At 52.5% G+C, this 52,970-nt stretch overlaps 2 protein-coding genes across 2 annotated transcripts in view; one reads left to right on the top strand and one right to left on the bottom strand.

Annotated features, from left to right (window-relative positions):
* The first annotated feature begins 10,350 nt into the window (after positions 1–10,350).
* Gpc1 (glypican 1) lies at positions 10,351–38,542 on the top strand. Its single transcript, XM_028755431.1, has 9 exons — positions 10,351–10,803; positions 31,713–31,871; positions 33,275–33,666; positions 34,324–34,489; positions 35,392–35,522; positions 35,658–35,777; positions 35,875–36,008; positions 36,210–36,385; positions 36,690–38,542. The coding sequence occupies exons 1-9, from the start codon at positions 10,638–10,640 to the stop codon at positions 36,920–36,922; spliced, it is 1,677 nt and encodes a 558-aa protein (XP_028611264.1). The 5' UTR covers positions 10,351–10,637; the 3' UTR covers positions 36,923–38,542.
* Positions 38,543–47,665: 9,123 nt separating this feature from the next.
* The window catches only part of Ankmy1 (ankyrin repeat and MYND domain containing 1), a 33,484-nt gene continuing 28,179 nt past the window's right edge, over positions 47,666–52,970 (bottom strand). Inside the window, exons 16-18 of the mRNA XM_028755339.1 lie at positions 49,277–49,352; positions 48,406–48,566; positions 47,666–47,851 (exon numbers count right to left, since the gene is read on the bottom strand). Coding sequence (XP_028611172.1) covers positions 47,805–47,851; positions 48,406–48,566; positions 49,277–49,352 — 284 coding nt within the window. The 3' untranslated portion in view covers positions 47,666–47,804. The remainder of the gene's footprint in view (positions 47,852–48,405; positions 48,567–49,276; positions 49,353–52,970) is intronic.

Here is a 52,970-nt window from a genome sequence, read left to right as displayed (position 1 = left end):
ATGTGTGTGTGTGTGTGTGTGTGTGTGTGTGTGTGTGTGTGTGTATGTATTATATATACATATATAGATAGAGATAGATAAATATATATATATAATATATATTAAAAATGTATATAAGCAATCATTGTTTTAAATTGCACATTTTGAATAACAGGGAGAAATCTGATATTATTGCATTGTGTCTGCCCAGAATAGAAATATTTCCTTGTGCAGTGTGTCCATGCTTATATACCACCCACCTGCTAGTCACAGCAGTTGAGAGACAGGCCATACCTACAAAACTTAATACAGTGTATTATTGGGACAGTGTTCCACTCTGCTATTTGTAACCTTTAATCTCTTACCAAACCTAAACTGTAAACAAGCATCACCTCACATTTGTATGCATAAGGAAAACAGCATACACCAAGATTGCTACTGTCATTGGTTGATTGAAGCCAGGCTCTTCAAATATGTCCCCAGTTGATGAGGGGCACAACTTGTGATTATTCCTCTTATCCCTATTATTCTGGTACTTTTACTTTCACATATTAGTCAGAATTTTAAACCATCAGTAACCTTAATATTTAGTGAAAACTAAGAAGCAGATGTGCCTCTGGGCATGCCTTTGGGGACCATCTTGACTGTACTAGCAGAGGAGGGAGGCTGAGCCCATGTGGGTGGGATGCCCCAGCTGGGACCATAGGCTCTGGAAATGGAGAAGGGCCTCTGAACAGCAAGCAGCATGTGAGCCTCTCTTTCCTGCCAGTGGATGTGATGTGACTACCGCTTCTGACTCCAGCTGCCTTGGCATCCCTACCACACGGCTCACGGCTGTCTGTAACTCCAATTCCGGAGAGCCAATGGCCTCTTCTGGACTCTGTCTGCAAGCACGTGGTGCACAGACATACATTCAGACAAGACACCCATACACATACAGTAAATAAGATAGGATAAGAGAACTTGGGCCTGCTCAGAAGTAGCCATCAAACTTAGGTGTGTGTAAGACAGCCTCTGTGGGAAAGTATCTGTCCAAATCTTCTGTGCTTTTAAATTCCAACTTCTCCGCTTCTTATTGTAGAGAAACTAGTGATATCTGGGCTCCACAGTGTCCTAGCTTCTTTTCCTATTGCTATGGTAATGACAAAAGCAACCTACACTAGAAAAGGTTTATTTTGGTTCACAGTCCTTTGTTTTTGTGAGTCAAGCAAGTCCCAGAGGCCTGGCTGCCCAGTAATTCTCTTCAGGCTCCTGTCTAGTGTTCTCTGTGGCCTGATGTGGCCACAACTTAACAATCTTAAGTCATTGGTACAGGCCTAAAACAATGGCACATAGTGAGTAATTTATAAAGCACAGAAGAATTTCTCATGGTTCTGGAGGCCCTGGAGGCCAGGCAATCCAAAATCAAGATGCTCACAGTCTTCCAAGATGGCACCTTGAACACTGTACCTTCTGATGGGAGAGCTACTATATCCTCACATGCCTTAGAGACTGTCACCCCATCCCACAAGACCTTTACATAATGGCACTAATGCCACCACTGAGTCCCATCACTGCTGCCCTAGAGACGGAGTTTCCACATGATTTTCGAAGAGGGACTCAAACCATGTCCCTATGGCAATATGGCAGTACTTTGGGTGTGTGAAAGGTCAACCCATCCACCGTAAGCGGAAGACTGGAAACTGGGCTAAGGTCTGGGCCCCTCCAGGAGCTTGACTAGCTTCACTTCAGCTCAGTGGCTCCCTGTTGCTCTCCCTCCCAGTGAGCAACCCAAAGGAGCCCTCAGCGTCTCGCTCAGAGTACCACCCAAGGCTCCTGAGGGGTGAAGAAAGATGTTGGCCCTGGACAAGCCTTACCATCAAGAAGGACAGTGGAGATTGAAGTTAAACTGATCACTAACTTCTAATGGCGCCTTCTCTGTCAGGAAGAGAGCTGGTTGCACAGAGTGATAAAGACTGATATTTCTATACCTAACTTTTACAAGAAGGAAGAGGAATACTCTCTAACAGTACAGATTTATAATCCCAGCACTCAGGAGAATGGGGTAGAAGGGCTGCAAGTTCAAGGCTGCCTGGACAACTTAAGGAGATCCTTCCTCAAAACAAAAGAGGGAGGGGCTGTGAATACATAGCTCATTGATAGAGCAGAAGCCCTAACCTGTACAAAGCGCTGGGTTCAACCTTCAGCGCAAAGAAGGAGCTTTGTAGCAGATTGATTGACAGGAGACAGAGGCCAGTTCGTTCTGTCTCTCTCCTCCCTTCCATAGCAAGGAATAGGCTGGCTCACTCTGTTGCCCTCCCCTGCCCCGTAGAGGCTGGTTAGTCGTAACAGGACTTGATGGACTAGTCTCTTCCTAGGGCACTGGTAGTTGACTCTGGTCTACCCGGAAGCTATTGACTGCATCCCTTGCTTCTAATTGAGGTTCCAGAGGCTTGTTCTACTCCTCAGCTTCTGCTCAGGGGGAAGCCCTATAGCACTGCAGGACTTGGGGGTGGGGGTGAGGGTGGTAGTGGGGGGAGGGTGACATTTTAGGTGAGATCTTAGAGCTCTGCATCTTCCTCCTGAGAAACAGCTCTCCCAGGTTTTTAGGAACAGAGAAGTTGCCATGGCATCGCTCTGTTCTGCCAGTCTCCACCACATTCTAACTCTGGTATTCCATGCTGGAGCCACTTTGGAAGGATGACAGTGCCAGCCCTTCATGGAGCTGGCTCCACACCAGGCTGCCCGAGACTCCAGTCTACCAACTTACCTCAGGAACACCCTGTTCTCTTGGGGTTTACTGGAATAAGATTCACGTAACAAAGTCACCATAGAACCATTTATGCTGTTGTGGGGGATACTTATTCAGCTCCTCTAGCCTTTCTCCAGCTGACCTTTTTACCTTTGATGATAAAGCCTTTTTGTATTTTCCGAACACCACCTCCCTGTGGGGGTGGTTTGCATGACTCTTCTCTGATCCTCTGGGCTTTTTACCTTTTTAGTAACACTCCCTTGGTGCCAAGTTTTTAATTTTGATGAAGTCGAATGTATCTACTTTTTAAATGTTGTCACTTGCTCAAAAAAAATAAAATCACAGCCAGGAATTATTTTCTAAATCCAAAATCACAAAGGTTTTCATCTGGGATTTTCTTCTAAGGGCTTTATAATTTTAGCTCTTTGAGGCTTTTGAACCCTTTCGAGTTAATCTTCATGTATTGTGTGAGGGAAAAGTCTAACTTCGTCGTCCTGGACTCATTTGTTAAAGGGACTTTTCTTTCTTCCATAATAGTCTTGGTATTCTTGTTAACGGCAAATGACCACAGAGAAACACAAATGATCCTTCAAGGCCGTCAGCCTGTATGTCTGTTTCAATGACCATAACTTCGTAGTAAATTTTTGGTGTGATTCTCCATCTTTAAGATGGGGACTTTATTGTGGCTATCCAGGTAACATCCTAGGCCTCCTTCAGGTGCTTAAGCAGCTGGTGCCTGATGTTGTAACAGGCCAACACCTCTACCAGTATCCAGTCCACCTTAAGAAGGAAAGCGTTTTGGCATGAGGCCCTCAAGAAGAATGAGGCTGCCATATCTTCCTCCTTCTATAAAGACACATTGGCCAGACTATCACTAGAAGCCAAGAGTCAAGGGTCAGGCCAGTTATCAATGCCACCAGTTCCTTCTAAGAAGGGCCACTCCACTCCCTAGCAAGAAGTTTGAATCAAGGTTAGGGCATAGAGTCAGGCTTGGCTACTGGCTAGATAACTTCCTGGTTAGGTCTGCCACAGGCTGGGGGTAACGGCTTCTTGGACTATAGTCATTAACTGTGATGATAACACTGATGATAGGATACTTCAGTATTATTCCTCTCTCCTCTTCCTGGATTGGTCAGTGTTGTGAGCAACACTCACACCCGATTCCATAGCTGGCATCCTCTTCGACCTCAGCTGCATCTACTTGGATGAGCCCAGTCTCCCCATCCCATCCAGGACCCTGGACTTTCCCTGTATCCCTCACCCTAGTCCCTCAGTGTGGCTACCCTCAAGTAGGCACAGGCCTCCTCTCCTGCAGCACTCACAGAAATTGCAAACCCTGTTATTTCCCCTCCAAGCATCAAGAAGCTGTTCCACCTGTCCAGGTCCACTGCCCTTGGTTCTTGCTCTTGGCAAAGGTGCCCTTAGAGAGGGAAATACATATGACATATAGTGTTGTAGCTCACCTACTAAGGCTGTACAACCTGCTCTCCAGACCCTTGCAGTGACTCCCCTTATAACAAGACTCTACCTTGTGGGCCCGTCTCTTCCTGCCTTAGACTAGTGCCTACAGTGCAGACCTGAGTCCTGACTCAGTGCAAGCCTGGGTCCCCCTCAGCCTAGTATGCAGCTGCCTCTCCTGCCTGTGTGCTGTCAGCACGGGTTACTGAGGCTTCAGCCACCTCACAGCTGGCCTGTGGCTCCTAGCCCCAGATGGAGGTGGATGTCCACTCTTGCTCTCTGCCTTTCCATGGCTGGTAAATGAAGATACCCTGCCTAGCCCTTGTCCAGCTCAGTTCTGAGGTAACTCTCCTTAGGATCCTGGGAGCAACAGCCAAGAGTCCCATAACAGCCTCACCAGGGACAGAAATGTCCAGGATAACCATAAAGAAAGCAGGGTCCTCCTTCCACAGCTCGGAGTGGCTGTGTCTCTACTGAGCTGCCATGTGGCATCTACTTTAGTGTTCTGGCCCTGAGTGAGGTCATTTTCTGTGGAGGTACACAAAGGTCAGACAGTGACATTGCCCAGGTGACTAGGTAGTAGTGTGTGTGGTGGTGGGGAGGGATGGTTGTTCTAACTAAACTCTGTTGGTGGATGGCCTACCCAAAGCAGGCTCACATACACTGAAGCGATATGGCTAGACTTTCTAGGCTACACTCTAAACAGCAGTGGAGCTCCCAAGGAGTTAAGTGGTGGGTGTTCTGCATGTCAGTGGGCTTCTTCCTAAAGCAAATGGAAGTTCACTCTGATGGGTGTGGGTGGTGGTGCCAGGCTTAGCCCACTAGACAGCATTCATCTCCACAGCTACTTACCAGGTACATTCAATTGGCTGTACCCCCCTGGTGGTGGTGGCACAAGCCTTTAACCCCAGAATCTTGGAGGCAGAGGCAGGCAGATCTCTGGCAGAGTTCTGGCCAGCCTGGTCTACAGAGAGAGTTCCAAGACTACACAAAGAAACCCACCTCAAAAAATAAAAAAAAAAAGGTCTTACCAAAGAAATGGCCTGGGATTCAGGTTGGCTTAAGAGCCACATCCATCACACAAGATGAATGCTAGACAGGCAGGAAGGTCTCCATGCTCTTGGGGTTTCAGGAGCTCTGTCTACATGACTACAAAACCCTTTTATTCCAAACCTCCCATGCTGGAAGCACTGTGAAGCCTCACCTATCTCAGGGGAGAAGCTGGAATTTTTGGGAGGAGGTGGGGCAAGTAGAGCATTTGGCTTGGTAGAAGTGCCCTTCTAGAGCTGTGGGTGAGCTTGCTTGTCCACTGCCCCGCACACTCGGGAAGCTGACCTTTGCTCTGTAGGCAGAGTTCCCGCAGGCTTCTGATTGATGCTGGTTTTACAAAATGAACAATCAGGCTACCCGGATTGCAGAAGAACGGACCAGAAGCTGGCAGCTGTCTAAGTAGAAGAGTTTCATGGGGAACAGCCAGAAGCCACGCACAAAAAGGAAAGCAGATGAGCCCAGGGGAACAGCCCAGCTCCTACTGCCCTGAGATTACTGGCACATTGGTTTCCCTGCACCTGTCAGCCATGTGAAGAGCTTTGTCCAAGCACATCAGACCTGCCTGGGTACTCATGTCTAAGCTTCCTGTCTCCTCAGGGACCTGTCTCAGGGTCAGAGCAGCAAAGCAGGAAAACACAGTTCCAAGGATACAAGGACAGTGGGCCCAGAGCTCAGTATATTGAGTCATCTCCTGCTGGGACACTCAGACAGAGACAGAAGTGGGCTTCTATAGGGGCATAGCTGCAGCCCATATGGGTGGCCCAACCTTGTCTGAGCAGGCCTTCTTTCAGCTGGCCTGGGTACGGAGACATGCCCAGACTTCCGGCTGATCAAAGGGACCTGGGATTCAGCAGAGCCGAGCAGCTGCCAAAGTGCTGCCTTGATGTGGAGTGCCTGCAGGCAGGGGTTTGGGGCAAGCAGGGGGTAAGCACAGGTAGGACCACCCTTGAGCAGAATGTGTTTGTGTTGTCTCTGTCCTGCATCCCATGAGTCCCCATGCACCCAAGCCTACGCCAGGAGCCCCCAAGTCTCAGAAGCTCTGGAACTCAGGCTTGAGGCTCAGCATCTCTGTACCGAGGACCTGACCTGGGACTAGGAGGGTTTTCTGGGGACTTATTTAAATGGGGGAAACAGTACCCTACCTCCCAGAGTCCACACAGGGGCAATCTCTGGGGCCTACCTATCTTGGTCTGAGACCCCAGTGTGAAACCCTGAATATCTTTCTGACCTAACACAGTAATTAGACTGAATTTCCCCCCAGACCTGGAGAGAAAAGGCATAGAAATGCTACAGTTCTTGAGGCAGCAAAAGGTAGGAGGGACAGCTCTTCTGGTCCATTGTCCAGGGTTTGCAGGGCCACTCAGGGTCCTGCTTCCTCCTGGCAGGGATTCTGATGCCATTTGCTGAGACGTCTTTAGAGAGGTGGCTGTGCTGATTGCCTATGCTGCCTCCATGCTGCTAGCCACCCCTGGGGCCCACTTTCTGTCACCAGCCTCCCCATAGCCTCTGCTTCTTTCCTCAGGGTGCTGCCCAGGGTGGGCTCTCTGGGGTGCCAGATGTGGGCACCCTAGGCTTTCCATATTTCCCAGGCACCACACCACCTCCTACGAGGTCTAAGTTTTGTCACCTGTCTCCTGAGCCTAGGCCACGCCTCTGGCCCCTGCTTGCACCACTTTGTACCTGAACAGGTGGCAGTGACTTTGACTAAATGATGATCACCAAGCCAGAGAGAACATGGAACATGTTGGATCCTCCAGCTGGGGGAGGTAGTGTCAAATCACAGGAAAAGGGGGGAGGCCAGTAGGCCTGCTAGGAATCAACAGACCTCCAGCCTGTTCCTATGTCCCTCTGAGTAAGAGGGGCTCATCAGAGCTCAGTACCCTGTCCCCCCACCCCCAGATCCCTTCAGGACTCTTATGGAAGGAAGCTGGGTGCTTGGAGCCAAGCACTCTGTTGACCCTCTCTCCTTAGCTTCGCACTCTGAATATAGAAAATAGTTTCAACTGGCCTGAAGGACTGCAGTTTCCCTTTTGATTGGTTTTCTACTCATTTATTTCTGCTTTCTGTCTCATAACCATATCACACTTTGAGCAGGCAAGGACCCCAAGGCATTTCCATGTGCTTGGCATACAGTGGTCCCAGAACTCATCCTTCCCAAATCTCTCATTGTAACCCCATTTCCAACTGCCACAGGAGGTAGCCTTAGCCAGGTAAAACCCTGGATTTGACATCCAGTGACCTAGAAGTACCTGTGTCAAGCTATGCCACAGCTGAGCTGAGGGACAGCTAAGCTGTTGCCTCATATGTGACTATAACTCTGCAGTCAGGAACGCAGGGGCAAGAAAAGGCAAGGTCTGCTGCGAGCAGCTCTCCTCTCAGGGATAACGAGGTTCCAGCCGCCAGCACGTTGAGATTCAAGACCTCTCTCAATGCAACTGTTACTCTAAAATGTAACCAGTCTCCCTTCTTGGTAGGCTGGGTGGGGGTGGCAAGGAAGGAGGCTGCAGGGGTGAGTACAGCCACACAGAAGAGGCGCTGAGCCCCAGCGGGTGGGGTGGGGTGGGAGTGGGCAGCATCTTCTCTCTGTTCCTCCCAAGATCTTGTCACCTTGACTGCAGCTGGACAGGTTCAGCAGAGCCCCCTCTGCCATGAGGTCCCCTCAGCTCTGGCAACCTGAACAATCATTTCCTGTTCAGCCTCCTTGCTCTTTATCACCAAGGATCTGACAGGTCCTGCCTACCCCAAACTGAGAGGGCTGGTTGCCTATGTCCCTCCATGCCCCTTAGCTTAAATTCTGTCTTGGCTGTGGGCTGAAATGGTGGCAGACCTTCACAGTATCTCTCACAAAGGATGGAGGGACCTCTGTGAACTCTAAAGACAACACCTGGGGTGGGGGGGGCAGCTTGTCTCCTGCACATTTGGTATATCCCAAATGCTGTGGTAAGCACTTCCTCTCACCTCTGGAGGAGATGTGGATGCTACACTGTGAGCTGGACCACTCATGCAGCTGGTGAGTGGTGGACACTCACCATTGGGTCCCAGGTCTATTTCCTTTGAGCCAAGGTTGAGGCAGCTGAGTTAGCTCAGGTGCCACCTAGCTAGAGAAACTTGACCTTGGTGTGACAAACACATCTAAGGGCCCCTTCCTGGGAGCACCAAGGCCACTTCCACCCAGGTTCCCAGCCCCAGAAGGGAGGGGAGGCTGCTGGGGACCCCACTAGCCCTTACATGTTCCCCTCAGGCTTCCGTAGTCAGCCCCTAGACTGCTCACATATGTGGTCCCTCAAGATTATGGAGACTCCAGTGTGGAGAGGAGCACCCCTCCTGGAGCACTGTCTTGGCTGCCAGTAGAGTGACCTATGGGAAAGTGCTGTGCTGTTCTTTTGCAGGTACAGTGGTAAGGATTTCCCTAGAGAAGAGAGCCAACCTGTACAGGATCATAGCAAAGGCCATCTCCTAAAGACCTGCCATTTGGGGTCCAGAAATGGCTCAGACACTGAGCCTGGCCAAGGAACTATCTAGGCTGGTGAAGTCACAAAGAGGCATGCAGTGATGATGGTGATGGGTCACAGCGGGGCCTTTAACACTTGAGTCAATTCTCAGGCCAGCAAGGAGGCTACACCTAATCTCCAGGCTTGTTGGGAGGCCAGAGCACACTGAGAGCACAGAAAGCAAGTAGGAGCCCAGGCCCAGGTGTAAGTCCACTACTAAAGGTGTCAGGGGCCCAAGCTGGCCTGGCCAGACCAGGTCAAGAGGGAGAAGGCTTCAGCATGCAGTGCACAGGGGTCCCTGAGTCAGGAGAAGTGTTACAGTGCAGGGGTGTGAGGATATCTGCTCCGTTAGACTGGGTTTCCATTGTTACTCTCTGTAATCTAGCCATGACTGCATAGATTAATTGGATCACTTCCCTGGGAGTTAGGACAGGAAACCCACCTCCTAAGGTGGGCAGGCCAACAGTTTAGGAACCCCTGATGGGAGGGACAACCTGAGGCAGGGGTGATTGGGGGTGTTGCCACAAACCTGTAAGCCCTGACTCAGCTGAATCCAAGAGCCCTGCACTCTTTTTCTCACCTAGGGCTTATCTTAGGGTCTCAACCAAGCAAGCCACTTCTTGCTTTCTTCCCATTTCGAGACGAGGTGTCTAGAGTCAGTCTAACCTAAGCAATGAAGGAGGGATAGTGCCACTGACAGCAGCCAAGCAAGAAACTTCAGATCCAGCACCATCATCAGCTCCCAAGTAGGATGCCAGGCACCTCCCTTCTCTCCTCAATCATCCCTGCAGCTCCGTGACAGTTGGTGGTCTGCCACACCTGGCCTGGAGTTGAGCTGCCCAACATTTAACTCTCGTCCTCACTCTATTCCTTTTGCCAGAGGTCACCTACCACGCTGCACCCAAGTCCACAGACCTGCCTCTGCCCCAGTGCTCGAGCACCTAAGAAGTCACGAAGAGGGAACCGTAACAGCCGCTGGCAATCTGCAACAACTGAAGTCATCTGAGCCGATGAAGGCTAGTTTTTTGGCCATTTTCCCGTATTCAACCCCCTCACCCTCCTCCAAAACACGTCAGACGAAAACTGTAGTCTCGTAGGAGCAGCTATAAAGGGCGTAAGGAGGTAGGAGCTGTTGTGGGGGGCGAAGGTGAGTAGGGAAGTGACCGGACCGGGACCGAGTAGTAGAAGCGCTTAGAGAGCAAGCCAGTAAGGTGAAGGATGGAAAGGAGCAAGGGGGGGGGGGGATGCCGAATTCGGCTGGGGGCGGGGAAACTCCTGATTGGCCGGCGGAGGACGTGATGTCACGTCCGGCGAGGGAAGCCCTGCCTCAGCTGCCCCCCCAACCCTGCCCCCGCCCCCACAGGTGGTGCCGCCGCCCTGGGTGCTGGGCTGGGGGGGGGGGCGCCTTAAGGGACCCCGGACTCGGCCTTTGCACTCCCGACTCCCCCCGCCCCCGCCTCACCCAGGCGACGGAGCACATCGCGTGGGCTGGAAGAGCCTGCACGCCTCTCCCTCTGGAGTGCGAAGGGGCGCCCGGTGCGCCCCGATCGTGCCCCGCCTCGCCCCGCCCCGCCCCGCCCGGGCGCTCCCCTCTTCCCGCCCGCGCTCCCCGCCCCTCCCTGCCCCTCTCCGCGGCCGCCGTGGGGCCGGGCGCGCGGCGGGGGAGGCGCCGAGCCGGGACTGCGCGTTCGCCCGCCGCGCTCTGGGCGTCCCGACTGAGCGGCCGGACCTCGCGCCTCGCGCCTAGCGCCCCGCGCCGCAGCCGCAGCCGGCTTTTGTTGTCTCCGCCTCCTCGGCTGCCGCCGCCTCTGGACCACGAGCGGCGCGCGCTGGGACCTTGGCTCTGCCCTTCGCGCACACTGAGCTGAGCGGGCCGGCCGGGACCGAGGGAGGCGCGCACGGGCGGCCGGGGAGCCTCGGGCCCCGCCATGGAGCTCCGGGCCCGAGGCTGGTGGCTGCTGTGCGCGGCCGCCGCGCTGGTCGCCTGCGCCCGCGGGGACCCCGCCAGCAAGAGCCGGAGCTGCAGCGAAGTCCGCCAGATCTACGGGGCTAAGGGCTTTAGCCTGAGCGACGTGCCCCAGGCAGAGATCTCGGGTGAGTAAGGGCGCTGCGTCCGGGGGCACGGGACCCTAGCACTCGGGAGGTCTGCTCTGGGCCCCTACCCGCGCCGCAGCTAGCCCCCGGCGCCTGAACCCGCCGCCTAGACTTGGAGTGGCCTCTTGCTCCTCAACTGGTCTATATACCCCACGGCCCTTGCCTCCGAGCTCCGATCAGCTCTGTTGCTTCCCAGTTCCCAGTCCCTACGCTCTGGAGTCTCTTCCCCATAGCACTCTGCGCTCCCTTTGGGTTAAGGTTGGAGCTGGGCGTCTTTGGTCCCCGGCTTGGCCCACTGTGCCGGCGGGGCAACAATCCCAGCTCCGGGACAGCGTGCCTGCCGCCCTTGCGGCGAAGCCAGCGGTAGCTCTGGGGCGTTCTGTTGGGGTGCATATCCCGTTTGCACTGGACTGGGAACTTCTCTATGCGGACCTCTCCCAGAGGCGTAAAGGGTTCTGCTAAGGAATTTACGCGGGTCCACAGCAGGAGCCGCCTAGGTGGGATTTATCGGGAGATTCTGTACTTCAAGTCTGGGTTCTAAGGAAATGTGAGCCCGTTGTGTGCTTCAGGGGACCCCAGGGCTCGAGGGGATTCCTGCCTAGGAACTTGTGCCCGCCAGCGCCCCTATCCTAGCACACTCGTGGTCTGACCGGGCGCTTGGGGCCGCCTGGAGCTGCGAGCCCAGCTGCAGGTGGTCGGCGTCTTGGATCCCGCCCAGGGGCCTTGTCATCTCTTTGTAAGAAGAGCGGCCCTCCTGGCGGCGGCCTCGGCCCTGCAGCTGCTGAGAGCAGCCCTTCCCCTCCCTTCCCTTCCCTGCTGCCTCAGGAGCTCTGGGAACCGAATCTTTATGAGCTTGGAGCGCCTATGCAATGTCCTAAGGACCTCCCAAGCCCCAGGCTTTGTTTGCTCTTAAATGTGTGGGGAGCTTTCCTGCGTAAGTGCAACACCAGAGCCTTGGTGAGCAGGGAATTCCTGCTGTGCAGTTCTTATGAAACTGAGGGGGCTTGTGCAGGCTATAGGCCAAACTCAACTAGTACCATAGATACCCTGAATGAGGAAAGTAAGAGTATTACCCAGAGGGGTGGCCTGTGGCTGCAACTTGCTTGGGAATGGTAGTAGGTAGCCAGCCCCTGTTCCTGGGGAGAGACAGAACCCATAAACACTTTGTTTGGCCCAAGTCTCTTGACTGTGTTTCTCTCAAATGCCCCCAGTACAAGCCTTTCTATGCCTCTCTCTACAGACAGCCCTGCCATTGTCAAAGCCACCTCCTGCAATTCTCTGGGTGCTGTCCACCTGGTGCCTGGCAGCAGAGGGGGACAGGTATAGTTTGGTTGGTGCCCTGGTCACTTTATGCCCACCTCCAAACACACAGAAATGGGAACTTCTACTCTGACATCCTTGTATATCTCTTATCCCTGGCAGACTCCAGCTCCCCACACATACCAGCCCGAGGCCTTCCAGCCTGAATCCTTCCTTGGCTATGCCTGCCCATCTTAATGCCTTCTTGGGGACCTTCATGAGCTTGTACCCACCCACAACTACTGTGCCCGCGTAGGCAGGAACTGGCAATGTAGGCAGTGGCAAGGGCACCAAGAGGGCAAAATAAAGAAGCAGAGGTGTGGTCCTTCCAGAGATCCTGGTTCTTACTGCCCTGCGGTTGGGGAATGTGGGGGATTAGGAACTCAAGACAAGCAAAATGCTTTGATGTCTGTGACGACAGCCTCAGATGCCCATCCAGCTGGGGTGTGTGGGCACCCTGCAGAATTACAGCAGTCATATTAGTTGGGGCCCAATGTTTGTTCAGAGACACCCTATTTATTGACATGCAAGGCTGGGGCCTATGTTTTTCCATCATCCCTATTGGTGCACCTCAGAACTGGTGCCACACTTTTCTGGAACCCCTTGGGCTGCACCTCACAGCCCTCAGAGTGGAAGAATACCTTCAAGCCCCAGGGCACTGAGGAGAGTATTGGCATATGGACTGAAAAACAGGGTGACCTCCTAGGATAGCAGCAGCCCAAAGGGCAGCCAAGCTCAGGGTCCTGTCTGATTCCGTGCCACCAGACCTGGATTCTGAGGACCAGGCGCCCTCTGGTGGCCCTTAATGGTACAGTCCTCCCTGGAGCTCCAATGTGATCCCTTTCCTGCAGTCTCCTGTTCAGAGTTCCAAAGCGCTCTTATAAAAAATATGGAACTACCCCAGGGCTAGGTGCCTGCTGAGGTTCTATTGGAGTCACTGTGTGTTTGGGAGAGAGGAAGAGTGGCCCGTGGGCAATTAGATGGCCCTTCCTGCCCCTGCATCTTAGGGACCAGAAATAGCAGACTTCCCTTTCATTAAACAGTACTACATATGAGAGGCTGGCTCCTCACTTAAGGCACTGCTTAGTTTTCTGGACGGCCTTTCCAGGCAGCAGTGGTGACAGCTGTCCCATTCCATAGAGGAGAACCAGCCAGGGGAGGCGGCCACTAACTACGGTGGTGTCCTCCTTCTATGCCAGGGCCCTGCCAGGGAGCAAGGTCTGGGTAAGGTTGCTAGGAGCCCACTGCTGAATCACAGCCACCATCAAGCAAGTCTCTCTTGGCTGGCAGGACTGTTCTGGGCCACGAATGTTACGAAGTGTACCCCATATGGTTAGTTCTGTACCAGGGTGTTCCGTTTGGACTCTAGGGTCAGAGACTACCCCTACCTTGTCAACACAAAACCTATCCAGGCCACTGGCCCCAAGTAGGTTCTCGGTAAAGAACTGCAGATGAACACGTGTTTCTTGGCAGCTGTACCGAAGCCTGGAGGTAGAAGGTGGAGATGGCCTTAGCAGTGCTCACACAGCCCTCCTTAAAGTCTGCAGCCTGGACAGAGTGGGAGCTGGGCATCAGAAGAACTTAGAACTATCAAGCTTCTGTGTCCCAAAGTCACAGTGTTCCTGCCTGCCAACTAGGGTGGGCCCCTCATACCAGAAACCCACAGTGGGTATTCACTAAGCCCCCAACAGGACTGTATCTAGTTCTCTATGTGAGCTCTGGCCTTCTGTACAGTAGTTTGGAATCTGAGGTCCTTGGGCCTGCATGCCCTTCCTATCTCTTAGGAGCTGTCTGACTTTCTGTAGAAGCCAACAAAAACCATCCCTCACTTGAGGTCGGTGGCTCTCAGAAGTCACTGGCACATTTGCCACCCTGGACCGAAAGTATTTGAGTGCCCTATCCTGCCCAGGAAGAGGCGTCTCCTGTGTGGCTCAGCCTGAAGTCCGGGGTGGTCTTCGTGCCCTAGTGTGCTGCTCGGAGCTCAACTTTCATCATCCCCAGCACAACGGTCGGGCTTTGGTGTGCCCAAGGGAGCCATGTTCCAGCACGGCCGACTGCGTGATGCAATGGCCTGGGTCCTTGCTGTAGCACTGCGGCTCTCATGCCGGACAGGCCATCCTGCTTCTCCATGGAAACTTCCTCTCTCAGGCTCCAGAGGCTTTCTGCAGAGTCAGCACACACTGCACAGGTGATAGTGTCCATCGGCCGAGAGTGTTCCTAGTGAACTGGGCTCCAAAAAGCCATTTTTATAATTACCCCAAGAGCACTTCATGAGAGGGACTGTGTGAACCACTGGATTAAAGAGGACATCAAGCCAGAGAGGCCACATACCTTTCTTAGAGCATTGTCTGGCTAATCCCAAAGCCTGTGTTGGCAGCTATTCCTCAGTAAAGCCAAAGCAGACCTCCTTTTCGAGGCTTTGTGTTCTGGAAGCATCACGCTGTCTCAGCTTGGAGACCTGAAGTAGGATTTTGCAGTGCAGGCCTTGTGGGCCTCACAGCTCTCAGATTCTCTACTTTTGGCGCCTTCTTAAAGTCCAGAAATTCTTTTTTTTTTTTTTTTTTTTTTTTTGGTTTTTCGAGACAGGGTTTCTCTGTGTAGCCCTGGCTGTCCTGGAACTCACTCTGTAGACCAGACTGGCCTCGAACTCAGAAATCTGCCTGCCTCTGCCTCCCAAGTGCTGGGATTAAAGGCGTGTGCCACCACTGCCCAGCCAGAAATTCTTTTGACTGACACTACACAGACCAGAATGACTCTTCCCCAGCTCGAGACATGTAACAGGGGTGACCCAGAGTATACACAGAGGTATCCTGACTACTTCCTGTGGGCCAAGGACAGAACTCTCAGATTGTCAGTAGCTGGGAGAGGCAAGCTGATCTTGATGGGGCTAAGTCCCAAAAGAATAGTAGACAGGCAGATGCCCTGTACACAGGGCTAGCCAAGGAGTATGGTAGGGGCTCTGCCAATGGTAGTGATCCTAGACTATTAGTGCAAGCCTCTAGTGACAGGCTCACCCCCCACCCCACCCCTAAAATACTGGGCCTTTACTGTCATGTATGCCAAGCAGCAGAGATGCACTTTAGAGCCAGGTAGGTTCAGTCAGTGTGCAAACACACCTTCATTTATACCATGGGTCCTCTAGCAAATCTGTCACCTGTGGAGTAAGAGGTGGGCAGGGAAAGGTGGACTCTTCCTTAAACAAGACTGTCCTCTTTAGGCTGGGTCAGGAAGGATCTCAGGGTCTTTCCTATGTCAGAGCTCACCCCCCACCCCCGAAGTTAAAGCCTCTGTCCAGCCCTGACCTACCCTGACAGTCATCTGGAGTTGAATATCGCCCATATCCTTTAGTGGCTTCAAGCTGTTGCCTCCCACCTGGAACCCAAGCACTCTGCTGATGCCCTGCTTGCAGCCTTTCTTCGTGGTGATTGGGAGCAGGCCTGGGTAGGCACCTGCATTGCTCAAATTCTCCTGCATGTGTTGAGGCATAGTCCCCTGGGTTGATATGGTCCTCTCTTTCTTGAACTCAGTTCCCCACATACCATGAAGAGGCCATTGTTCTGGATAAGAGCACAGGGCAACCAGGGGTGCCTATATGTCCTACTTGACTGTCAGCGCTCCATGCCAAGGAAGCTTTTGAGTGTGAAGGAAACACACTGCCACTCCATTGTGTGACAAGCAACCTTGGTGAGTCCCTTAGGAACCAGCTACCCTCAGCTCCTCCCTGCTTATGCCTTCAGCATTATCTCCCCCTGGCTTCTCATTGCCCTGGCATCTGACTTCTCCCCCCTAGGCCAGCCCCTCCTGTGCTCACCCCAGGCCACCTCTGCCACTGTTGTCCCCAGGCATATACACTCCTGCTTTGAATCTCACCTGAGCAGGTCTTGGGTCCATTTGTGTGATGAGCACTCCCAAGTTCTTCCTGTGTGCCAAGCAGGGGACCAGCCCTGGAAATTACCAGTGTTTTCATTTCCAGAGCCACAGTACCAAAGCAAACAGAAAGATGTATCTGCAGACATTGCTTCATGGTTGGGGTACTGGGAGCCTGAGACCAGGCACCAGGCAAGGTCCTCCCTTTCTGTAGCAATGGGAGAACATGAGCCCAGCCCTTCCTAGCATCCTGAGATTTGCTGGTGCCCCTGGCTTATAAACCCACACCTTCATCTTTGCACAGCTTCTCCCGTGTATCTATCTCTAAACTCCTTATAAAAATACCACCTGTCTTGGATTAGGGCCCGCTCGTATGCTCTTAATAGTTAATGTCTGCAGAGATCTTGCATTCAAATAAAATCACACTCTTGAGTTTGGGGAGTCATAACTTGCAAGTACAAGTTTTTGGGACTCAGCGAGGAAGGACCCCATGATTTCTACATCTCATTCTTGGTTCTGGTTTGGCATGATCTGTCTGGCTATAGAAATCCCGGGCTCTCTGTTTCTGTCAGGTGGCAGGCCAGGGTTTTCTTGCTGATATGCTAAGTCTGACAATGCTCCCTCAGTGGCCAGAGCCGTGACTGCTAACCAGTGACACATCTCTGTGGTATGTCACAGACCCAAGATCGTAGTCTGGAGACCCCTGGCTGGCAGTCAGTGGCACCAGTGTACCGCAGACAGACTGCCTGTGAACAAGAGTCAAGCCAGACGGGAGGCTCACCCCTCGGACAGATTTTTCAAGAAAAGCAGAGAGCAGGGATTGGGGACAGACTGGGTTCGGTGGAAAGGCCCAAAGCATGCCAAGCAGACTGTCTCCCTCGGGGCAAAGGCCAGCCAAACAGGCTGCTGCTCACTTGTGCAAACTGCTCCCTAGATCCTGAGGACTTGGCCAGGTGACAGGGCAGCCCCTGGGGCTCTGTCAGTCGTGCTCCCTGGCCATCTGCCCAATCTGCCCTCCTCCCCCGGGCCCCCGGGAAGCCAGGGCCAGGACAGAGAGCAAGCCCTCTGTGGACTGAACCTGGAGGCCAGTGCCAGAAAGTCAGCATGTCATGTCTTTGTGTGGGCACTACAGGTGGATGAGGCGGGCTCGGTTGGCCCCTGGCCAATGCTAGGGCCCGTGTCTAGGAGGCTCAGATAGGAAGCCCTGCAAGATGCCTAGGAGAGAAATGTTCCAGAGCTGCTGGTAGACAGAGCATTGCTCAGCATGGACGTGGGAAACTGAGTCCCAGGGATTAAGCCAGGGTGGAGCCTCACTAGAGGTCTGCTAACCTAAGTAATTCCTGTTTATATTCTGAGTAAGTCAGTGTCCCAGACCAGAGTTGGCAAGTGCCTGTGTGGATCCCAGCTGATGGTACTAACCTGGGCTGAAATAGTGCCCAACCTGCAAGGGTGAGACCACAGGGCGGAGATCTAGTTCTCAAGCCAAAGATTCCCTCAGGTACAAGAAGGGGCAGAGAACTAAGGCATCAGAAGGCAGCACTGGAAGGCTCGGATTAGGAGAGCGTGTCCTAAAGTGCCATATGAGGACACATCATCTTGGCTAGCTGGCTGAGGGGAGAGAAATGTAAGCTCAGTCCATCCTCAGCTGGCCACACCCAGGTAGATCTCTTAAGGTTACAGCTGGCCTTTAATTGGTCACAGATGCCTGAGCCAAGCTGGCCAGGCTGGAAGACTTTTTTCCTTTAATACCTGACTCAACATGTTTAAAATCTAATGAGAAATTGAGTCTGGGCTTCCAGACCCTCCCAAACTCAATAGTCCCCAGACTACAGTGGTTGTAAGTCCACTAGCCTCTGGTGAGGATGGTGTGTTTGAGTAGCAACACTACCAGATGTGGGGTAGGAGGGTGCTGATGAGGTCTTGAACAGGTGGCCCACCTTCCCATAAGCCGTTCTGGCTTACTGTAGCCTCAGAAACACCTTTAGAAGTATTCCCAACCACTAAAGATAGCTGTTGAGCATATCCCAGACTGTGATCTGTGGGTGGCCATCCCTCCTGTTGTGTCTGGGGAATCTCCATTGTCTGTGGCTACATTGGTCCTCAGAATACAATCCCAAGGTGAACTGTGGTGACGTCTGAGTGTGTCCTCAAGCATCGTGGCCACAAGTGCCCACCAGAGGCTCTGGGGGCTACAGGGAATACATCCCACCCACCTGTGACCATCTGTTAGTCTCTGGGGAGAAAGCTGATGCCACCTGCTGCTGAGGTTGGCTCAGGCGTTTACACATCTACAGTTGTCATGGAGCTTGGGACACACCAGACCACACAGTTATCTAGAAAGAGAGGGCTCTTACTAATTCACTGTAATTCTTAGTTACCAAATCCCTAGTAATTCATTTCTAACTTCTGCCCCTCCCACACTCTTGTTGTGACAGTACCTAGATACCCTTAGACTCCCTGTTGGCCCATCTTATCCAGCATGTGCTCACATAGGACTCTGGGCTGGTGGCCATAGGTCAGATATTCTGGGCGTGCCCTCTATGAGTGATGTGGTAGTCCTAACCAGGATCCACTGTGTGAACCTTTGGCAGTGCACTGTTCCTAGCAATTAGTGGGTGCTGTGCTTAGCCTTCTTGCCTGGGAGTTCTTAGGACCTTCCACAAACACCAGCAGTACCCGGAGAAGCACTGAAGTGGGAGCTATAGTCTCACCAAAGTCAGGGGGACCTTGAGTGGGGAGAGGAAGTGGAGTTGGATCCAAAAGGCTTAAAAATAGTCATTAAAAGGGTAGTGCAGGCCAGGCGTCCTTACAGGAACACAAATGAAACTCAGAGTTCAGGAATGTGGGTAAGGTGACTGACTCTCAGACAGGCTGGGAACAATAGGACCTGGGACTTGACCAGTGTAGAAACCAATATTTTCCATCTCCCTTTACTTTTGTAGCAGATAGCTTGGAATGTAGCACACTTAACATAAGTTTGAAACTCGAGTGAACAGTAAACCAGCTACCAGGTCCCACAACATGGTCTGTTCTTGGGGAAGGGCACATCACTGTGTTCTGCAATGTTCTGACAAATGCTTATTGAGTTTTGTGGGAAATAGAGGCTAGCTCCTCAGGTCAAGAGAAGGCCCAAGTGGCCTCTGTAGCCTTCTTGTTTCATGCTTCCAAACTAAAGTCGTTCCTGAAGAATTGACAGCCTCCACCAGAAGGCACTAAGGCTCAGAACAGACGCCAAGCTGGTCTGTGACTAAGAGAACCTGCCACACTGAGGGCTGGGCTTAGAAATGAGTGTGATCACCAGTCTGAACAGTGATGATGTAAGGCAGGGTCACAGGGCCCTCTAAAATCTCCAGAGACTTTGCAAGAGCACCTACTGTCTGCTGGGTGCTGTTCTTGGTGCTGATACATCGCAGCAGACAGAGCACTCCCCAGGCTATGAAGCTGATGGAGTCCTCGAAGGCAGGCAAGTATCAGTTTGCCTCTGAGCATGGCCTTGCTTGACTCACAACTAAATGTTGCTCAGATCACTTAAAAGTACAGGGTTGTGGAAATGCAGGGAGACCACTATGATAGCACAACAGGTAAAAGTGCTTGCTGCACAAGCTTGAAGACCTGTTTGATCCCCAGAATCCGTGGTAAAAACAGAAGGAGAGAACTGACTGTAGTTATCCTCTGACCTCCACGTGAGCACAGCACTCACACATACGCATTCTTAGATACACGTACACACACAACAATAATAAGTGCAGGGAGGGTTACAAGTGTGGCTCAGTGGTGGAGCTTTGGCTTAGCACATGCAAGGCCCTGGGTTTTGTTCCCAGTACCACGAGGAAAAGAACATGCTAAGAAATGAGGGCATTGGAGCCATGGACCTGCCAAAGTAACCCAACCGTAGGCTGCACAGGACAAGTCCAGGGCTCCCAGACTACTGTCCTGCTGTGCAGTCCTGGCCTTCTCATGACATTTCATCAAGGTGGCTTAAGCTCTAGCCACCTGTCCAGTCGCAATATGATGGTCCCAGCCTTCTGTGTTATTTATCTTGTGGGACTCTTGCCTTGGGCTGGGTCCTTAAAGCTTTCATTGCCCTCAGGAACCTTTGTTTCCTACAAAACTCACCAAGATATATAGCCAAAGCCAAGACCATCAGAGTAGCAAAGCCTAGCTTGCTATTGAGAGAGCCAGAGAGAAGTCATGTAAAAGGAACTAGAAGGGAGGCGAGAAGGCCTTTAACAGGGTGGGAAGTGGGGATGAGTATCATCAACTGTTACAATATGGCTGAACCTCTTGGCAAAAGCCGGCGGCTGGTGATGAAACCCAGGACCTAAAGCCAGAGAAGGGTCTAGTCACACGGTTAGGGCTAGATGGGGTAAGACGGTAGGTTATAATAGCTACTTTGTTGCCACTGCAAGAAACTGACGAGGCAATTGGAGGAAGTTATTTTGTAAATATATTTACAGTTCAAGGGTGGGGTCCATCAGGATTGGGAAGATGCAGTGGGAGGAGCTGGTTACATTGTATCCACTGGCAAGAGGCAGCTAGTAAATGCTGGTGTTTAGCTTGCTTTGTCTTAGTTTTGTTTTCTTGAAGCACTGAGGATTTCTCTTAGGTTATTGCTAAAATTAAATACCCTGTAACAACTTGGGAAGGAGTTTGTTTTGTCTTACAACCTTCAGATCACACTCTTGCAAAGAGGTCAGGAACTCAAGGCAGGAACTTGGAGGCAGGAGCTGATGCAGAAGCCATAAAGGAGCGCTGCTTAGGGCTTGCTCCTCAAGCCTTTCTGATACATGCTTTCTGATAGCTCAGGGGCAACACCACCCACAGTGAACTAGACCCTCCTACATCAATCACTAATTTTAAAAATGCTCTCTAGGCCTTGACTATAGGCCATTCTTATGGAAGCATTTCCTCAACTGAGGTTCCCTTTTTCCCAAATGACTTATCTTGTGTCAGGTTGGCATAATACTAGCCAGGACAGGCTCAGACCCACAGCCTGTGTATGCTAGGCAAGTGTTCTACCACTGAACCACATCTCCGGCCCCCTTATTTCCTTTTTATTCAGTCTGAGACTGAACCCCAAGAGATAATATTACACATGTCAGATGGGTCTCCCCACTTCAACCCAATCTAGAAACTTCCCCACAGGCCTGCTCAGAAGTTTATCTTCTAAATGATTCTAAACCCTATCAAATTGATTTATTAACTAACACAGGGGTGCTAGTTACACCAATGGCTGCAAATGTCTCCAGAGCAGGGCAGGGCTGGAAGACAGCCCTGTGAATCCAGTGTTGGGTGCCTTAGCCTGTATCTCCTCCTTGGAGTAGCGCTCCCTGAGCTGCCCTGGAAGACACAGTCCATTCTGGGTGTCAGGATGCATCCAAGTTCTATTTCCAGGCCTCCAGAGCTTCCGTCTGGCAGAGTGGGCAGTCTGGGGTCAGTGTGGTGGCATTAGAGCCATGAAGAGTGGAGACTGGAAGGCATGTGGATGGGTGTTCTTGGACTGTTTGTGCTGTGTGCAGTGGCACAGTGACACTGGACTCAGAAGGAATGTTGGTCTGGGCTGTTGGAGAAAGTCATACCGTTGGCTGAGAACCACCTCAGGAGAGTGACCTGCTCGGTGGCCATTAGCTAGCAGTGAACCTAGCACTGAGAAACATCCTCACAGAATCCAAGCCTGATCTGTTGGACCTAGCTAATCCACCCAGCTCAAGAGCCAGCTCTGCCTTCACTTGGCTGGGTAACTGTGGGCTGACTGCTATGCCTCTGTATGTGTTCTGTGCCCCTTCAGAGGAGCTCCTGGGGAACAGAGAGGCCCGTTCCTCCATGGTGCAGTTTTCTCCAGGCAGGCTGTGAGGGACAAAATCTCAGTTAGAGAGGCCAGCATCCAGGGAAGCTGAAGAGCCACAGGGCAGGGAAACCCTAGCCAGTGTCCCACAATGCTCCTTTCTGAAGTCAGCTACTGCTCACTGGGCCTATCGTGGAAAGCCAGGAACTGCAAGGAGGACAGTGTTCCCAGGGTACATCAGTGTAAAGACAGGGCTGTGTTGGTGGCAGGCAACAGTCACTCTCAGGGATGCTGTTGACAAGTGGGAGCTGACTATTAGAAGGGAAGTCAAGGGGAGATGAGGGATGGGAACACCACAGGTTCAGGAAAGGCAGGAGGGAACAGGAGAGTGTCATAGGACCAGCTTCTTGCCAGGCCTGGGCAGGTAGCAGCTAATCAGTGAAGCCTTCTATGTTCTGGATCCCAGGCCTTGACACAGTCCTGATGCTCTCTTGGGGAAACATGGCTCCTTCCTTCAACTGTCTACCTCCAGGGACCCAAGAGGCTTGCTCTGAGCCCTACGCATACAGAGCCGTGTCACTGGATCCCTATGTCCCTCCACTTGCCAACAATCACTGGCAAGAGCCTGAGTCTGAATGTAGACAAGGTGGGGCCCAGACACCTCAGAAGATACCTGTGTGAGCATCCCTGAGAAGTGAACTGAGGAGGCAGAGAGTGGTCCCATGATTCCACCTGCTCCTGAGCTTTGGGGAATAGGGCCTGTACAAATGACAATGACAAAATCCTGCTGGGTAGGAGTCCTAGGAGTGCTTGGCGGGGTTGGGAGAGGCCTTTCTGAGATGGGTTGTGAGACTGTCACCGGTAACAGGATGGATGGCCTCTCAGCAGGGCCTTGCAAGCACTTGCCAGCAGCCTGAGGTCTCATTTTCAGAAAGCTTGGCCAGGACCAGACAGGAACTTTTGCTGACCAGTGCAGTAGCAGCATCTGACTCCAGCAAGGCCCATTGAGTCCTGGTTTTACAGACGAGGGATCATCTGTGTCCCTAGGACTACTGCTGGGCTGCCTGAGAGCTCCAGAGGACTCTCACACCAGCCAAGCCTGGGCCAGGAGAAGGAGCTCAGCGCTAGCCCAGGCTCTGATGTGGTGAGTCACGTCACTGCTGGGAACCTCGGTCATCCCTGTTAAACTGTGTGCTTGTGAGTGGATGCCCACCAGTGATAGTGACTTCAGTTAGATCACATCCCATGCCGTAGTTAGGGTTTCTATTACTTCGACAAAACACCATAACCAAGAAGCAAGTTAGGGAGGAAAGGGTTTATTCTGCGAGTACTTCTGTATCGCTCATCATCATTGAAAGAAGTCAGGGCCAGAACTCAAACAGGACAGTAACCTGCAGGCAGGAGCTGATGCAGACGTCACGGGGTACTGCTTACCTGCTTGCTCCCTCATGGCTTGCTCAGCCTGCTTTTTTATAGAACCCAGGACCAGTAGAACAAGGGAGGCCCCATCCACAGTGTGCCCTCCCCCATCGATCACTAATTTAGAAAGTGCTTTACAGCTGGATCGTATGGCCGCATTTCCTCAATTGAGGTTCTCTCCTCTCTGATGACTCTAGCTTGTGTCTAGTTGACATAAAACTAGCCAGTATACCCCCACAAAGAACTGCAAGACACAGCCATGAAAAGGCAAGCCTCCCCAATGGGTAGACAGTGACTGGCTTCTCAGCATGGTGTGTTGTCACAAACTGAATCCCTGTCCCTATTAAACACTAATCCCTGTTCTAGTTTTATTTTGTTGCTGTTGCAAAAATACACTGACTAAAAGTAACTTAGGGACAGATCGAGTTTGTTTGCCTTACATTTCCAGGATACAGTCCATCACTACAGGGAAATCAGAAGCAGGAACTTGAGACATCTGGACACATCACATCCATAGTAAAGAGCAGAGAGAGGCATATGCACCTATGCTGATGGCTTGTTTGCTGTCAACTAGCTTTCTTCACTCTTCCACAGGTCAGGGTTGAGCCTAGGGGATGGTGCCGCCTACAGTGGACTGGACACAGACATGCCTACAGGTGAACATGATCTAGATAATTCCTCACTAGAGCTCTCTTCCAAGATGAGTCTGGATTGTGTCAACTTGAAAGTCAAAACTAACACACACATACCCTCCATTCCTCTCCTCAGCTTCTGACATACACAGTTTTACTCTCTGTCTCTTGTGGTTCTGACAGTCCTAGGGACCTCACTTAGCTTCTTTCATTGAGCATGGTAGCCATCTTACAGCATGTCAGAATTCCCCTTTTGAAGCTGAACAATATTCTATTTTATAGTTATAGTTTGTTTATTCATTCAAACATCTGTTTGTACCTTTTAGCTCTATTTGATACACACACACACAAATAAACAAATAAATGCATGTAAAAAAAAGTCAAATATAACTGCCATCCTCTGATTGTGCTTGCAGAGCAGGCTGGGACCACAGCTAGAAGCCACATGCATGCCCTTGCTGGGCAAACAAAGGTTCTGTCAGGACAGCCCAGCCTAGGGAAGCTGTCCAGACTACTGCCTCTCAGCAGAGCATGTTGACTTCTGCTGTAGTCTTTGCCCTCCACCAAGAAATTTCCCTGGAATGGGAATCTAGGGAGGCCAACACTGCTTACGTGTCCATTCCCAGCCAGTGACCTTGGGCATGTCAATTTGACTGTCTATATGCCACCAAGGTCAGTGACAGACAACCTGTAGAGATGAATCGATTCTAACCCTGAACCCTTGTTTGTGTGGCGCTGACCATGTGTGCTAGGAGTAGGAGCCCTTGTGGGTGGGAACTCCTCTCCCAGGTTTCCCTTACATCACAAGTCACCGGCTGATCTGCCTCTTGGACCTGCTTGGGGGAAGAAGGTCTGAGTTGCTTATAGCAGTGGCCTTGTTCCAGAAATGGCCACACTGGACTAAGATGCCCTGTCTATTATATTTTATACGCATTTTAACATGAGAGCTAGCATGGCTGCTGGGTAGAGCTGAAAGAAAGGAAGTGGAGCTTCTTGGGAAAGCGGGGGAGGTGAGCAAACCTTTCAGGGAAGTGGGGATATGCCCAGGAGGATGGCTGCCAGGCCTGTAGGAACAACTGGTCAGGCAGCCGGTGGCCTGGTGCTTTTTGCCTCCATCTTGGTTGGGTTGTAGCATTTCTTTACCATCTCTGCCAGTTTGGAACTTACAGGGCTGAGCCAGTGCCTGTACTGTGCCTCTTTATTCCATGTAGACACATCTGAGGAAGTAGGACCAGTCTGTCATACACATCTCCTCCACTGCTCTGTGGCCCAGAAAGGGTCCAGAAGTGGACTGGTGGGCCAGCTAGAAGAGAAAACAGTGTAGAGCCCCAGGACAGTTGGCACGGACCCTCCCTGTTACATGCTTCCTGCCTAAATCACCACCCTGCCCCCACGTGGGTATGAAGAAGGGAGCAGGGCTGCGGTTCACTGAGTTGGTGATGAAACACCACAAGCTCTGAGTGGGCTCTGCCCTGCAGCCAATTCAGAAGGCTGTGGTCTTGGTAGACATGAACACAGGGGCCTCTTCATCTCTAATGTGTACTAAGAAACCATGGACACTGGGGCAAGACCTTCAGCCCCTTTCGCCATGCTGAGGCACCTCCTACCTGGCATTCACTGGTGAGGTGGCCTGAGCAGGGAATAGGCAGTTTAGAGGGCATCCAGTTGGGAGTCTTTTGGATCCAAAGCCCCTTGGTGGATCAGCTGCTTACCCAGCAGATTCCTGTGTCCCCAGTGGTGTGACTGACTAGGAAGGCTGAGGGGACCCTTCCATCTCAAGGAATCAAAGGCTGGAAAGGGGACGATGATCAGCAGAGTTGGGGAGCTGCCCTTTTCCCGGGGGGGGCAGGAGCATAGCTAGAGAGCAGCTTGGGTGGCATTTGGAGCTAGGTTGGCTGGTATGGCTAAGAGATATGTGTCAGAAAACTGGAAGCAGGGACTTGTGGGGATGGGTTCAAAGGGCAGGGGGTAATAGGAAGGACTGAGAGACTACGGTGACCTTTGAGTGCCCAGACGGCAGTGGAGATCTGGTGTTCTTCTGGAGAGGGACCCCCGCAAAGCAGTTAGCTGTCTCTCTCTCTCCTGAAGAGAAGACTGACCATCCATGGTCCTCTCTAGCTAGCCCCAGTTCCTGATGAGTATGTGCCCTGCTGAGGCCAATGAGCCAGAGCACCTGCTGTACCCACCCCCACCTCTGGGCTGGGGCTGGCAGAAGAGGCAGAGGCCTGATCCACAAGTCTTCAGAAATGCAGGCCCAAGGGGGTGGGGGGGTCCGCAGCCGCCTACTGTTTCCAGGGAGATGGGGGGGTGTGGAGGGGGGCGGTGCTGACGCGCCAGAGAAGGCTGCAGGAGGAGGTGCGTCCCAGGGAGCCACCTTCAGCTGTGTGCACTAGTGAGACTGCCAATGCCCTGCTGCCCTGGGCTTTGGAGTCCACCACGCCGGCACCCCCTAGCCTCATCTTGGCCTTTCCTGCTGAGTTCTGCTGCTCTGCATTTGCCACCTCTACTGGCATGGAATCGCGCTTGCTATCCGGAGTGCATCCTCAGCTGGAGACACCATTGGAGCAGCTATGGGGAAGAGGGTTCTAAGGCCAGGAGGGTGCCCGCTAAACTGGTACCAGGCTAAGTCTGCTAGGCACCATCTCTGTCACCATTCCTGTCTGCATCCCCCTCTCTTCCGTGCTTTCACCTCTCATCTTCAGCTCCATTCTCTCGCAGCTGTACCCCACTATAGCCTATCTCCGTCTCATCCTCTTCCTATCACGGGCTTCATCACCAGCCCTGATGTCCACTCATGTCTCTCAGCTCCCACCTCCATCCCATCCCCCATCTCCCTGAAGTTGTCCTGCACCATCCTGTATACCCCTCCCTAACCCCATTCCTCCCTCTGCAGCCCCCTTCCTGCAGCAAGTCCCCCTTCCTCTACTGAACCCATCCCCCCTTTCACCCTCCGCCCCCGCCGCCGCCACAGCCTTAGCGCAAGCTTTTCTCCCTCCTTTTCTGCCGCGCCCACTGCGGCAAGCCCCTTCCCCGCCAATCACATCGCCCTCTCTCCCCTCCCTCCATCTCCTGCTTGCCGCAGCCCCCCTCCAAGTGCCCCCCTCTGCCTACTGCAGCACTCGCTCGGCACTCCGCACCAGCCGCGCCCACTGCACCAGCGCCCCCTCCTCACTGCGGCGCCAGAGCAGGCGCCTACATCTGCAGCTCAGGCTTATCTTACTGGCTCCAGCTGCACAGAACCATCCCTGTTGCGGAGGAGACAGCGGTGGGAGCTGCAGGTGTTGCCCAGGCTTTGTTCGCCCAGGGACTGGCCTGATGCTGGAGAGGCAGCTGGCTGGAGCCCTTGCCTACTCGGAGATGACCCCTCCCACCGAGTTCATAGAAGTGCCAGCAGCTGATGCCCCCCAGTTAGGGGTCCCCGTTCGTGATGGAGGTTCTTCTTGGTGATGTTGTCATTTGGGTGAAATGGGCTTGGGGATCATGTAGGAATCCAGGCGGGTGGAAAGTATTGGGTTTGTGGGGGAGGATTGTGCCTGATGCTTCTCGAATTTCAGAGATGGAGTTGAACTGTCCTCAGGTGTGACCCTCGGGACTAGACAGGTTTGTTGGGGAACAGGAGTAAGCAGTAACGAAAGCCCCCTGGAGCCTGGGGCAGTGAATAGTCCCTCAGAAGGTTGGTCCATTTGCTCCAGGCTATCACATGCTGGAGACCCTCAGCCTCTTGGGGCTGGAAAACCCAGGAGCCCAGAAGGCTGGTATATTTCTCCTGCCCCATCAAAGGCCTACTCTAGGAGCCAGCAGCTGGGTAGGGGAAGGTAGCCTATGCCTCTTCCCTGTGGTGCTGAGAGCTATCTCCTCTGTATGTTCCTACACTCCCCAAGCCATGCTGGCTGGAGTGTTTTGGGGACCGTGAGGGAAGCAGGCATCCCCCTGTGAGTACAGGACACTTCTGAAGGGATGGGCTGGAGGGGGTAGCATGACTCTGCATTATCTTGAGAAGGGTGGAGGGCTTCAAGGCATTGGGTCCCCGAGGTGTCAGGGGAGGTCAGGTCAGAGGCATCTGTGGGTAGCATCAGGATGCTGGACTCTGCTAAAGCCCTGGGGTGACTGCGGATGATGACCAAGAGGAATGCTGCCTCTGTGAAGGAGGAGCAGCAGCTGTAGCTGTCAGCAGGTGGCAGGAGGGTGTAACCCTGAAAGGTAGGAAGCCACAGGCTGTTGTTGTCTGCTCTGGAGAATAGTGGGGGTGGAGGGTGCTGGCAGCCAGATATGGGAGGAGGTAAATGAACAGTTGCTGCCCCTGGGTTTACTGCAATGGGGTGCCGTGCTGAGTGTCACAAGAAGCAGGGGCTTTGGAATTTGGGAGGCTTTGGGGTAGGGGACAAGGCTTAGAAAAGAGACTAAGGTGGAAGAAACTTGCCATGAACCCCCTTCCCCAAATAAAACCTGAGAGTGCCAGGGGAGGGCAGTGCCCCAAAAACCCAGGAGGGAAAGATCTGGAAAAATGTAACAAACTGTGATAGAGATGGGCGGGGTCAGTGGGGAACAATACTGTCCTGTCTCTCCGATCCCACCCACCTTCAGGGCTGGGAAGGAGGAAACTGCTGGTGGGCTCGTCCCTTTAGGGTAGAAAATTACATTTCCCCAGGGAGAGAAGGTTCCTTTCCTGGAAGTGTAGAGAGCTTGGCAGAGCCTGCCTTTGGTGTTCTGATGTTGAGCAGTACCCGTGGTTCCAGTCTCAGCTGGGCTGGGGCTCAGCAGGTATCTAAGAAGCCTCCTATCTTTGACCCTCAGCAAGCAGCTCTGCCCTGCATGGGCTTCTGGGCAGCCTGGCCCAGCCTGCCCGGGGCCCTCAGGCCGGTGCCCGGGCTCTGGCTCCGTGTCTTCACTCCCGTGTTTGTCCGAGGAGGGAGGGAGGGACGGGGGCGGTGCTGGGGCAACTGGAACAGCGCAGGTTGCCGGGCTGGCTGGGTGAGGTGGCCAGGCAGAGCCAGGGGACTGCAGGGGATGCCATTGGATGGGGTTGTTCATAGTAGCTGGCCAAGAGCCTCATGGGTCCCTTTCATCCAGAAGCTGCCATGGAGTGGGGCAAGTTTCTGTTTCTGAGTGTGTGTTCATATTTAACTTCTTCCTGTTTCAGCTTTGTTCTTCTGTCTATGTGGTGAGGGGTGGCAACTGGGACCACCAAGATGGAGAAGGATGTCAGGGGAGCAGGAACCATGGGAGGGGCCAGCAAGTCTGTGCCCACCTCTCTCTTGCCAGTGATCTGTTTGTGCAGCCTGGTCCTCAATTTTTCCACCTGACACCTTTGGCCTGCACACATGGTTTTGCCCCCAAGTACCCCTGTCCCAGCTGAGTCCAGGATGTCCCCATACTGATACCCGCAGCCTCCATCCCCAGAGCTTCTTCCTGGCTCACTGCTGGAATCAGGCATGGATCCTTCTCTACAATGTCCCCCATGATTCCTCCTCAAACAGAAGTGACCTCTTAAATCCCATCACTCAAAGAGAGATGTGGGCTGTATCATCTCAGTCCAACAGGCCATGGCCTGGAGCAGAGCAAATGGAAAGCCCTGCTGGGCCCTGCACCTTGTTGGGCCAGCAGCCTGCCTGCTGATGGATAACCTTCTGCCTAGCCTTCCCTACTCTAGAAGGAAAGGAATCGGATGGATGCAGATGAGGGGGCGGGGCCCGGGCTTGCAGCTCACAGCTGTCTGGGCCCCACCCCAGCCCTTTCTTGAGGTGGGGTGCTTGATAACGTATTGTTTCCAGGACCTGCAGCCCCTGTGAAAGGCAGGTGCCCTGGGCAGGAGGAAGCAGAGTGGTGAGAGTGGAGGGTACCAGGTAGGGGAGCGGTGGGAGGGACACTCAGGCAAAAGGGTGACTCCCTTTTTTCTTGACTCCTCCAAGCACTCTTGGATCAGAATACAGTTCCCTCTGTCATTCTACCAGCTGTCCGCCACTGCCCTGCTCTGTGGGTACTGGGGACCCTGAGACCAGGTGGGACCAGCCTGTGAGGAAGAAAGTCCCCACAGGGTTCTGGGATGAAGCACAGCTCCCATACCTCAGGAATCAGGAATCAGGAGGAGGGGCCTCTAGGCCAAGCCCTCAACCTGAGACCTGGGAGAACAGCCCTGAAGGTTGTACTACCTGGGGGTGGAGGAGTGGCCTCTAACACCTCCCCGGAGGTTCCCATCTTCAAGAGCCTTGGCATCTGGGGATATATACCTTCCATGTCAGATCAAAGTCACAGAGGCCACACAGTTCCACTCAGCAGCATGTACACACACACACACACACACACACACACACCATCCCGCACACATAAATGCTTGTGCTTACTACGTGCTAAAGACAAGGATGCGATCCTATGACAGGCTCTTAACAGTAAATTCAACCTCAGAATCTTTCCTTAGTCAGGGATCTCCACTCCCAGTTGGCTTCAAGGGGATGAGGATTCATAGAAACTGGGCCTAGGCCCCCTAACACATAATGGCCTCATCCTGAGGTCGAAGATTCCTGCCCCCGCATACTTCTTGACATGGTGCCCACTCCCCTCTGGCTCAGAGTCCTCCAGCCCTGATGGCAGCCTGCGTGCAGTATCACATCCTTGAGTCCTTCACACCCCAGCTTTCCCATCCCCTCCTACCTTTTTACCAAACCATCAGCAAGGATAAGACAATACAGTCTTTGGTACCCAGGGGCCAGCCCTGGCACCTACTCTGGGCTCCAGAAACACTGCATCTCACTGGCTCCCCATAACATCAAAGTCAGCATTCCTGCATGACAGAAGCTTCTAGAATCCCTGCTGACCCCTGCCTCTTCTCAGACCTTCCACCTAAGGCTAGGCCCCTACCCCTGCCTCTCTGTCTGATCCACCCAGTTCCTGTAGTGGCTGGAGGGCTCTGTCTTCAAGCTCAGAGACCGCAGTGTGACCCTGTGAGAAGGGAGTGGAACAGACTGGGGTCAGAGACAGGCCCAGTGAGTCTTGAGTAACTCAGTCCCCCACTGGGACAAAACCCAGTCTCCAAGCCTCAGATTCCCTGTAAAAGGTGTTGCTGTAGCCTTAGCAGAAGGTTTCTTCTCCCGTTGATGTTTTCTTAAGCTGTCAGGAGATTCTTCTTGGATATGGAGCTCCCTAGTGTGTGCTGTAAGGGCTCCATGGTGGACACTTTCTATCTGCAAGTGGCAATCGATATTGTCTTGAATGGTACTGCTGCAGTGCCACCAAGGGCTGACAAGTCAGCTCACCAGCCCAGGATAGATGGTCGGGGAGGGAGTTTCAGCCAGAACACTATGGGGACTGGGAATGTGTCCAGCTGGTGGGAGCCTTAGGCCAAGATTGAATGGCCTCTGGTTGGGACCCAGTGCCTACACAGAGCATGCTTTTCTTCACCCCAGAATGGTACCCAGGGCCCTTGCAGAATGCTGCCGCAGGCCCTGCAGAACTTTCATGGAGCACTCCACTCTGTTGTCGTCAGTCAGGTGTGGAGCTAGGTATCCTCTGGGCTGGGCCAAGAAGAGGCTGAATTTCTTCTTCCTCCCCTGGGCGAAGGCACCTGCCAGGCTTGAAACCCTCTGCCAGGTTTCCAGCTAGGTCGGGGAGCCTCTCCCTCTGTGTAATGTCTAAGCTGGCTTTCAGGGAGTCCTGCTATGACTCTTATATTCTTGAGATGCTGGTACTCCTATTCTAAGGCTCAGCCTTCTGATAACTCACAAACACCTGTGGTACCCAACCCCTGAATCTTATCAGGGGCCCTGGAAGGTCAGAGACACCAGGGCTCAGCCTTGCCCTATGTGTCCCCATCTCTGCCTTCACAAAGGGCTCCTACCCTGAGCTGAGCCCTGTCTTAGGCAGTGCATCTTGGGCCACTTTTCCCCCTCACGCCACTCTTTGCCATCCCACAGGTGAGCACCTGAGGATCTGCCCCCAGGGCTACACCTGCTGTACCAGTGAGATGGAGGAGAACCTGGCCAACCACAGCCGGATGGAGCTGGAGACTGCACTCCATGACAGCAGCCGTGCCCTGCAGGCTACACTGGCCACGCAGCTGCATGGTATCGATGGTGAGTGGGGGCTGGAGGGTGGGGACTAGTGAGTGTGGGGTGGGACCCGTGGGTTAGGTTTTGGATGGTTAATGCCAGAGAAGGGTTTCCCTCTTCCTGCTAGGCTTGAATAGAACAATGAACCCAAGTTGTCCTAGGGAGAATAGACCTGCCCCTCAGAGGGGAATAGCTGAGCTTGGGGTGCCTCTATGTCCCCGTTTCCCTCAGGACCTACAGAGGGCAGGCCTGCATCACCTGCATCTTCTGGGGTGCCCGTGGTAGGCCAAAGATCCCAGCTCCCATCCCCTGGTCATGAAGCTCAGACCGAAAGGCCGAAAGAGTGCAGGGCCTGCCCTGAGGTGACTACCTCTCAGCCGGAGGCAGACAGACTCCTGTGTGCTTCAGAAGACCAGGATAGCCATGTTTTCCATCATTTACTCACAAAGCCCTCATGTGCCCTCACTGCATATGGGCAGAGAACAGCGCCCAGTGATGGAATGCTTCACAGGGACTGTATGGGGCCCTGGGGTCCTAAGAGTCCCCTAGAAAGTCCCCTCCATAAGCAGAGAGGTTCACTGACTCCAGAAGGGATACAGGGCCCAGGCAAAGATGTAGTCCCTGCAGCGGAGTGGAGCTGGGAAAATACGAACTGCGAAGTCGAAGAGGGGAAGCATATACAGCCTGTCTAACCACGGCTGGGCCGTAGCTTCAGGGGTTTAGAAATCCCAGCAAATCAGGGAGCCCTAACCATCTGCAGACTCTGAGACTTGTTGATGAGCCTGCCTTTGTTACTCGGTGTGGGAGGAAGGAGCTGAGCAGTCACAGACCTTGATCTCACTTCCAAAGAGGATGCCTCAATCAGGGTTCCATCCCGGGGACGCAGAGGACAGCTACATTTCCCCGAACCTCAGAATCTACAGCACACATTCCCACGTTCCCGCCCTCACCAGAAAGTCTCCATCTGGGGTGCTGGTTTGTAGCAGGGCGGGTTTGCTGGAGTGCAGGAGGAGGAAGAGAGCTGCTTGGGACTGAGAGCATTGGGGTGGAAGAGAGACGGGGCAGTTGGCAGCTAGGCAAGGCTTACTCTGGTTCCTCTCCCACTACCCTCACTACAGTCCCTCTCAGAATCAGTGAATCTCAGCATCTGTTGGTTCCTAAGACCTAACTCAGAAATGGCCTCTGGAGCTAGAGGCCTAAGTCCACAGGGGCCTATGACCCTAGAGAAGATACTCCTGACTTCTGTACCTCTGGTGAGGAGGGACAGGTCTCTAAGAGCCCGAGGAAGCCTCTGCAGTATGGTGTCCAGCTTTTATTGACTGCATAAACAGATTCTGAAAAGCAGGGGGTGTTCTGTCAAGCCCATGAGTAGATTGGCAGAGAAGCAGAGCCCCCTCAAGGGGTCATTGCCTCTCCTCTGTGCACAGACCACTTCCAGCGCCTGCTGAATGACTCGGAGCGCACACTGCAGGATGCTTTCCCAGGAGCCTTTGGGGACCTGTATACCCAGAACACTCGGGCCTTCCGGGATCTGTACGCTGAGCTGCGCCTCTACTACCGTGGGGCCAACCTGCACCTTGAGGAGACACTGGCCGAGTTCTGGGCACGGCTGCTGGAGCGCCTCTTCAAGCAGCTGCACCCCCAGCTGCTGCTGCCTGATGACTACCTGGACTGCCTAGGCAAGCAGGCAGAGGCACTGCGGCCGTTTGGGGACGCCCCTCGAGAACTGCGCCTGCGGGCCACACGCGCTTTTGTGGCAGCACGCTCCTTCGTGCAGGGCCTGGGTGTGGCCAGTGATGTAGTCCGAAAAGTGGCCCAGGTACAAATACTGCCCAGGGCTCTGAGTAGACCTCTGGGAGTCCCTCATGCTGTCCCCTGGGTGCTTGCTATCCCCCACACTCAGCCCTGTTCTCTAAACCTCCTGACCCTTCGGCTCATGGCTGCAGCCCATTGCTTACAATGGGTCCTCAGATGTGAGTCTGCTTAAAGCTATCCATTCCTTAGACAAATGCGGCTGTGGGCAGGGTGGAGAGGGCCATTGGTGTGCTGGGCTCAGGAAACAAGAAAACGATATAGCTGGCCCTTGAGCAAACTAAGGCCTCACAGGCAAGCTTGGTAGCTCACTGAATTGGACAGTGCATGGCAGACCCACGTGAGGAAAGGTATGGGGAGGGCACCAGCTTTAAACTGCACTGCCCCCATCTTTAGCTAGGTGCGGTAAGTCACCTCCCAACCCCTGGGCCTCAGACATCTGCAGCGAAGCCTAGTGACAGCAGTATGCCATACTGTCCTGGGACCGTGACACTAAAATGTGTATCTGAGACAGCTTGAGCTAGGAAAGCCCCACAACCCATTAGAGCAGAGCCTAGATGTTCTGGTTTGCATCCCAAGCCCTTCACATTGGGGCTCCCTCAGGGCTAGCTGGTGACCAGGTGCTCAAGGACTACATGGAGGCTCAGGCTGCTTTGTTCTCCAGGTACCTCTGGCCCCAGAATGTTCTCGGGCCGTCATGAAGTTGGTCTACTGTGCTCATTGCCGGGGAGTCCCTGGTGCCCGGCCCTGCCCCGACTATTGCCGAAATGTGCTCAAAGGCTGTCTTGCCAACCAGGCTGACCTGGATGCCGAGTGGAGGAACCTCCTGGGTGAGCCCCCCCACCCCCTAGGCTGTCTGGCCTGTCCTTGGTAGCACCATACAGAAGTCCTGGGAGCCAGTAGTCCCTGGTGTGGGCCAAATGAAGGCTTGAAGGCCTGATATGGGTGGGACTTTGGGAACCAAGGGACAGATTTTATTGTCTCAAGGCATATGGTAGAATAGCTGCTTCAGCATGCATATACACCAACACATAGGTGATAGGTGGCAAACCCATACATGTACATATACTTAAATATGCACAATCTGGCATGTATGTATGCTGCACACAATGGGCCAGTCCGTGTGGTGTGCACAGGTTCTCTGCCCATCACAGGTGTACTTATGTGTGCATGTACTGGAATAAGGTATATACATATGTCAACACTCATGAATCACTGTACCTCTGTTGATATGGGGCAAATTAGCATGCATACATGTCAGCACTGGTACGTAGCTGGCATGAGCTGGTTAGTATGCTGATCTGACAGAGATGTTGGCACTATGAGCCAGTGTGTGCATGCCACCACATCTGTGCTGTATGAAAGAACGCACATGCAGACACACAGTTCATGTGTTCAGGGTCTTGTGTGAAGCACATCTACATGCATACATATGTAGGCACATGGTGGGCCAGCAGCTATTCATGCATGTCAGCACCTGCATGAGCTAACATGAGCTAACATGGAGACGAGCTAGGCAGGCTTGCCAGATGTCCTGTGTGTTCATGGGAACCTGTGTGTGGGTGTCCACCATTGATGAATGCTCCGAGTTGCACGAATGTAAGCTGGTTCAGTCAGAATGTGAGCTCATGTGACCCTCTGCTGACCTGTACTTCTGACTGGTGCTGTTGAGACTGTGTATCATTAATGTGCACACATGATGTATGTGCATACGTGTTAACACCTCTACCAGACTCTATGGTGCTCATCACTGACAAGTTCTGGGGCCCGTCGGGTGCAGAGAATGTCATTGGCAGTGTGCACATGTGGCTGGCGGAGGCCATCAACGCCCTCCAGGACAACAAGGACACACTCACAGCTAAGGTGTGTGAGGGCTAGGGGTAGGAGGAGGCAAGGGAGCGTGCCACTGTGAGCATTGGAGGACCTGTCCTCAATGTGGCCCTACCTGGGCCTCAGAAACCCTGCTGTACCTTCAGAACCCCTTTGGTATCTCCCTAGGTCATCCAGGGCTGCGGAAACCCCAAGGTCAATCCTCATGGCTCGGGGCCCGAGGAGAAGCGTCGCCGTGGCAAACTGGCACTGCAGGAGAGGCCCTCCACAGGTACTCTGGAAAAGCTGGTAAGTGTCCCGATCTCAGTGGCCACAACATAGCTACATGGAGGGCCATAGGCAGCCTGTCCCCAGGCTTCTCACTGGTCTGACTACCATCCAACAGGTCTCTGAGGCCAAGGCCCAGCTCCGAGATATCCAGGACTTCTGGATCAGCCTCCCAGGTACACTCTGCAGTGAGAAGATGGCCATGAGTCCTGCCAGTGATGACCGCTGCTGGAATGGAATATCCAAGGGCCGGTAGGTGCTCACCACTGGCCACATCCTCACAAATGCCCAGAGCATGGGAAACTGGCCTGGAGGATCCCACGCACTCACCAGCTCCCAGCAGTGATCCTGGATCACTTCGGGTTCACTGCTTCTCAGGGTGCAGTGTGCCTTGCTTAGATTCCTTTGCGAAAGCTAACGTAATGAACTGTGGCTCCGGCTGCCCTGTTCCAGGTACCTGCCTGAGGTGATGGGTGATGGACTGGCCAACCAGATCAACAACCCTGAAGTGGAAGTGGACATCACCAAGCCTGACATGACCATCCGGCAGCAGATCATGCAGCTCAAGATCATGACCAACCGTCTACGTGGCGCCTATGGTGGCAATGACGTGGACTTCCAGGATGCCAGTGAGGCCCGCCAGGGCTAGGGTGGGCTGGGGAGGGATCTGCCCTGCTCAGAGGTGGAAGGGTACAAGGCCTCTCCAGACTCCCCTGCCAGGCCTTCAGCCCTTTGCGCTCGTGGATGCTGTAGGGGCCCTGTGTCTTTGTAGCACAGTTGAAGCCCAGCTAGGATGTCCATCTGGCTGTCATGAAACAGGTGGGAACAGTAGGAACTGTGTCTTCAGGCACAGCAGGCCTCAGACTCCCAGTGTCACCTAGCACTCAGGCGCCTAGGTCGGAAGAGCCTGCTGGAGCCTCCTGTCTTCCCCAGGTGATGACGGCAGTGGCTCTGGCAGCGGTGCCGGATGCCCAGATGACACCTGTGGCCGGAGGGTCAGCAAGAAGAGCTCCAGCTCCCGGACCCCGTTGACCCATGCCCTCCCCGGCCTGTCAGAACAGGAGGGACAGAAGACCTCAGCCGCCACCTGCCCAGAGCCCCACAGCTTCATCCTGCTCTTCCTCTTCACCTTGGTCCTTGCAGCAGCCAGGCCCAGGTGGCGGTAACTGCCCTCTAACCCCAAGGACTGTCTTGGCCAAATCATGCAACAGACCATATTTAATTCCCTTGGCCTTCAAGGTCCAGGGCAGGATAAGGAGACAGTAGCTCTGAGTGCTGGGGCAGGGTGCATGGGGTCCTGGCCTCCTGGGTCTGGCCACGCCTGTCACCCTAAGCTTTTAATTTTGTATCAGGTCAGCTGCAAGCCAGTGTCCCCCAAAAGCCATGTATTTCAGGGACCTCAGGGGCACCTCTGGCTGCACACTCCTCCCCTACCTTCCTGCACCACCCCAGAAGCTCATGAGGCCAACCAGAAGGGTGGCTGTTAGCTACAACCCATCGGAGACCTCAAGTGAGCCTGTGCCTTCCTCTCCTGCCTCTTCCCACTGGGGACTCCCCACCAGACCCCATGGGCCACAAATGTCAGAAATAATTAAGGCCCATCCCGCAGCTCCCCGGAAGCCTGCAAGGGATGCCAGTGTGTCGCTGACCAGGCTCTGGCAGGGCCTTCAAGTTTATGCATGATACCTTCTACTCAGAAGAAGCTCTGCAGCCAGGATCCCCACACACACCAGACCAGGACCCTGTGCCACTGTGGAGCTCAGTGAATCTGGTTCTCAAAAAAGACCCACTGTGGGGTTCCTCTCGTGTGAGATGTGTGAGGTGATGGCTGGCATGGCCACACTAGGCTCAACTCTGCCACACTGTTGGAGGGTATATTCTGTCCCCTCGGATGGGCTCACAAAGACTGGCCTTGGGGATCCACATGAGGAGCCTTACTTCAGAGGAATAGCCAGCCACATCTAGGCCCTGTCCCAATTAGAAAGGTCACCTGGCCACAGGGGTGCTGGGTGGCTGTGAAACTTCAGCTCAGGGTCAATGGGACCTGGCACTGCAGAGCAAGAGGATGCCTGGGCCCCTTCCTGACCCAGGCAGCTCTGCAGGAGCTGGGGGAGCATTGACAGTCAAGGGCTTTTACAGACATGCACATTCAGACCCTCAGTGGCCTTGTCCACTGAACACTACATCTCAATCTTCCTTGACAGCAGTGGAGAAGCTCAGGGCATCACTTGGAGTCTGGTAAACTCCTGTGGCCTTGAGACCTGGGGGCACCTGGGTTACCAAGGCTGTCAAGGCTCCATCTTCCCTTCCAGGGAGGGCCTTGGGGATGCTGAGTTGCTATATCCAGGAAGACAGTGGTCCTGACATGCAGAAGGCCTGGAAAAGGCTGCTTACCGCTTTTTTTTTTTCTTTCTTTCTTTTTGTCACTGGGTTAGAGAGGCCACTGCCATAGCACAGCACCAAGGCCTGCCCAGTAGTCGGGTTCTCTTGTCCAGGAGAGATATTCTCCATAGTTGGTGGATTTGTTGGGCCCATGCCCTGAGCACACTCCCCCAGCCACAGCCCTGCTAGTGCCACTCGGGAAGGGGCACCAGGAACCAGACCTGGGCTTTGGGATGAGTGCCTAGGTGTCAGGACAGCAGCACACAAGCTGTGCAGGGCAGCCAGGATAGTGGCCAAGCTACTGTGTCCTTTCTCCATGAGGCTCCCTGTCACTTGGTGCCAGTGGGTAATGTGTGTTCTTTGAGTCCTTGTATGAATTAAAGGCTGGAGACCTACAGTGGCCATGACCTCGTGTTAACTGGTAAGACTGGGTGTGTGTACATGTGTACATGACATGCACGTGACAGCACAGATCGGAGCTTGTTGGAAAGGGGTTGAAGATGGGTTGCACCTGTAGCAAAGTCCTGAGGTTTCCGCAAGGTGGCAACCATTGAACATCTCCAAGTCCTGCCTGGGAAGATGCCTGTCTGTGCCAACTGAACATGCCAACATTCATGGGAGAAGGGTGCCAGGAGACCAGAGCTAGCCAGCCTGTGTGGGCTCCACTAGCCTTCTACCTCTTTAACCTACCTCAGTGTACATGTCATTGTCTTAGCCATAGAAAAGTTCTCGTTCCTGCTAGGGTGCCTCAGAGCCGTGTGGGGAACAGGGATGTCCTGATACACCAGTCTTTCCCAAGTCTATCCTACATCTGCAGAAACGTTCTAAGTAACTTAAGATACTCAGGGCTAGTTCACCCTCACCTCAAGGACCTGTCCCTGTGTACATAATCCCTGCCTCCATTGCTAGGAAGCTCACTCAGTAGCCCTGAGTTAAAGAGGCCCTGCTCAGCCATGTGGCATGCGTGCTTTAACTGGGAGTTGGGGCCCACACTGCTGCCCAAGTATGTTTTACAGTGTTGCCATTCAGTGGGACCTATGTGAGCACAGGGAACAGGGCCCCAGCCCACATGCTACTGGGACACAGCTCCCAGAAGGGAGGCTCCTCCAAAGGGCACAGCTCTGGCTGGGTATTAGATTCCACCCAAAGATACTTGCAGTGCCCAGTCCCAGGGTAGCAGCTGCGTCCTCGCTCTGCCTTCTGGGAAGTCCTGGGAAGCCCTAGTGCCAGGTAGCCCAGATTTTTCCCTGGGAGAGGGGAGGGGTGCAGTTCTTTCTCCTTGAGTGGCCAGGATAGATAGCTATGGAATGGGGTAGAGGCTCAGTAGAGCCTCCCTGTGGGGAGAGGTGGGCATGTGGGCGCTCGGTGGTGACTGTGGATGGACGCCATATCAGGCAGTCCAGCAGGCTCTCTTCCTGGATACCTGCTTCTGCTCTGGGTTGTTTTGGGCCTGGACACTCTTAGACACCTGGTTCTTCTGTTCCACGTTCTTTTTGTCCTGGACACTCTTTGACACCTCACTTTTCTGCTCCACATTCTTTTTGAGCTGGACGTTCTTGGACAGTTTGTTATTCTGTTCCACGTTCTTTTTGTCCTGGACACTCTTGGACACCTCATTTTCCTGCTCCATGTTCTTTTTGAACTGGACATTCTTGCACACCTGGTTCTTCTGCTCCACGTTCTTTTTGTCCTGGACACTCTTGGACACCTGGGTATTCTGCACCAGGTACTTTTCAGACTGGACTCTGAGGGACATCTGGGAAATCTGGGACATTTGGAGAGCCCTCCCTGTCAGGAAAAGGAGAATACATAAGACAGATGTCCCACATAGTCAGCAGCTAGGTGCAGGACAGGACAGGACTAGCTCAATGGCTTCCACAGCCTTGCCCTTTGAGTGCCAGACAAATGCCGTGTCAGCCCTTTTCTCCTCTAAGTCCTGCCACAGTGCTCCCCAAGACGCTAGCTAGGGAGGAGTCCCTTCTTTGTCATCACCAGCTCTCAGTCTTCCTTAGGCAAACTCAGGAAGGCACGGGCATCCTGAACAGCCTAGTGATGGCAGCCAGCGCCCCTGTGAGCATCCCACACAGCTGCAGGCAATCTTGCAAACTAGTGTGGTGCTTTTAGACCCTACACATGCACTCACCCAAACTCATCCATTCACATGCCTGTACATTTCAAGCCATCAAAGAAGGATGGTTAGAGAGCCAGTGAGGCAACGCAGGTGGGTTGGTAGGGTACTAGGAATCCTAGCAGCCAAACCATAGAGCTTGCATGATGCTTGACTGACACCATGGCTGCCTGGTGAGGAATGGGGACAGTTGTTGCCCAGCAGGCTCTCCCACTGTGGGGAACCCCTCCCAGATGAGGGCAGCCCCATGTACACATAACTCAGGTGGATCCACAAATGAATTGCCCCAGAGTAATACTTCAGTGACTAAAGACATCCCTTTCATATATCCCAAAAGGATGAGTGGGAGCACTCATTTCCAGGACAGACTTACTTCTAAGCTCAATCTAAAATAGCACTGAAGTGAACCAGCCAAAAATGTGTAAGCCCTCAGAATGCAAAGCATCTGTCTATGCAGTCAACCCAGCCACCCTGTGTGATGAGATGTTATGAAGTATGGCTTTGAACAGGTTACAGGAGCACAGTAGACTGCTAACATGAACCTCTTTCTGCACAAACATCAAAATGGGGGGGTTGTGAATGTTTCACAATCAATGGTACCTACAGGAGATTTCAGACAGACAAAACCCTAGGTTGGGGGGGGGGGTTAGTCATTAAGAGCCTATAGTAAACAGGCAGATTCATGTGCCAGATGCAGACCTACACATGTGGTGGAAGCTAGAACTGGAGCCCCAAGTGATTGAACGTCATAGAGCAACAAGATTCTGCTTCTCAGGAGAGACCAGGAAAGCATATGCTGCTTCCTAAGGCCACCCACAAAAAGGCAGTGGCTGATGATGGTGTGTATAATGAACAAATATAAAAGGCTTGGGTCACCCACAGAGAAGTAATGAGTTCCCCTTGAGAAAGAGAAATCAAAAGGCTCCAGAGAGGTAAGCTGAGATTTGTAAATCACAACATGGCAAAATAGTTTGCCACCAGATCCAGTGCCCTGAGAACCAGCCCACAGGCAAACCTAAATAGTCTATTGGTGTTATCAGAGAGAAATGGGAGGAACTGGAAGCTATGTGGTTATGACAGCCCTTTGTGGATAACCAAAAACAAAGGATTAGACAAGCCTCAGAAGAAGAGGTGACTCATCAGAAAGCTCATTTAAAGGCACAATAGCCAAAAACTATCCAAACCTTGATGTGAGTAGGTTATGATGTGAGTAGGTTATCTGGAGCTGTAAAGCTGAAAGCATTCCAAGCAAGATCAACCTGAAGATGAATGCCTGAAACATAGCCAGGCTAAAAGTCAGAGATGAGGAACTGTAAAAACAATGGAAGATCATTACATACAAGGGAGTGTGTGTGTGTGTGTGTGTGTGTGTGTGTGTGTGTGTTGGGAGGACATGAAAGGAGTTGGAAGGCAGAGAGGGTGGGGTGGGAGTGATGTAAATTCAGTACTCAAGTATGAACCACAAAATAATTACATGAAAATTTAAACTATACTCAGCACTTGGGAGGCAAAGGCAGGAGGACCAGGAGTTCCTAAGCCAGCATAAGACACACACACAGCCTGTGAGGCTGGGCCAGAGGGACCCAACTCTACACCGTATATGAAATTCATCTCAGCATTGTGTGATGTGTTGGATGAGAGTAGCACCTACAGGCCCACGTGTGAATGCATGGTCCCCAGCTGGGGGAGCTGTTTGGGAAGGATTAGGAGGTGTGGCCTTGTTGGCAGAGGTAGGCTTTGAGGTTTAGCTCTTCTCTCTGCCTCGTGTTTGTGGGTCAGATGTAAGCTCTTAGCTACTGCTCCAATGCCATGCCTCCTTGCCATGCTGACCACAGACTCATGCTCTGAAACTGTGAGCCTCATAAATACTTTCTTCTACAAGTTGCTTTGACCATGGAAGGTAACTAAGACAACCTTGAAGAACACATGTGGGCTGTCAGAGAATAGACTTAAAGATAGATCCCATGCAAAACTAAAAGACGACCCAAAGTGTCTCTATTGACCAAACAGATGTCCAGTCCAAATCATAAGGTCACCATATGACCATAAAGGTGGCAACTCACCAAAGACATATAGCAGTTGTAAGCAAATGTGCACCTAACATTCATGCATGGAATATAAAAAGCCGATGCTGGCAGGTCTGAGGACAATGTAAGCAGTGACTTCAGCAGCCCAATCCTGTGAGGCATGAATAATCCAGACAGAACAACAAGGAAACAGCAAGCTTGAAACATATTGAAGACCAGGTGCACTAAGAAACATGCACACAGATATAACCCCATCCGCAGTGTGCGTGCGTGTGTCTCAGGCATGTGGATAACCCCAGGGCAGGTCATATGATTAAGACTTTATCAATATATTTTCTAATCACAAAATATAAAACTAGATATCAATATTATGAGGAACTTGCAAGATTCACAGGTATATGGGTTGTGAAGAAAAAGTTATAAAGAGGGGAGAGAAAAGGCAGGGAAGAAGAGAGATGAAGGGGAGGAGCTAAGGACACAATTTCATCTGTGATAACATAAAAATTAAAAGATTTAAATATAAATATAACCAAATAAGTGAAAATTCAAACACATTGACAAGTAAAAAGTCATAAGTACACCAGGCAGTGGTGGCACATGCATGCATTTGTTCCCAGTGTTTGGGAGGCAGATGGAGCTCTGTGAATATAAGGCCAGCCTTGTCTATAGAGCGAATCCCAAGTCAGCCAGGGATACACAGAGAAACCTTGTCTCATAAAAAAAAGTCTAAGTAAATAAAAGAATACACCATGATCTGGATTGAGGAATTGGAATATTCCTAAAATGCTGATAGTATCCAAAACAATCTACTAATTCGATGTAATATCTATCAAAGTCCCTATAGTATCTTTCATAGAACAATCCTACAGTTGTCATGGGAGCACAAGAGACCTTTGAGAGCCAAAGCAGTGTCTGAGGAAGAATACAGAATAGGGAGCTATGGGGCTGTTCTGTTTTCTATTTGAGCCTGTTACAAAACTAAAGTAATTGAAACAGTAACAGTACCAAGGTAAGGGCAGGCATGGGACATGGCTAAGGATACAGGCTCCATCCAGCTCATCAACAAGGCCAGGAGAACACTGTGCGGAAATGATGCCGTCCACTAAGCAGTGTGGCCTGCAGAGGACTCGTGGCTTCACCGTCAGGGGAAACCAGGATCTGGGAGAAACACAAGGAACTGCATGGCCTTCCCAGGCTTCAAGGGAACAAAGTAGAGGAAGTCACAGCCCTGTGGCTCCAGCTAGACTGTCTGTAGTACAGACCCTGGCCACCTACTCCTCCCCCTCCAGAGAACACAAGGTTCTACAGAGAACCCTGGTGCCCATGTTCTAGGCTTCCATCTCCACCACAATCCAAGTTCCCTGTTGCCATCCCAGACCCTCTTGGGTCCATCCACAGCTCCTTTGCCTCTACTCCCAGGCTCTGGATGGCCATCTGGTGTAGACGCTGGCAGCAGCCCACTCTCCCAGAAGTCCAGGTGTGGAAGGGGGTTGAGAAGAGGTGGCCAGCCTTGCTGCTCTCCAGCCAGACTCCAGCCCCATCCCCCAGACCTTGCCCTCCCTTGCTACCTCTATTGTGGAGTCGTAATCCCGCTGTGCCCATAGCCTGCCAGGTCTTGCCTCCCTCAGAGCCCCTCGGACACAACTTGTCCCTATCCTTGCTGGCCTAAGCCATCACATACATACATCTCATCCCTGGCTCTCCTCCCACGGAACCCTCTGTCTTCACTTCCCCAGCTGACCTGGAATCTGTGTTCTTGGACGGATTTGCCACACTCCACGTCTCACCACCCTGCCTCCTCGCTTCAGCCTTATCCCCTGTGGGCCCCGGAGGTCTCAGGTGAAAAGCAAGGCACCTTTTACCCAGAGAGGGCTAGAGCAGCTAAGTCTAGCCCAAAAGAGAACCCAAAATTCCAGGTGAGTTTTGAGAAGGGGGTTCTGGGGAGGACAGACACTGGGCCCCACAGGCATTGGCACCTGGAGTGTGACCTGAGAACCTATCTGGGAAAGGGAAAGAGGGTCTCCAGGGAAAGGGCTCCTTCCAATCCCTTTGGGAAAGTCCCTAGTTGCCTCAGCCTCATAAAGTAAGTCAGTCTCTGCCCCCCTTTGTCTTCCTTATCTTGCCAGCCCAGCTGACCCCCGAGTGTTCTGGTAACAGGAGCACACAGGCTGGAGCAGAGCCATGAGCACCTGGACACACGCTGTGTCCTTTACACATTCAAGTTCCTGGGCAAAGACTGGAAATCATCAGGACATCAGCTCAGGGGCAGCCTGAAGACAGACCTGTATGTCAGGCAGCACTGAAAAGGCTGAGTTGGCTCTGCTCTGCTCATGGAAATCTTTCCCACTTTCCCTGACCTCGGGATGCCTGATGGAGGCACATGAACTCTCTTAAGCAAGCTGGACCCTAAACTGCATCCTGAAATTCTGCCGCTCCAGCTCAATCCCCCCCACACACACCAAGCCAGGAAATGCAGGTCCATCCAGGCTGGTGTGACTACCCAAAGGCTGCCTGCCTGAGTTACCTTGGGAAAATGCCAACCCTGGAACAAGAGAAGGAAACAAGTCTCCCAACAGGGATGGAATTTAGATTCAAGGTGGAGGCTCAGCAGATGAGTAGCTAGGGCATGGGGCAGCTAGAGACCACCAGAGACAGGGCGGAGTAGCTGATGGGGTTTGAGGCAGCTCCTCCCCCTGCTGTCTCACTCCTTCCTTGGGACAGCACAGAAGGTTCAGCTAATGGCCATAATACTATGCAGGAGGCCCCTAAGATAGGACAACCGCTGGTGGCAGGAGCCATGGGGTAAGTTCTGAGATGCTTGAACTTGCTCCTAGAGAGGGCTGGGTTGACGTTTCAGTAGACAGCAGGTATCTGGTAGAGAAGGCCCCTCCCTCCATCTGACCATTTGTAAGCCTCTCCTACTTCGGATGCCACCTGCCCCAGAATACCCACTATATCTACAGATTGCCTAACAGCACTGGGGCCAGGAGCCCTACTGTGGGTGAGGAGAGAAGAGACTCTGCTCTGAGCACCAGCTTTGGTTACAGGGAGATATGAGTTGGTTTGTCCATCAGACAGGAAAATGTGTCACAACCCGGCAGGTTGAGGCCACATAACTTAGGAGGGGTCCGCTGCAGTGCACAGGGAGAGCATGAATGCCAGCCTTCTACCTTGGGGAAGACCTGGAACCTTTCTGTTCCAGGCTGATGATGAAACCATGGGTCCATCAAACAGTGATATACTAAAATATCTGTGGACACCTGGGCAAAGTCACCCCTGTTTACAGTCCCATCTGAAGACGGCTCCTTCAACTTGTCAGGGTTGGATGGGTCTGGCAGCATAACAGAGGCTTTGAGGTGATACCACTCAGGCTGCAAGAAGCTGCCTCATGGGTGAGAAAGAAAATGGAGTCACCGCCATGGAGGGCTCCATGTCAGGGGGTGTGAGAAAGAAAACCAAAGAACATAAACATCACGCCAACCAACATGGACAGATGTCACATAACGTCACTCTGTGGCATTCACCACCTAGAGCACACTTCAGGACATGGGGAAAGCTTTCTGGAAACCAACAGAATGGATGAAAACCCAAAGAGTGTGTGCATGACATCTTTTGTAGACTGAAGGATAAAATGGCCTGAGGAACAGTCTGGCACTCGGGCCACCCTCCAAGTGTAGTGACATTGGTCACACACTGATTTTGAAAAGATGGGACCAGCACATTAGAAAATAAGCTTTAGGCCACATTAACTGCCATTCTGTTCAAGGCAGGGATTGGTGGAGGGGTGTGTGTGCATGTGTGCAAGGCATCCTAGAGTGCACTGATTAAAATCTAAATATAGCCCCAAAATGCTCAGAACAGATATGGAGATTAATGTGATTGTCACTATCATCTCCTTTTAAACCATTGGAGAGTGGCTGAAAAAAATTGCTCAGAGCAGCACTGGCTGCTCTTCCAGGGGACTCAGGTTCAAGTCCCAACAACCACATAGCAGCTCACAACTGTCTGCAACTCCAGTTCCAGGAGAGCGGGTGCCCTCTTCTGGCCTCTGTAGGCATAAGCCATGCATGTGATGTATATAAAGACATGTAGGCAAAACATTCATACAGAATATAAAAAATAGAGAGTAAAACACGGTAAGGTTTTCATTTGAAGGCAATGTTGCAGAACAGATACAAATATAAGGTGCCCGTGGCCTTGTTTGGAGTGGGGGATCCCCACACTCTTTGGCATGCATGTATGTACACATCTGGCTAGTCCTTGCATGTTTGGAGAGGTGTGAGCCCATTTGGAAGGACACACAGCATGACAATGGCCCTCCCTGGTATTGGGGTAACTATCACTTGCATTTGCCTGCTTTTGTGTTCCATGTGGAAGTGTGATAGACAGAATGGAAGTGTGTCATATACACCTAGCGGCTAACATGGGCAGCAGCAACCCGGCACCTAAGCCCCCACTAGCACTGGCTCTCTAGAGCAAGGAGCTAAGCAATCCATGGTGACAACTGAATGGGGGCTAAGGGACACAGTTCCAGTCACTGCCTTTCAGGAGCCCCTCTTGGAAAGCCACCTATGGCTGAGTTCCATAAAGGGACAGCTTCTTCCTCTGTCCATGGGCTTCCTTGTCCACATACAAAAGCCTTGATCATCACCTCTGTGAACCTCCACCTTGGAGTCGAAGTCAAAAGCCAGGCAGCAATATTGTTGTGCTGCTGTTGGGAGAACGACTGCCCTGCTAGGGTCTCCCCAAGCCCTCCAAGGCTCTATGGTCCCCTTCCCACCTCCTCCTCAGTCCTGTGTCTATCCACTCTGCTCTCTGCCTCATATCCGCCCCAGACACGCTTAGGCCTGTCTACACTTAGGCAAATGTCAGATGCTGCAATCCTCACTACTTGCTTTCCCCTTCTCTCATGAGAAATCGGGTCTTATTCCCCAGGGCAGACTTGCCAACCTTGGCCATACCACCTTGCTGCATCCCCGTCCCTTTATCCCCATCAGTCCCTGTGATTCCACCTTCACTGTGGCTCCAGAACGTGCCCAGCATGTGGCAGACCCTCAGCTGATGCACTGCAAGAGAACCCTAGACCCCACATGGAGCTGGAGTCCATGGAAGGAAACTTGACAGCAGAGAATGGCTCTTCCTAGGGATTGGGGAATGCCTGCAACTGGGAAAGCCTGTCAGCCAGGAGCCGCCAGTTCTTGCAGTCAGCTCTCTAGCAAGGACCCTTGGCCTGCCTGTCTACCACCCTTCTACAGAGCACAGCCCAGCCCAGGCCCTATGAGAGAGACCATCGATATAGGCTTAGCTAGCATGAGGAAGGACTCTGGGACTTGGCCCTAGCAATGGCAGAGCGGGGCACAGACTTGAAAACACACTATAGGTCACTTTATTGCCAGGTCAGGAGGGTGAGGCTGCTGTGAAATGCAGCTGTTGTGCAGACACTTCTTGTGTCAGACGCCACAGGGTGCGACTATGGACTCCTCTCCAGACTCAGCACAAAGCATTGTTCCCTCATGGAGATTCTGTCACCCTCCAAGCAGAACCATCCAAGCAGGACACTGGATGGATTAGAGGAGGCATGGGGAGGAGTAAGGAGGTCCAACTCTTGGGCCTGAGCAAGACTCTCAAGAGGTGGATGAGCCTAGACTGTCCCTAGGAGGCCAGGCCCAGGAGCAGTAACAGCTAAGCCTTGCTACCAAGACCAAAATGCCACTCTCCCTGTGCCTCCCCAATGCTACAGGGGGTAAGGAGAGCTCCCCTCCACCTCACTTGGCTATGACCTGCAAGCAGCCCTCCCTATGCTTGCCTCAGTGCTTGCAAGTGCTGCCTGCAGCAAGAGGAAGTGTCTGCTATGGTCACCCTTCAAAGACAACTCCCCAGCCCAGTTCCAAGATCTTCACACATGCTTGCACACATGGAAGCAGTCATGCACACACACATGCAACCACCCATGCAGTCACAGCTGTAAATTCTGGAAAAACATGAAGCTGAAGGGCTTTCAAGGAGATGCTGATTCTCACCCCCACACAGACCCCACTCCCCAGCACTGCAACTTTGTTCTGAGAAGCAGTAGGCCCCTCACCAGCCCATCCCAACATGGCACCCAACCTACTCAAGGCCATGATGTCATTGCAGTCCTTTTTATGGAACTCGGTCCAGGCCTTGGTCTTGCAGTACTTGCTACAGGTCAGGATCCCATAGCAGCGGGGACAGGGTGAGAGGCGGACCCCAATGGAGCGGCCACACTGGTAGCAAAACTTGTAGAAGGGAAGGCTGTAAACAGAACCCCAAGGTCAGGTCTGCACCCACCCCTGAGCTCCTGAGACACTCATTCCCACCCATTGCACCAGGCAGGGCAGCCACCACAGATCAACAGAAGACTTGATGTCTCTACCCAGGAGGGTCTCCACATAGTTATTCTGAACAGTTAATGCACACTGAGCCTTTGGACCCACCACAGGTTCCATAGAGGCTGCTCAAACAACAATCCAACATGGCAACTGGGGACAGCTTACAATCCCAGGGAAATGGGCTCAGGGATGAGTCAGCAACTTGAGTGCAGACCTCAGAGCTCAGGTTTGGGGTGACACTCATGACACCAACCTCCTCCATCACCCTCTCTATCCCTCCCCTGTCCTTCAGAATGCCTGGGTCCTTCCCTGCGGGTACATGGATCACTACAGAGACTCCCCTGCAAGAGGATGGCAGGGGTTTCCTGGGTTAGGTGGGTGAGCTAGGTTGTGCTCTCTGCCCTGGGAGGTGGCCATCACCCTCCTGAGGATGTGGAACTCAACTGTGCTCCACCCAGTGGACAGCCAGACAACCTAGCTCAACTGAGTGTGTCCTGAGACTCCAACTGTGAGTCTCATTCTGGTGGGAGCCTGTGCCTGTGGCCTGAGATGCCTGGCCAAGGCTAGGCTGTTCAGGACAGAGAAAGAAAGTGGCCCTGCAGGGGCAGTAGAGCCAGAGGCCACAGCACTCACGACTGCTTCTCCATGGGTGGGGTCTTAGCTTGGCTAGAACCTTTCTTCTTCAGCCTGTGGCAGGGAGCCAGCTCTGCTGCAGAGAGAGATGAATAAGCACCCGGTCATCAGGGAATGTGGTAGCTCAGTGACAGGCCCTCACCCATGGCCATCACGTTTCTGCGTAGGACTTGCCCACCTGCGGCCCTACATCCTACCTTCACTACACACTTCCATTCAAGATTTGCCTTGCCATACCACTAAAGGCTACCAGACAGCCTCGCCCAGCTCACAGGCTCTCTGAAGGAGTTGCTCCTGCTTTTCCCAGAAGTCCTGATTATGTTTCTTTACCCTTCTTCAGAAGCCAGTTGCTACCTGCTTAGAAACCGAAGTGTGCATGGTCTACAGTGGTGGTTGACCTCATAGGCTTGGTGGGATTTCAAGATTGCCTAGGGGACAAACCTCTGAGCATGTCGCTGAGGGCATTTCTAGACAAGCTTAACTGACATAGCTTCACCAACCCTGAACACATATGGCATTATCCCGTAGGATAGTGGCCCAGAGTAAATAACGAGGTAGGAGCTGAGCCCCTGGCATTCCCCTCTTTCTCTCTGGAATGAGGATACAAGGTGGAGGGCACTTCCTGTTCCAGTCTCCATGACTTCCCCTTTTGGACTGTAAATCAAAGAACATTCCCTCAAGTTTGCAAGTGTTTAGGTGTTTTAGGTGTTTTGTCATCATAATAAGAAAAGTAACTAAACCAGAAAACTGGTGTGGAGAGGTGAGGCAGTTGCTGTGATGAATCTGATCCTGTGGAGGAACTGGCCTGTGGGAGGAATGCTGAAGAGGGGGGAGCTTCAGGACAGCCACGCCCTAGACTGCTGTAAATGGAGCTTACTGGGGCATTCTGGTGGAAGTGCCTAAAGACACATGGACAGTGGGGGCTCCATTCAGGACATTTCTGAGAGGATCAGGCCTCTGGGATTTGGACTAGGACCCATTCAGGTTACGTTCTCGCAAAGAATCTAGCTTCATTCCTCCCATGTCTTCAGAAAGTGGGGCTGGCTCAATTCTGAATGTAGTGACTTCTCTGGCAGAAGACTCAGGCGGTGGCATGGTCTCTGCTCACTGTTGTTATTCAGATCAACGGTGAGAGAGGGCAGAGAGCTTAGCATGGAGAGCAGAGCTGGCACCAGAGACACTAAGTGAGCTGCAGCGGAACTGGAGGGTGGGGCTATCCAAAGCTTCCGTGAGTCTGCATCATTCCAGAAACTCCGCAGATGATTAGACACGGAGACGCAGGATGTGGTGGTTGTTTTGTTAACATTTGCTGTCACTTTAGTCTCATCTGCTCTTGCTGTCCGTCTTAGTTACTTCTCCACTGCTGTGGTAAGGCACCATAACCAAGGCAACCTATTGACCAATGTATTTGGGGTTCACAGTTTCGAAGAGTTAGTCCACGACCATCATCACAGCAAACGTGGCATGCGGCAGGCAGGCAGGCTGGTGAGCAGTGGCTGAGAGTTTACATCTTGAATCATAAGCCTGCGACACAGAGAGCTAACTGGGAATGACACAGACTTCTGAAAACCTCAAAGCCTGATCCAGTGCCACACCTCCTCTGACAAGGCCACACCCCCAATCCGTCCCAAATGGTTTCATTAAAACATTCAAACACATGAGTCTATCGGGGCCATACTCAAACCTCCATGCAGTCTTCCATCTGCCCTTTTAGAATGGGAATGCTCACCCCATGCATTATGAGATGGGAACAAGGCTCTAGGGACAACGAGTAGAATGCTCTGATTTAGAAGTGATGCATGGACCAGTGACATGACTCAACAGGTAAAGCACTCTCCACTAAGCCTGAAGACCTGAGCTCAGTCTCTGCTACTCACATGGTGAAAGGAGAGAACAGATTCTTGGTTCTTGCAAATTGTCTTGATGCCCACATATGTGGCACAGCCCACATTCACCCCCTAACATACATGTCCGCACACACACACACACACACACACACAATTAAATGTAATTTAAAGACTAATAAAACAAAAGTAAAAGGTGATGTGTCTAGGGGTCAGGTTGACATATGGTTGTCACAAGATTGACACAAGTAGAGTCGTGATTGTCAAACTTGGTAGGCAAGCAGCAGGATTTAGAGTCACCAAAGAGACAGAGAGGCTTAGCTGACACAGAACGACCAGTCTCTGCTTTGATGTGGGCGTCACTATCCCCTAGGCTGAGGTCCATGAACAAATCAAGAGGAGAAAGCAAGTTGGAGCACCAACATTAATTTCTCTCTACTTCCTGACTGCAGATGCAATGTGACCTGCTGCCTCACAGTCCTGCCGCCATGCCTTCCCGCCATGATGGACCATAATCTCTTTTTAAACTATGAATCGAATGAATCCCTTCCTCCCTTAAGTTGCTTTTGTGAGGCATTGGTCACAGCAATGAGGAAAGTAACCGGTCTACTTTCCCCTTTGAGAGGCACAGCCTTAGGACCTCTATGGTCAGTCACCTCAGGATGACAGTGGCCTGAGCAGGGCTCTTCCCTCACCACACCTGGTTGTTGAGTTCTTTGAATTCCTGGCTGGTTTCTAACAGTACACCATCCTGGCAGAACTTGCTCAGACTGACACTGTCCTCGAGTCAGGGCGTACTGCACAGACAACCCTGCGTCAGTGCTGCAGGTTCACTCTTTCCAGCCAGTCCCCCTGTGCTCTTCAGCAGCTAGCCACAGTTGTCTCGCTTGTCCCTCCAGCAGGGTCCCACTCTTCTCACACTAGTCCTCAAAACCTCCACTGGCTCAGAGGGCACCATCAGGCCACACTCGCTTACAATGATGTGATGTCCTTGGAAGAGATTTAGCACTCTCTTCCTCTAAGTAGTTATGAGCTGGGGTCCTGGAGCTGGTGCTGGAGACAATGGTGTACTTCTCTACCTTAGGAGCTGAGTACCCAGGGCAGAGTATGAGGTCTTCTTGGTTTGCCTCTGCTGCCATGGAATCCTGCCTTACCAGCAGGTAGTCAGAGTCCTGGGATTCTCATCAGCACTGAAACTGAGGCTGTACCTCAGTCCTGCAATGGAGGCTCAGTGCAACAGATGAGTCTGTCTTCCACATGGAAATGCACTCTGCCTAGAGCTTGGATTTTGAAGGATGCAGCTAGAGACAACATGAGGACTGCTGACCTCTGTGCTTTCTGTAAAGAAGGGCCTCTTGTTGGGGCTTTCTTGGCTGGGCCAGCCTGGAAGTGGATGCCCTGCCTTCCTGAGTCAGCAGCAAAAGGAGAGGTAAGCCCCAGTTTAACATTCAGTGCTACAGCCTGTTTGCATGGAGCTTAACATATCTTGTTGATTAATCATTCCCTTATGCCTTGTATGGTCTTTAGATGACTTGCAGAAACCTGAAATAGTGGGATGTTGCATTTTTTGGTTTGTTTTGGGGAAGTTGTAGTTGTCTTGGGTCTGCAGACAATACCAGGTTATCTGTCAAAGGCAGATGCTAGATCTGTTATTTTATAAGAGCTAAATCTATCATGTAAGAGTGGGAGGAGGAGGAGGAGGAGGAGGAGGAGGAGGAGGAGGGAGATGAAGAAGAGGAGAAAGAGGAGAAGGAGGAAGAGGAGGAGGAAGAAGAGGAGGAAGAAGACAAGAAAGAGGAGGATGAAGAGGAGAAAGAGGAGGAGGAAGAGGAGGAGGAAGAAGAGGAAGA

Source organism: Grammomys surdaster, unplaced genomic scaffold, assembly GCF_004785775.1.
Source record: "Grammomys surdaster isolate TR1022 unplaced genomic scaffold, NIH_TR_1.0 126059, whole genome shotgun sequence".
NCBI classification, from domain to species: Eukaryota; Metazoa; Chordata; class Mammalia; order Rodentia; family Muridae; genus Grammomys; species Grammomys surdaster.
Note: the sequence above shows the minus strand (reverse complement) of the source record. Positions and strands in the feature narration are given on the sequence as shown.

Excerpts from the sequence above, each read along its gene's own strand:
- Gpc1 (XM_028755431.1), top strand. The coding sequence starts at position 10,638 with ATGGAGCTCCGGGCCCGAGGCTGGTGGCTGCTGTGCGCGGCCGCCGCG. Across the intron at positions 33,667-34,323 it reads TAGTCCGAAAAGTGGCCCAG|GTACCTCTGGCCCCAGAATG; the intron begins GTACAAATACTG and ends TTTGTTCTCCAG. Across the intron at positions 35,778-35,874 it reads CAGGTACTCTGGAAAAGCTG|GTCTCTGAGGCCAAGGCCCA; the intron begins GTAAGTGTCCCG and ends ACCATCCAACAG.